The sequence below is a fragment of the Cervus elaphus genome, chromosome 19, assembly GCF_910594005.1.
Source record: "Cervus elaphus chromosome 19, mCerEla1.1, whole genome shotgun sequence".
Lineage (NCBI taxonomy): Eukaryota > Metazoa > Chordata > Mammalia > Artiodactyla > Cervidae > Cervus > Cervus elaphus.
In genome coordinates, this window is record NC_057833.1 from 73,004,948 (window position 1) to 73,068,444 (window position 63,497).

The window sequence follows — 63,497 nt, forward strand, 5'->3', positions numbered from 1 at the left end:
CTTTGGGTTAGGCAAAAATTTCTTAGGTTCAATACCAATAGGATGATCTATAAAAGAACAAATTGATAAACTAGATTTCATCAAAATTTTAAATTTCTGCTCTTCAGAAGACATTATTAAGAGAAAAAAAGACCAGCCATAAAATGAGACAAAATATTTGCAAACTGTATTTCTACTTTAATCCTGAATATGTAAAGAATGCTCAACACTCAATAATAAGAAAGCTAATAACCCTTTTTTAGATTTGAACAGATGATTCACCACTGAAGATACATAGTTTGCAAATTAACACTGATATAGTTTGTAAATTTTCCCTGATCCTGGGGAAGATTGAAGGGAAAAAGAGAAGGGGCCGGCAGAGGATGAGAAAGTTAGATAACATCACTGACTCAATGGACATGAATTTGAGCAAACTCTGGGAAACAGTGAAGGACAGAGGAGCCTGGCATGCTGCCAAGAGTCAGACACACTTAGAAACTGAACAACACAACAAATTAACACCAGAGATGCTCAATGTCATTAGCCATCAGGGAAAATAAAACTGCAAAAAGATGCCACTATCAACCTATTAGTGGCTACAAATAAAAGGATTAACCAAATCAAGCACGGATGAGGATGTGGGTCAATTCACACTCTGCTGGTGGGAATGTAAAATGGTATGACTGCTTTTGAAAAAGACCGGACAGTTTCTTAAAAACTTAAACACATTCCTCGCATATGATCTAGCCATTTCACTCCCCAAGAGAAATGAAAACATGTCCACACAAAGACCTGTATATAAATGTCCACAGCAGTTTTATTTGTAATAGCCCAAAACAAGAAGCAATCCACACATGTCCATCAACAGGGGATGAGACATACAAACTATCGTTTCCAAACAATGGGGTTCTGTTCAGCTTTAAGTGGGAATGAAACTGGTTCACACAGCAACATGGATGAATCTCAAAATATTGATGCCGAGTGACAGAATGATTCCACTTACATAAGGCTGTAGAAAATGCAAACTAATCTACAGTGACAGAAAGCAGATCAGTGGTTTCCTGGAGACGAAGGGCAGCGCAGAGGGTAGGAGGGGGGACCCCAGAGGCGCATGAGGAGTCCGGGGGGCTGGACGGTTCATCGCTCCACTGTGGTGATGGCTTCACGGGTGCACATGTATGTTCAACACTTGTCAAATGGGGCTTTCCATCCATATAGTTGAATGTCAGCTTTACCTCTGTAAGGCTGTTTTTAACATTCTGAGTAATGACATCAGTAAAATGGCAGAATGGGGACATCCAAAAAGCCTCTTATCCATAAAAGCAATGAGAACATTGGCAAAAATGATCGGAATCAACTGTTTCAGACCTCTGGAAATCAACCAAAGACTTGCAATGAGGAATGTTTATTCAAGAAAAACAGCTGAATCTCAGTAAGAACAGTGAGCTCTGTGGCATTTTAACTTGCCCTCTTCCCGTCTGCCTCCCCCACCTCCACAGTAGCCTTGAAAATCAATAGGCTGGCAGCTGGTAGAGGGGGTAGAAAGGAGGTGCTGCCCCCAACCATCAATTCCCGGAAGATCATCACAGTCTGACCTGCCTGGTGGTTCCCGAAGACCACACTTGCAAGGCCGTCTTCATCTGACTTGAACTGGAGCTCACCCGATGGGAACAGCCATTTCCCCAAGGGCATTTTTTTCTTAATCAAAAGCAAGTGGTTAGGATTCTGGGCTTTTACTGCTATGACCTGGGTTCAATCCCTGATTGGGGAATTGAGATCCCACAAGACATGAGGCACTGCCAAAAAAGAAAAAAAAAACGAAAACAAACCAGAGGCAGTCATTCAGTGTTGTAGCCGCCTAAGGCAGCCCATGATAGCTGGGGCAAGAAAAAGACAAACAAACAAGCTTAACAGGAGACACTGGGCAGTGAGATGTCCACAGGGAGATTTGGAAAGCTCCCAGGTATTCCTAGGAGCCTGGAAGGCCATGAACATGCCCAGCGCTGTGCATCTACTCGGTAAGGAGCTGATGAAGCCCTGTATTCTCACTTCCGGCCAACCTTCAGGCAGGAAGTGAAGGCTAAGGCAGAGTTGGCAACAGCTGGCTGAGTGTTGAAGGTGCCCCAGCACACACCCACAGAGCCCCTCAGCAATGACTGAGACATATTGGTCAGCAGTTTAAGGAGCTCTCTGTCCAGCCACTAGCTGACCTCTAAGGTAGCTGAGGAGATATTTTAGTAGGTACACAGGACAAAGAACACAGACTTTACAGCTTAACTCAGAAAATCAGAAACAACCACCAAACTACAAATCTGACAACAACAAACCTTGGGGAGGGAGGAGAAACTGACTTCCAGGGTTGCCCCACTGTATTATTTAAAATGTCCAGTTAAAAAACAAACGAACAGAGACATGTAAAGAAACAAGAAAGCATGTCCTATACACAGGGCACGAAGCAATCAATAGACACTGTCCTGGTGCTGTCCAGGCACTAAACTTACCAAAGATTTCAAGTTAGCTGCTTTAAACATATTCAAAGAACTGAAGGAAACCAAGTAAAAACACTGGGAGAGGGACTTCCCTGGTGGTCCAGTGGCTAAGACTCTGAGCTCCCAATGCAAGGGGAACTGGGTTCAATCCCTGGTCGGGGAACTGGATACCACATGCCACAACGGAAGACCCCACACACCACAGCTGAAGACCCCACCTGTCACAGCTGAAGACCCCACACATCACAGCTGAAGACCCCACCTGTCACAGCTGAAGACCCCACACATCACAGCTGAAGACCCCACACATCACAGCTGAAAACCCCACCTGTCACAGCTGAAGACCCCACACATCACAGCTGAAGACCCCACATGCTGCAATGAAGACTGAGATCCCATGTGCCTCAACTAGGACCTGGTGCAGCCAAATAAACAAATAAATATCTGGGGCAGGGGGGGACTACAATATCATCAAATAAGGGCTATCAGCAAAGAGACATGAAAAGAGCCAGACAGGATTTCTGGAGTCGAAAAGCACAATAACTGAGATAGAAAATTCACTGGGGGTCTCACTAGCAGATTTGAGCAGCAGAAGAAAGAATCAGCAAACTTGAAGATAGGTGAGGAACAGAACAACAGAGGAAGAAAAGAAAGCAAAAGGAACAGAGCCTCAGAGGCCTGTGGGACAACACTGGCACCCAAAATACACATCAAAGGGTCAAGAAAAAGAGAAGGAAGGAGCAGAGAGAATATTTGAAAAGCTAATGACCTAACACATCTCAAATTTGATGAAAAACATTAATTTACACACTGTAGAAGCTCAACAAACTCTAAGTAGGGTAAACTCAAAGGGATCTACATATCTGGATATGTCACACTTAACTGTAGAAAATTCAAGACAAGGAACGATCTTAAAAGGAGCAGTAGAGAAGTAGGGAGCGAGAAAGACTGAAAGCTAATTTCTCATCAGAAACCATGGAGTTCACATTCACAGTGCTGGAAGATAGACTGTCCACCAAGAATTTTATGTACAGTAAAACCACCCTGCAAAGTGAAAGGGAAATTAAGACACATAAATGGGGGCTTCCTTGGCAGTCCAGTGGTTAGGACTTGGCATGTCATTGTCATGGCCCTGTGTTCAGGCCTTGGTCAAGGAATTAAGACCCTGCAAGCCTAGTGGTGGAGCAACAGTGACAACACAAAAGACACATCAACAAAATAACAATTCAGTGATAAAAAGAAATAATACATACATTTATAAATATAGTATATACATAGTTTTAAATTTTAGCAAAACGAATAAAAGTAAATAAAATCTGACAGAACCCATCACTAGCAAGGCTACCCTACAAGAAACACTAAAGAGAGGCCTTTGGGTTGAAATGAAAGGACACTAGATGGTCACTGGAATTGACATTAAAAAGGAAAGAACATTGGGGACTTGCCTGGTGGCCCAGTGGTTAAGATTCTTCACTCCCAACGCAGAGGGCACGAGTTCAATCCCTGGTCAGCTGGCATGCAGCCTGGCACAGCCAAAAAGAAAGAAAAAAATTAAAGAACACTGGGAAAGGTAAAGATACAAGATGGAACAAATATATATTTCCATTTACAGTCTTAAGTAGTTAGAAACACAATTTCCATACGACCCAGAAATTCTACTTCTAGGTGGAGATATACATAAGAGACCAGAAACACATAAAACCTTGTGCAAAAATGTTCACTTCAATATTATTCATAATAGTCAGAAGGTGAAAACAACCCAAATGTCCATCAGTGATAAAGGAGTAAACACAATGTGGTCCATCCAATGAAATATTACTTAGCCATGAAAAGGACGTGCTACAGGTTACAGGAGCCTTGAAAGTTTATGCTCAGGAAAGGAAGCCAGACTCAGAAAATCCCACCCTGTATGAGTCCATTCATAGGAAACATCCAAATAGGGAAACCCATAGACGAAAATAGCAGAGCAATGAAGGCAAGGCTGGGTGTGGGGGGAGAATGGAGGGGATGGCTGCTGAGCATAGTTTGTGTTTGCGTGTGTGCATGCGTGCTCACTTCAGTCATGTCTGACTCTCGGCAATCCCATGGACTGTAGCCCACAGGGCTCCTCTGTCCATGGGATTCTTCAGGCAAGAATACTGGGGTGGGTTGCCATTTCCTTCTTTCAGGAATCTTTCCTGACCCAGGGATGGAACCCAGGTCTCCTGTGGCTCCTGCACTGCAGAAGAATCCTTTACTGCTGAGCTCCCAGGGAAGCCCGGGTTTGTGTTTGTGGTCATGGAAAAGTTCTGGAACTAGAGAGGGGACGCTGTCCTTCATACAACAGTGTGCACGTGTGAAACGATGCTGAACGACGCTTTTAAAGGATGAATTGCAAGGTATGTGAATTACACCTCAATTTTTTTTTTAATTCTGAAAGAGAGGATTGTTTTAAAAGATGACAACTCTGGCTAAAAGGAGCACAAATGCCAATGCATGTCCGCTGTGCTTCAGAGCCAAGGGAAGGGCCTGTGCCCACCTTTGGGGAGTACACGCCCAGGGCCGCCAGGACTAAGGAGCTGCTGTCCTCTGCAGCTCTCAAGGAGCAGTCTGGGCTGTCCTGACCCAGACGCCCTCATGCCGTGGGTGCCCTGGCATCTTGCCGCAGCAGCTGCAGCTTCTTCTGGCCTTGGCTGGCCGCCAGCCCTCCCCCCTGCCTGTCCCTCGGAGGCCTAATCTGCTCACATCTGCCATTGATTTCTAACTCGAAGGATGCTGTGTTTACAGTGTGGTAAGCTGAGCAGACCGGAGGAGTCAACCTCGGGGTGGGGGAGGCAGTGTGCCGGGTGTGCCTGGCCCTTGGCTACTAGGCCTGTGTCCGCAGAGTCTGACCTGGGGCCCAGGGCCTGGCGTCAGGGTACGAGGAGGCATAGAGGCGGGAGGAGGGAGCCCGGCCAGGCTGCACCGCCGGGCAAAGGCAGCCTTCAGTCTCCTTGAATCTCTCCAGCAGCTGCTCGCCATAGACTCCCACATTTAACGCAGCCTCTGACTCTGAAATATTAGGGCCACCTGGCTCCCTTGTGCACCCATCACCCCAGAAGGTATGAAGCTGGGGAGACCTAGAGGGTTTTGGTTCTGTGATCCCTGCCCTCCTCTTCAAGGAGGTGCTAAGACAGGTGGGGGTGTGTGCATCTGTTCACAGCCCTGCCTGGCACACAGACTTCAGGACAGATGGACATGACTCCTGCATTCATTCCTGCGGAGGTGGGAGGGTCATCTCCCATGTACCCAAGCATGCCAGCTCCCCTGCTGGGCTCGCTGAGACCCCACCAGGACACGCCAGTCAGCCTGTCAGGCTCAGGGCCAGAGATCGAGGCCTGAGAGCAGAGCAGCAGCCCAAGGTCCTGACCACCCAGCTCAGCACCTGCCAGGACCACCTGCCCCTGCATGGGCCGCTGCTGGTTTCTGAGATGCCTGCAGGAAGCCATCCTTGGGCCCCTACCTTTAGGAGCCTCCCCTCATGCCCTCGGGTGGATCTGGAGCTCTTCCTTCTGCAGACACTGTGGGACAGGGGAGGAATCTCAGGAGCCAAGGTTTCTGGACCCGGCTGAGCCATGAGCCAGCTGCATCCCCACAAGTCTTATCCCCTCCAGCCAGGCCACTTGGGCAGGATGACCTTAGAGGCACGTCTGGCTCCTGAGTGCCCCCCGCCCCAACCCACTCACTCTGGGCTTCCTGCCACCATATCACCGTGCCTGCACCTGGCAGAGCCATTGGACCAGACGTCACAGGTCCCCCAAGTCCCAGAGCCGGTACCAGCTCACCCTCCTTAAGAGGCCAACTCAGAAACATGGCCTCTTCTAGGAAGACGAGCCGGGAGCTGGGATGGCGACTCTAGATGTGGAACCCACGGAGCTGGCTCCTTATGCACAAGCCAAGGACAGTGGACGGCATGCCCTGGCTCCAAGCTATGGCCACTGGGCCTTTGGTCACATGGCTCCGGGTTCCGGCTCCCATGGGATCAGACTGTCCAGCGCCAACTGGCAGAGGGGAGTCGCACCTGTTCTCCGTGGCGGCAGTCTTACCTTCCCCAGGATGTCACGGAATGGGCTCCGACAGGAAGTGCACTCTGGGCTCTGGCTTCTTTCACTTGGAAAAATGCACTGAAGCTTGGTCCGTGCCGTGTGAAGGGCAGCGTGGTCCTTCGTGTCCTATGAACGACCCCACCGTGGTGATGTGGTGCCTGCTGGAGGCACCTGAGTTCTTCCCGCATTCTCATCCTTACAGAGGACGAGCTTCCAGTTCACCTGGGCAAGTGCATTAGCTTGACTGTGGACATGTACACCAGTGGGGACTAAATACCATCTTAAATCTGGAGAACTGTTGGAAGCCGGTCATCTCAGGGGAGCAGTGCCTGCTGAGGCATGTGGCGGGGGTGGGGGTCCTGGGGCGGAGGCATCAGCCAGAAGAGGAGCATGTACCAGGGAGCCCACCTGGGGACACCTGGCGAGGACAAGGAGGCAGGGACCAGGCCACAAGCCACCTTGGCCTGAGTGTACAGGTGGGCCGTGCCCAGGCTGTATCTGAGCTTCTGGCTCTGCCTTTCCACAAAGAATTTAGAGAAAGACAGGCACACGTTCCCAGACCAGGGCCTGAGACGCCTGCTGAGACCCTGCTCACACCACTGCCCACAAGACTGGGGCCGAGTGAGCGGGCAGCGGGCCCCGTTCTCTCTGCGGCATTGGAGGAAGCAGTTAGGGCCGCTTGGAGAGACTTTATTTCTTGGAAAACATCACAGCGCAGATCTGCTTGCTCTTGCAGTGTTTGCAAATATCATAGAATAATTGGAAATTACCCTTGCCTGGAAAAAATTTCACACAATCAACTCTCTCGCCAAGAACTTCTGGAGAAAGAAAGAAACAGGGGAAGTCCAGGCCATGCTCATCTGAAGATCCAGGGCCCGTGGCGGAGCTCCGGTTTCATATCGGTGCAGTTTGAAAAACCCCGGTGCCTCTGGGCCATGGTCCCCTGAGATTGGAGCTGTGTCTGGCCACCTTCTTGATTTCCGTGTGTGTCCTGGGAGTCAAAGTGGGCTGGATCACCCTGCGTCCCCAGCAGGCCCCAGATCTCACGACAGCCCCTCCACCACGCTCCCTGCCTGGGAGGGTCGCCCAGGGAGTTACTCTAGGGCCAGAGCAGGAGAGAGCAGGACCCTGGTGACCACAAAAGGGCCCTGAACACCTCTGCTTGGAAGTGAGACACTCTCTTCTGGGCCAAAGCAGGCTGATAGCCATGGCAGAGCAGACAGGAAATGCAGCCTGCAAGGAGGGGGGTGCTTGGTGTCTGTGACAGCCCTAATCGCTCCAAGCTGAGACCTCTGGGACCCCCTGCTGCCCAAGAGAGGTTAGCACAGCAGGGGGTCTGGACTCTGCCCACCAGGACCAGACAGAGAGAATGGGGGCGGGGCAGTGGCGGGAGAGACAGGGTGAGGGGGGCCTGGGTTCAGAGCAGCTCAACTTGAAAAGGCCAGATTGCCACCTGGAGAACAGTCAGGGAGCCACAGTGGACCCAGGAGAGAGGTGGGGTTTGAGGCTGATTGGTACCTGGAGGTCAGGGGTGGAGTCTCAGAGAGCCTGTGGTCACTCCCCAAAGCCGTGGTCACTTCCCACGTGAAGGACGCTTCTGACCCTGAGCCTTAATGCAGCCGGGACATGGATGACCCAGGAGGAGCCCACAGGGCCACGGCCAACCCAGACCTGGACCCCAGCCCCCAGGGTCGCCCCCAGCACGTCCTCCCTCCTTTAGGAAAGTCCTCTTACGATGACCTCACTGGGTGTCACACGTGGTGAGGACACACAGCCAAGATGCAGCTGTGCATGTACCTGCCACTCAGGGGCCCACCATGAGCCGGGAAACGTAACCATGATGAGAAAAAGAGAAAGTATTGCCAAAATTCCAACAAGTCGACGGGAAATTACCTTATCAAAATGCCATTTAGGCACAGCTTTGCAGAAACACAGCTCAGAACTCGCTGGATGGATGCTTCCTCTTGGTTTCCTTTGTTCAGACTCCTCGTGGTCCTTCCCAACGGCTCGGCGCCAAACCCAGACCCGCCACCTCCAGGCCCCCCACGGGCATGAAGCCTGCGGGCAGGAGACAGGGTGGCACCATGCGTCCAGGGGTCCTCCGGCCACTGTCTTGGGTCTCACCCTGCTTCCCGCACTGTGAGGGCGTCTGGAAAGTGAGGTCAACGTGGACGGGAGCGACAGGGCTGCTCTTTCTGCCTGTCCTTGACCTCTCATTGTCTCCAGCTTCAGTGCCAAAAGGAGACTGGCCCAGTGCCCCCCACCCCCCTGGTCAAGGACAGTGGTGCCTGTGGGAGGGCTTCTAATCAACTGTGTCGGCGAGGCCAAGCCTTGAAGCTGGCACTGGCCGGAGTCCCAGAGACCCTCCTGGTTCACTGGCCTGCGAGATTCCCATGGTAATTCCCTCAGTCCTTAGGGGAAACCCCAGGATGCAAAGACGGGAATCAGAAAGCCACACACAATTAGGGCTGAAGAGATGAGTGGGGGTCGGCCTCTGCAGGGCAGCTGGAGGGGCGGGGCAGGGAGGGTGGTGCAAAGTGGCAGGTTGTCTTTTTGTTGTTGTTCAGTTGCTAAGTTGTGTCCGACTCTTTGCAACCCCGTGGCAGGCCTTCTATACCCACACAAACTCCCATCTCCTTCCATTATCGTGCCGGAGAAAGTGGCCAGATGCTCTGACCTGAATGCCAGGCAGCTGGTCTCTTCCTGGGCAGGAGGGAACCTTGCCCAGCCCCGCCCCCCACCACCACATCTGCAGGAGAGGGGCGGGGAGGGCCGGAGGCTGGACTGAGAAGTCCCTTCTCAGATTTTAAACAATAAGAAGAAAGTGAGGAAGTTAAGGTTTAGTTTTTTAAAGATCTCTGCCCTATATTTTCCGTTGTTGGCTGTTCTAAAGCAGCATTATCAGAATATGTTCATAAGACACTGGCCTCGTGAAATTTCCCCCCCAAATTAGAACACCAATTAGTTTGAGAATCCTGCTGCCACCCCCCACCACGAGGTTCAGAGTTCACATTGGCCCATTAAAGGCACTGTTAAGTCTGCTGCAGGGCCTGTTTTCAACCTTGCCTAACTCTGCATCCCCCAAACTAATTTGGCCAAAGAATCCACTTTTCACAGAACAGCTGATACTGACCCAGAGCTCCTGACACTGACCTTTGATGAAGTTGCATCAGAATAACAGCACAGAAGGTGAGTCAGACAGGTCGTGGCCTCCTGATGGTGGCTTCCTTCAGAACAGGACTTTGAAACCTCCCTCATATGTGGGCCATACAGGATGGCCATGTTTCTCCGCTTCTCTAGGCTCTGGGCTGGATGGTGCCCCTCCTCCCAGCAGAGAAAAGTGAACACCAAGCCTGGAAACACAGAAGAGAGACAGTCAGAGGAGGAAAGTGAAAGTGCTAATCGCTCAGTAATGTCCAACTCTATGCAACACCATGGACTGTAGCCCACCAGGCTCCTCTGTCCATGGAATTCTCCAGGCAAGAATACTGGAGTGGGTAGCCATTCCCTTCTCCAGAGGATTTTCTCGACCCAGGAATCGACCCCTTGTCTCCTGCATTGCAGGCGGATTCTTTTCAATCTGAGTCACCAGACTGTAGCCCCCCAAACAGCGTCAAGTGTGGTTACAGGAAGGCAGGGCCGGCAGTGGGCAGATGGACCAGGACACAGGGCCTTGCCCCATGCTGGGGGGGCCTGTGACACCCGTTCTGAGTGTCCCCGTCCTGAGTGGGTGGGCGCAGCCCTTGTGTGTGTGGTGGGCAGGGCTCGCAGAGCTGCTCAACAGGGGACGTGGCTCTTCTTACAGATGGGAGGGCTGGGGGGACCGACAAGGGCGGGGGGTAAACCCAGCCCAGGACCGGCCCACAGGCAAGATGCCCCCCACCCGGCCCCTCTTCACATCAGACATTCAGCCTCTGTGACCCTAAACATTCTGGCAGCCCAGACATGCCAGCGGCCAGATGGGCAGGTGGGCAGCCAGTGTACCCCAAACCTGAGGTTGCTAACGCCCCTATCATGGGCTGAGCTGTGCCCCCAAAAACTGATGGTGAAGCCTTCAACCCTAGGGACTCAGAACAGGGCTGTATTAGGAAATAGGGCCTTTAAAGGGTTAAAGGTTAAAACAATATCATTTCACTAGGGGGGCACCCAGGCCTATAGGGACGGTGTCCTCATAAGAAGAGGTGAGGATACAGACACCCACAAAGGGATGACCTGAGTTGCTTGTCTTGCATCATTAAGCCATTTAGGGTTTCTGCAGGCAGGGTTGGGGGCCCAGACACTGGGCCCCGGCTATTCGGTCCCAGCTCTGGGCTGTGTGGCCCCCACACCCTCAGCTGCGCCTCCAGCCTCATTCTAGTTGCTCCCTCACTCTCCCTCGGGTGATAAAGCAAAGGCCTTCTCTGAGATGCACCTGACTGGGTACAAAATAACTCGGAGAGTCACTCGCCCGGTTCCAGCGGCGGCCCGCTACCAGCCCCGAAACCAGCAGGAGAGGAGGCGGCTGTCACCTCGCCAGCGCCATGGTGTCAGTGAGTATGGAGACCACAGGTCCTCAGGAACATGGCAGCCCATGGGCGGCGGGCACTGGGGAGGCTGCAGGGCCATGTGGTCCAGCCCCTGCAGATCAGGGAAACGGGGGCTGAGGGGGGACATCCCCAAACACTCCTTTGGGGTGAACTGCCCCCTCTGGAACCCTCACCTGCCCCTACAGCTTCCCCCAAGGAAGCCAAGCAGCACTTGGTGGGGCCCCCCTTCGGCCGGGACAGCTGGGGGTCTAATGGCCCCCACATCCAGGACCCTTGGGAAGCGGGGCCAGGTCAGCCCAGCCTTGGGTCAGCAAGTCCCCACGCTGTCACCAGCCAGGTGGCCTGCACAGGGCAGGTCCATGGAGAGGGGGCAGGGGAAGGTAGGTGGAGGGAAGCCGAGTGTCCCCACTGCTGCCAACACCCCCGCTCAGGGACACCTCTCATGGCCCTGGTCACACCCGTGGGAGGCTGGGACTGGGAGAGCCAGGAGCCGGCCCAGCCAGGTTTCCAGGGCTCATGGTCTTGGCATCGGATCACCTCTCCCATCTGCGGGGCTGCAGAGGAAGGGCCCAACCAGCACCCAGAGCCGGCAGCACCCAGAGTGCCCGGGTGCTGGGGCCTTTTCAGCAGCCAGGAGAGGCCAGGCCCAATGCCCACCCAGAACCGGGGCGTCTGAGCCTTGGGCACCCCCAGCCCTCTGCAGTGGCCGCTTCTCTGCTGGCCTCAGGGTGGCCGTGGGTCCAGGGCACCAGGAGGGAGGCACCTGAGGCTGGCAGAGACCAGCAGACTCAGGGCTGCAGTTCCCTGTGTCCCCGTCCCCAGGCCCCAGGCAGGGATTAGGGGCGCCTTCGAGTCCTGGGGAACCTCCCACAGCCTCCCACAGTTGCTGAGCCAGCGGCTGCAGCCTGCAGGGGCTTTGTCTGTTTGCGGCCAAACTGCCCCCAGTGGCTGCTCACCCAGGGCTGGCTTCTGAACCCCACTGCCCTCTTCCTCCCCCACACCAGTGTGTCCTCAGGAACCCACGGTTCCAGGCGGGAGGCAAGCGCACAGGGCTGACACCCCAGCTCCTAGCTCAGAGGCGAGATCCAGGTTACAGCATCGCCAAGTTCTCAGCTGCCGGCAAAGCTGAAAACTCAGACTAAAAATAAAAGGTGTTTCTCCCAGAGGCCGGGCCTGTGATGATGCCCCCACCACAGAGAGATCCCGAGCTCCTCCAGGTCACACAGGGACGGTGAGGAGAACTCACCCCCAACGCATCCCGGTTAGAGGCTGGGAGGCTTGGCCTCCAACCGCCCAGCGGCTTCTGGCCTCTCCCACATCCCCAGGGACCACAGCCCGGCCTCCCCAGGAGCATCACTGGAGGGTGCTCTTCCTGACACTTGCATGCTGGAAAAGGGGTCTCGCACCCACCGCACGTGAGACTCACCCGGAAGAGGGCTCAGATCTGGATTTCTGTTTCCACCCAGCCCCAGGGAACCCATGCCTCAGGCCCAAGGTGGCCTGCACGCAGCTGGGAGCCACGGCCTTGGACAGACTCCAGGGCCCCAAATCTCCTCCTTCACCATGAGAAGGCCACCAGGCAGTCCCTGCCCCACCCCTCCCCCACCAGGAGCCCCCCTTACCCCCAACTGAGCCGCCTGGCCCTGGGAGCTCAGTGTGTGCAGAGCACTTCGCTGTTTGCAGACCCTTGCTCACCCCTCCCATCTCTGTCTGGTGGGCAGAGCAGATAGTGCCCCCTGAGCCCACCCATGGGAGCCCTCCACCCCCTGGCTGCTTCAACCTGCCGAGGGCTGTGGCCTCAGCAGATGGCTTGGAGCTGAGTGGGGTGGCTCAGGTGCGCCATGGGAACAGGTCAAATTCCAAGAAGCAGAGAGGGCTCTGCGTGGGCACAGGCTCCTCTTGCCTCCCAGCAGGACTGAGGTTTAGAAGGAAATCTGTGGTTTTCTAAAGAGTGTTTTACACGAATCCTGCAGGACATGGGTCAGGAGCCCCTGCTGCCTGAGGACATTGTCCTCATCCCTGTGAGGGGCTCAGGGGTGGGTGGGGGAGAGGCCACAGACCCACCTCTGAGGGCAAGGTCCCCTCCCCCATCAGGGCTGGGCTTGGAGGGGTGATGGAGGCAAGGCATCTCCAAGGAGCTTGCCTGGGGAGAGGGTGCCTGAGGCCAGCCCTGCAGGGGCAGCTCTGCCCCCGACCAGAGCCCCCAGACCCCCACAGTGCATATTCGCCAGCCCCGCCCAGAAGGCCCCAGGTCACAGAGGCAGCACCTGAAGTCTTGGGTCCCTGCTCTCCCTTCCTCCAGCCCAGAGCCGGCCCGGCCCCACTCCACCCCACCATCCCACCCCCACCCCGCCTGCTCTGGCCAGGGCTGGGCCCCCAGACTCGGGCTGCAGGCTGCCATGCTCAGGGCCTTTGCACATGCAGAGGAGCCTCCCGCAAGCTGGCTGGTGAGCTCAGGCCCTGGCGGCTCCAGCTGTCCCGGCTGTGGCCCCCAGCAGCTTCTTGTTTTCCTTCCTCTCCAGGGAGACAGGCTGTTCCTGCTGCTTCCAGAAAGTGTGTTTGTTATTTGTTCCTGGAAACACCATCTGATTAAACAGGCTCTGTCTGGACCTGCCAGTCAAAGGCAGTGGCTCACGTGGGCCCCTCGAAGCAGATGGTGGGGCCACTCCATCCTCCAGGTTGGGAGCGGCTCTAAATGGGGAAATGGCAGAGCTGGGGGACCCTCCCTCAGAGCATGGCTCCCCAGGCATCAACTGGCTGCAGAATCTCCCTCTGCAGGTCATCACCCCTTAAGCAAAGAGACACTGGGACCCAGGAGTTCAAGAACAAGCACACGCAAACATGTGTACACACACATGTGCAAGGGGCATATGTGTGAGCCCGCACGCACGTGAATACACTGTGCACACATTTGGACGCACACATACAAGTATACATGCGCACTCGTGCACACACTCAGAGGCCCCAGTCTCAGCAGCAGGGCACAGTTGTAGAAATATCAACTTAACACCTAATAAACAATTGAGCAGAAATGTAAATCATTAATAAAGTCTTATAAACAAAAGTCAAGTGGGAATTCTGTTTATAGCATGCAGGAATGCAGAATCACTGACTAAACACCCAGCCTCTTGTGCGTGACAGCCGCCCCCAGTCACCCCTCTTCCCCTCCCCAGATGTCCTGAGCCATCCCACCTATAGCCCATAGCCCTGGGGACACAGGCAGAGACCTGGCCCCTGTGCTCGAACAGATGGGGACCCTCAGGGAGGGTCCAGGTTTCCCCTGGGTCAGTCACTGGCTGGCCAAGACTCCCTCCAGAGTCTCAGAATCTCCAGGACTCTTCATCTAAGGGCAGAAAAAACTCATCCCAGCCCTGGGGTCCTCTGGAGGCATCACCATGGGCAGAGTCCAGTGCTTATGACCACACGCACCTCACACCTCTTCATAGTACACGACCAGCAGGGGCTGATTGGTTCCCTCCACTGCACCTGGGGTTCTGTCATCCCCACGGTGTCCCATGGCGCCTGACGTGCGTTTTGTAACCTGAGTGGTAGCTTGACATGCCAGTGGGGATGGGGCAGGTATGGGGATGGGACAGGTACAGGGGAGGAGGCAGGTGTGGGGATGGGACAGGTATGGGGAGGGGGCAGGTGTGGGGAGGAGGCAGGTGTGGGGATGGGACAGGTGTGGGGAAGGGACAGGTGTGGGGATGGGACAGGTATGGGGAGGGGGCAGGTGTGGGGAGGAGGCAGGTGTGGGGATGGGACAGGTGTGGGGAAGGGACAGGTGTGGGGATGGGACAGGTGTGGGGAGGGGGCAGGTGTGGGGAGGAGGCAGATGTGGGGATGGGACAGGTGTGGGGAGGGGACAGGTGTGGGTGCTAGGACAGGCGTGGGGCCTGGGCAGGTGTGGGAGTCAGAAGAGGAGGAGGGGAGGGATGCACAGAGCCTGCCTGGGTTCTGGAGCCTCTGGGCAGGGCTGGGATCCAGGGAAACCCCTTGGTCCCAGGAGAGGCACCGGGAAGGGCAGTTGGGGGTGGGGGAGGGTGATGAGTGAGGCCAGGATGAAATCCCAGGAGACGTCGGCAAGCAAGGGGCCTAGGGCCATTTGTGAGGACACCCTGAACAGGCCAGGCCCCAGGGTGGGCTTGGGGAGAGGAAGGAGGAGATGGGGGTGGGGCTTGCCAGGGGTCAAGGGGCTTGTGCTGGACAGGAGCAGGGTCCTGCATGGACACACTGGCTGGGGCCTGGCTGGGCTGGGGAGCTCGGGGCTGCAAGGCAGCTGGCTCCACGGAAGGTCAAGGTCAGCCTCTGCCTCGTGGGGCCGAGGGTTGGCTGTGGTGGGACAGGGCTGGGCTCTGGCTGCCCAAGCCGCCCCTCACTCAGGTGTCCAGGACTCTGGGTAAAAGCTGTCTGTCCCCACCTCACAAATTGTCCCAAAAGCAGCAGCTTCATGTGGCCACTCGCCTGGTCTCCATGGTTTCTGGCTGCTCCGCCTGAAGGTTGGAGGCCAGGGGGTCCGTTTCCGGAACACATGTTGACCGAAGCCTCGCAGTGCACCTGCCCACAGCTTTCTGTCTCCTCCCGTTGTGCTCCTCCCAGAGCCCGAGTGTGGACAGGGCTGCATGACTGTCAGTCCCGAAGCCACAGTGCCGTGGGGGCCATGCCAGCAGGTGACCTGAGCTGGTGAGCTGGTGACCCGGGTCTCAGGCTCCCCTCGGTGGAAGAGGGGCCCAGCCTCCCTGAGCCTCGGCGTCCTCTTATGTAACCCAGAACAACAGTGGGATTTACGTCGTGGGGCCAGAAGGAATCCAGGAAGATGGCACATGATGACCCTCAGTCCAGAGCTGGGGACAGAGAACACCCTGAGGCCACCCGTGTTATCTCCCATGGGCCGTGGTTCCAGAGGTGAGCCATGGATGATGCCTGGCCGCATTTCAACCCTTTGATGCCACTATCAGTGAGGGCACTGTAGCGGCCCCTGGAACTGGGGGCCCCGGAGTCTTGACCAGCAGCAGAAACACTCCAGGGCTCGAAGCGTGACCACCCCTGGGCTGAGGTCACACACACATTTTTCAGGATGCGCATAGTGCAAATAAAACCAAAATATTATTACAAGGCTAAGTCCTGTTTTACAGCTGCCTTTAATATATGACGGTCTTGTTCAGCTTCGTACAAACAACTTTCCCTTTGCTCCAAGCAGCTGTGTGTCTCTGCTCGCGGCCCCGGAGCCAGGCTGACGCCAAGGGGCAGAGGGAGAGAAGCCACAGCAGGGACAAGGGTCCCCAGCCAAGGCCAGAGAGACCCCTGCTTCCTCCTGGGGGGCTCAGCCAGCCGAGTTTTGTTCTGGGGCGCAGGTGGGAGAACAGTGCCTGGTTTCCTTCAGGGCGGGGGCCCCATGTTGGGGGCCTGCTATGTGGCCGTGGACTCCCAAGGCCCCTGGACACCTGACATCTGGCTGTCCCGGCCAGGATGGGCAGGGCGGCCAGGACTCACCCTGGTGTGGTGCCTGTGGGCACTAGCCATGGGCGCAGGCCCCCAGTTTGGCTGGCCCACAAGGTGCCGTGGTCCTTCCCGGCCCCCGTGGCTCCTCAGGCCTCCAGACGCCTGGCCATCGGAGCCCTGGCTCTCTTCCCAAACCACTGGGTGATCACTCGGCCGTGGGAAACAACCAATCCCTGGGCGGCCAGTGACCCCTGCTCCATGCTGGGGGCCCAGCTCCCCGCGCTGTGGTCAAATCTTTCTCCTTGGTGGAAATGGCAGGATGAGCCAAGAACCGAAGCCCCGACCAGCGCCTGGAGGGCACAGCAAGGAGCTCCTGGCAGCGCGGAGGTCCCAGGGGAGCGAGTGGGGGGGCGCCCCTCCCCTGACGGCCGCCCAGGGGAGACACCCAACTCACCAGACGCCTCCAGAGCAGCTCCCCAGGGACGTCCAAGGTCTCAGGCGTATCAAGTCTATGGTTTCTCTACTTGCCAAACCAGCCACTTTCCCCTTTTTTCACATATTTCTGCTGCTTCCTTGGGCTTCGGGCTGTCTTATTTTTCTTCCCTTCAGTCTGGAATTGAAAGCTTAGTTCATGTATTTTTAATTCTCTCTTGTGTATAATGAAAACACTTACAGTGATAAGTTCTCCTCCGAGTGCATTTCTGGCTGCCTTCTAGAAGCTTCCCTGGGGAGTGTCCTCTGCGTTTGTCTTTTCCAGGCCTCCATCATGCCCCATGGCTCCCTCTGGGGCTCAAGGCTCTCTGAACAACATCTGTTCTTTCTGTATGTCGTTTGAGTGTGACTCTCGGGCTTCCCAGGTGTCTCAGAATCTGCCTGCAATGCAGGAGACACGTGTTCCATCTCTGGCTCCGGAAGATCCCCTTGAGAAGAAACTGGTTACCCACTCTTCTTGCCTAGAGAATTCCATGGACAGAGGAGCCTGGCAGGCTACAGTCCAGGGAGTCACAAAGAGTCAGACACGACTTAGCACACACACACGAGTTGAGTGCGACTCAGGTTAATTTTGGTTCCATCAAGCTTGTTGGAGAACTCAGAGCTTACCGAGTCTCCTCTACGGGCCTGGGGCACTTCCCACGCCCCAGGTGCTGCCTCCAGCAGGGACAGACAGGAGCAGCCAGACCACATCAGCATCAAAGCCGCCAAGGGAGCCTCTGTTTCCTGGAAGCATTTCTGATCTGCTGTTTCTTTCTTGCAGAAAATTCTTATTTCCCAATATTCCTGGCCACCCTGCTTGTGGTGCTCTGCCCTGCCCTCAGTGACGACCTGTCTTCTCCTAGGTCTCCCCGGTGGGAACCAGGAGGAGGCGTATCTGTCACACGACGCTAGCTTCTGCTGCTGTGACAAACACTCCCAAGGTCAGCAGCCTCACAGTCAGGCTGGACCCCGGCTGGCACAGCAAGGCCACTGTGAGCCAGCTGCCCTCACACAGGACTGGGCTGGGGGATAGGCCACCGTCTGCAGTGCTGGGGGTGACCACACAGCTCTGTGCACGGCATGCAGGGCCGCCCCGACTCTGGACGCTGCCCCCACAGTGCTGTGTTACGAGCTGTCATGTCCAGATCAAGTCTGGGGCTGTCCCAACCCCAGGGAGCAGAGGACACAGGCCCACCTTGAGCCGGGGAAAAGGGGGCTCAGTGCACAGCCTCGGGACGGACCACAGGGGCTCTCCACCACAGAGACAAGGACAGAAGGGGCAGGCGCCCTACCTGTACCCCAGTCATGTGGAGCTGCTTCTAGACCACCCACAGGGGCGAGTTTTGAGGCTCCATCATGCTGGGAGTGTTGGTGATTGACTAGTCATGTCTGTCCTGATGTGGCCGGGGCACTGGTGCCCACCGTTCCCTGGACTTGGAAACATTCCTGGCGAAACAGGTTTTGTCACATGATGACAAGGGACACCAGCAGGCTCCAGAGGCCAAGTAGGAGGGGAGGGCCCTGGTTAGGGACCTTGTGGGACCCCAGAGCAGGTGGTGGTCCCGGCACAGCCATCTGCCCCTTCTGAGATGCTGGGACCAGGACGTCAGCTGGACAACAGGACATCCGAGGGGCGGGCCAGGGTGGCTGTGCGGGATCCCACCCCAAGGGGAGTTCAGGGTGGGGGCCAGACCAGGACAAAGCCCTGCCTGGGGTTCCAGGGGTGCCTGCAGCAGAAGGGGCTGAGGCCCAGCTCCTCCCTCTGGGGAGCAGGGTGAGGTCCAGCCTCCGGGTCAGGGTGGGACAGGAACTAGAGGAAATGCCCCCTCCCTGTCCAGCAGGAGGAAGCTTGTGGTCACTGTGGAAAGCTTCCTGGGGACCCACAAGAAAGTCTCGTGGTTCAAAGGCAGTGCCCCACCTCTCGGCTTCGGGAAGGAGCCAGCAAAGGATTCAGGTCACGTGTGAACAGAGTGGACACAAGCTGTGACCCCAGGAATGCAAAGCCGTGTGGCACGTGGAAAACTAATCGCACCATCCACCCCCCAGCAGGAAAAGTAATAACAAAAACACATGACTCTGAGCAGGAGCCAAGAAGGAATTCAATAAAACTCAGCATCTCCGGGAACAACGCTCGAGAGTTAGGAACAGGGGGCTTCCTTCCTATTCTGAGTGGAGCCAGGGCAAGAGCAAACACCTGCCTTGTGCCTGCAGCGTCTGCTCCTGAACTCAAGCGTCAGCCATAGTTACAACACAGGTGCGGCTTTTAAATACATCCTCCACCAGAACAGGAGCAAGCCCACCCACCCTGATTGCAGTCCAGACCCTTACAACATAACTGAATGTTTACATATCATAATGTTACACATTACATATTACACATTAAATAAACATTACATGTTACACATTAAATATTTAAGAAGCAACTCCTAAGCATCGGATGAGGCACGTGAAGCTGTGTCCGGTCGATGCAGTCAGAGGGAGGAGGTGTCCTGATGACTTCAGAACTCATTGAAGCGACTCCAACAGGACACACACGAGACCCTGGGGTGGGACCCCAGGGAAGCTTGATGACACTGAGACGTGTGGCCTCAGGCAGGAAGAGCTAAGGATGGACCGGGAATTCACTGGGTCAAGTCTGTAAGCTTCTCCTGGAAGAGCCTGGGACCCAGGACAGTGGGCCCCCAAAGAGGACAGCAGGTCAGCCTGACCTGACTCTGGGAAAGGAGCCCCGGGGTCCACGCAGGGGACAGGAGGAGGGCAGCCGGGGAGGGAAGGAGGATGGGTCTGCCCAAGGGGCTACAGGCAGGCTCCACGAAGGAGCTGGCCTGGCAGGGGCTCAGAAGACCAGCCCAGCAGGCAGACTCTCCTGTGGCCTGGCAGGAAACCCAGCAGCACTGTCGCAGTGACCAGGCCCCAGAGGGCCCGTGGGTGAGCAGAGCCCTGGGCCACAAGTCGAGTGTGGACAGGGCCTTCAGGAAGACAGCTGGGCCACCTGAGTGGGGCGGGGGCAAGGACAGGGCCATGCCCAGCTCCTCCCCAGGATATGGCCTAGCCATAGCTGAGGCCCAGAGCAGAGTGTCCCAGACCTGCCTGGTGTCCAAATCTGAACTCACCTCCCCCACAGAGGTGCAGGGTTCAGTGCCGAGGACAAAGACAGGGTCACATGATCAGGGACTGACTGGAGGCTTCCTCAAGGCTCAAAGGGCAGGAGCCTTGCTCTGCACAGCAGAGGAAGTCCCTGCCTGCGCACCCCCCGGAGTCTGGCCAGTGAGCTGAGAGGGGACATCCCTGCGTGGGCCTCTGAGGAGACCTTAAAATGGGAGTAGAGCAGGTTTCCCCATTCCTCTTGCTGTTTGCCCTCTGCCTCTCCCCCTTTCCTGCCTGGAGTGTGACGTGATGGCTAGGGCACTGGCAGCTTCATTAGCACCAGGATGAGTAGAGGACAGTGGCACCTGGGCTGCTGATGACACCCTGAAGACTTGGACTGCCTGCTTCCAGACCCTCATTGTACGAGGGGCAACCCTTCCCATTTTATTTTTTTTTTAACCCTTCCCATTTTAAACATCATCAGCCACAGTGATTTGTGTTCTCTGTTACTAGCAGCCTGTGGTAGGGACTAGCAGATGACCAAGGCACCTCTCACCCTGGGCCTCAGCAGGACAGTGTCCCCAGCCTGCTCTGTGGTAATCCCAGGTCCAGGACAAACCACCCTTGCATACTGCCACCCAGCCCAATGCCTCCAGAACCCCATCCGTGCAGACACACAGCCAGGAGGGGCCTGCCCGGGGCCTCTGCTGCTGTCTGCTCTGGGGTGTGGGTTCAGCAAGCACAGAGCTGGTGCCCCCCCCACTCACACTTGCTGCTGTCCCCCTGCCTCCTCCTCCAGCCCCAGACTGGGCTGGCAGGACAGCTGTGCCCGCCCCACTGGATAGAGGTCCCCGTGGGGAGGGGTCTCTTCACCTGGTGGGGTGGCTCGGCTGGCTACAGTTTAGGGCGGCAAGGGTTGGCCACGTGAGACAGAGCTAGAGGTGGGCCCTGCTGATGACGCAACGAGCATGAGAGCTCTGGGAGGTGGGGCTACTGCGTCAGCCAGGCCAGGTCCTCAGGCCCGGGCACCCGCAGGCCGGCCCGCTCGTTCCCTGTAGGAGCCCTGCAGCCGGAGGGCTTACTTGGGCCTGGCACTCTAATTAAACACCATTATGTAATTATTCTGCTCCCAGCCGAGGAGACGCTGAGGTGGGAGTAATTACCGCTGAGCTAGAAACCAGACCCAAGGCAGAAGGGCGCTGGGGGGCAGGGGGGCTCCTCCCCCGGGGTACTCCAAGGCTTGTGCTGCGGCACACCTGGTGTTAGCCTCAACTGAGGGTGAGGTCAAGGGGTAAGTGGGGTCATGAGGTGGCCAGCACCAGCTGCAAGGAGGCCCCCGTCTCCAGACTCAGTTTCCCTCTGGAGGGAAGGGCCCAGCTGGGCCCCAGGGACCAGGGGAACAGGAGGGATGAGGCTCAGGCCCGGCAGGAGGCCCACGGTCTGGGAGCCTCTGTGGCACCAGAGAGAACACTTGGATTCAGAGATACAAATAATCACAGACTTTCTCCCCAGAATCTAAAAATAAAGATTTCTTAACCTTAAGGAAGACTTAAGAAACATGATCCAACGTCAGGAATATGCCTGTAACCGGCATTTTAACCTGTCATTTGAGCAACTTTAGAAGAGATAAGACAGGACAGGGTGGTAGCCGTTGCTGTGAAAGCCCTCCAACCCCTCACCACCCCCACCACCCCTGCCCCGAGAGCTCCAGACCCTGGGAACCCTGAAAGCCTCTCAGCACCATGACCTCAGCCAGGCTGGGTCACCGGCATTATCACTGAGCAAGGAGCGTTCAAGAAGCAGCACAGCTGGAGTTGTGCAAACCTGGCTGCAGGCGGCTCGGGACCTGAGTCATCCCCTCCAACTGGCCCCACCTGGTGGATGCCCTCCCAAGACACCAAATCTGAGACACCCAATGCCAGGCACAAACAGGGCCAGCTTGCTGTAGGCTGGGTGACACCGGAACTGACGCGGGACCATCTGGACAAAGCCAGAAGCTTCCCTGGTGGCTCAGCTGGTAAAGAATGCCTGCAATGCGGGAGACCTGGGTTCGATCCCTGGTTGGGGAAGATCCCCTAGAAGAGGGCATGGCTACCCACTCCAGTACTCTTGCCTGGAGAATCCCATGACAGAGGAGACTGGTCCATGGGGTCACAAAGAGACTGAGCAACTAAGCACCCACATCAGAGGGTGTGGCCCCTGCATGAGCCAGCCCTCCACCCCCCAGCCCCCAGGCCGCCCCCACCCACTTGTCCTGAGCCCTGCCCCACACAGCAGCAGAGGGATTCACTGGGGGCCCTGGGGCGACCCTGACCCCCTACTCAGGACACCAGCAGCCTGTCCAGGCGCCCCCCAGGGCTCTGCTGTCCCCACCCTCAAGTCCCTTCTCCTCGCTGCTCACATCCTGCCCCCTACACCTCCAGGTAAGCAGCAGGCGCCCACTGCTTGTCGTGCTGACCGAGGTCTGTCTTCCTAGGGGACCCACCAGCCCCGCCATCATGGACTCTGCCCTGGCGTCTCGTCCATCTTGCTCGGAGCCCTCGCTTCCTCAGCCTAGCAGCTGCTGCTCCTTCCACTGGGTGACACCCCTGCCCAGGCCACTCTGCCGCCTGTCCACACCCCTCAGGGGGTTCCACCACTGCCCCACTCTCCCCTCCCCCAGCCCCCACTCCCTCTCCAAGGCCTGGGGGCTTGCGGGACTCTGCCCCTGCCTCCGTCCACTGCTGGGGGCTGCGGAACGCCCAGCTGGGGAGCCCCATCCATGACCAGAACCCCTCAAAGGCCCTGTAGGGCAGACACCTCAGCTCAGGCCCGCCAGCCCTTCAGAGCCCGAAAGCAACTGAATTTAAAATGCACATGAAAACCACCTAATTGTTTGTCACTTAATTTGATTACCAAATTAATCCAAGCGCAGTCTATGAAGATTAAAAACACAGGTAACCGAGCACCTAAGTCCCTCCGGGTCAGAGATGGCAGCCAGCAGGCTCCCAAGAGTGGGGCGGGAGAGGGGGTCTCTCCCACCTGCCCTCCTCCCCCACCCCACCCCCAACTGTCTGGGCGGCAGGGCACTCGGCTCAGGGGAGGGGGGACATCCCCAGATGTTTGCGGCTTCTCAGCCACTTTCCCGGCAAGTCTGCCGCAGTGGATGGCCCGCCGCAGAGGACGGCAGGGTCGGGCTCGCCCCACACCTCCCCGTCCCCCACAGGTGAGCTCAAGGAGAAGGTCCTGGTGTCGGGCAGAGGTCAGAGGCCCTGATAGAGGGTACTGCGAGAAGGTGGCCGAGCCGCATCCAGCCACAGTCAGCCTGGAGCCCCTGGAGGACAAGCCAGTAGGCTGGTCTAACATGATACACGTGTGCGAGTCACTGCCCACGGACCCAGAACACAGAGAAAAGCAAGGAAGAGGCCGGCCGCGTAGCCACACCACCTCCTGTGGGGCGGGCAGAGTTCCATGGACACCTTGGCTTTTCCAGCACTGTTTTTATTGCAAAAATAAATGTGTCGTCATAATACTCCCGTGTCAACTGCCTGTCTCCCGTCTGTGACAAGCACAGTAGCCGTGTCGCGGAGGAAGCAGCTGGCATCCCCGGGGACAAGGGCCAAGTCAGCCCTGGGCACCTCCTCGTGGGTGTCCTCAGCTCTCACACGCCCCGCGGGCTCAGGGCTGCCCACCGCCCTCCAGCTGCATCTGTTCGGCCAACTGCCGCCCGATGGCCAGCAGAGGGCTGGCTCTATAGGCCGGACTGGCCAGCAGCTCCTGAAACCGCGTCCGTTCCTCCTCGCTGCAAGAAAGGAGAGTGGAGGTCAGTGGGCAGGGTGGGTGCGGAGCAGCCAGCGACCGCAGGGCCAACCTCGGCACAGCCACCCCGCAGGGAGGGACCAGCACAGTGCTGGTCCAGAGCTAGACGGGGTGGGGTGTGAGGCAGGCTGTGGGGCTGAGACTCTGCCTGGTGGGTCTGGGTGTGGGACCAACAGGGGTCTGAGGCCTTGGGCAGGGGGCACTTCAGGTAGGAAGGGAGGGGCTGCCCTGGGGCCTGTTTGTGGTCACACAGGCCCCTCCACCACCACGACTATGACAAGGAGCTGCTGTCTAAGGCGGCAGCAGGCGCCCTGCACACACAAAACCTCACATGGCAGCACCTCGCCAGCTTGGTCCTGCAGGAGCAGGGGCTCCAGGCCCCGTGGTGATGGGGGTCTGCAGTGGGCCCACCCTTTCCGCAGAAGGCCCTGGGCCCTCAAGTCCACGGGGGGGCTGCCTCTCTGTGCCCATCCCTAAGTTCAGATGGCCACGTCACCTCCCCAAGGTGCCAGGGCCAGCTCACACCTCGGCCGTGCAGCCCAGCACAGCCATGGGTGACCCGGGCAGGTGCCTCTGGGGACAACATCTCTGCCACTGAGTCTGAGGTGACTTGGTCTGGAACCTTAGGGCGGCAGGCCCGTCACGGCACTGTGGTGGGGACGGCCCTGGCCTTGGGCTGGCGAGGCAGGGTGGAGAGCCCAGCTTATACCCTCCACAGGTGCATGACCAAAGACAAGGCCAAACCACACCATGCCCCAGCTTTCTGTGCTGCTAACGGAGAGACTTTAGATCCCAATGGATGGCTGACTGACTGGCCAGGTGTCCACACTCCCAAGATGCCTGGGACCTGGGTCCCAAGGGCAGTCCCCCAAGACCCAGCAGCTGCCCTCAGCACTCCAGGGGAAGGGGCTTCCTGGTCCCTGGAGACAGGTCGTCCACGCCCCCCCAGGCTGAGCCCCAGCACACCAAGGCTCGGGTGGGGGAAGCCCTGGATGGATCATGTGGAGGCAGGTAAGACACCGGGCATCCTGTGTGTGTGTGTGGTGGGAGGGTGCGGTGAGGAGGGGTGCGGTACTCACAGGAGCTGGAGCCTCTGCACGGCGCTCATCCGGCTCAGCTCGGCGGGCCGGGGCCTGCTGGCTACCCTGCTGGGGACACAGAGAAAGGGGTCAGCATGGCCCACATTCGAGTCTCAACTGGAGGCCACAGTCCACATAGGGCTCTCCGCTGGCCTGGAAGGCTACAGGTGCCCCATGGCAGAAGGGACCTGGCAGAGCAGTAACCCAGAAAACCTGTGAGTCCTGAGACAACACCTAACTCTGGCCTCCAGACCAGGAGCCCTCATTTCTTATTCATGTTCCCTCTTTTCCCTGGTCTCAGCTGCTCTGGGGGTACTCCATCCCGACTCCCTCCTGCTCCAGACCCCTAGGACAGCCCCCTTCCGGCCCAGTGTCAGCCCCAAGATACTGTGGCCCTGTTCCTTTCACCACTGACCCCTCTCTGTGTCCACCCAGGAGCAGGTTCCCTGTCCACCACTGAGCTCCCTGGAGGCCCCACCCTTGCCAATCCAGTGGGCCTGGGTCTCCCTTCCCCCAGCCGCACCCCCCACCCAGGAGGTGGCGCCTCCGTGCTGGGAGGTCTGGAGGCCTGGGGACCTCACGCCCTGAATCTTCATCCCCGTCCAGTTCAGGTAAGAAGGCCTCCCACAGCCTCTTCCTGCTCTGACAGTCAAGGGCCCCAAGGTGCAAGCACACCCCTGGGAGTCCCCTCAGGGCCCAGGGACAGCCTAGCGTGACAAGGAGAGGCAGGACCCTCACCCGAGCCTCAGGACAAGTCCAGGGCCTAGAAGGCCGCTCACGGGAATGGCACGGCCCTCCCTGATGGGGTTTTCCACTGTGGACAAAGGCAGGCAGGGTGGATTCCCAGAGGCCGCGGGGGCACAGGGAACTGACCTACCCCGTGCTCACCCCAGCGGCCTAGGGTGGGGACATTCACACCAGACACCAGCCCAGGTCCTGCCCCTCCCTGCCCCCGGCTCACCCAGCACCCGGATCTAGTTCTGGCTGCAAGACCGAGCGCACTGAGAATGGACAGAGTGGATAGAGACCTTCCTGCCAAAATTGATGCAGCTGCCCACTCCCAAGAACCACGGAGCTGGAGGAAGACCCTGGCCCTGCCAGCACTGGGGGCTGCGGCTCTGGGTGCCAAATGCCCTGGGTGACCCCTGGGGAAGTTGCTCCAGCAAAAGTCTGTTTTCCCGACTGCAAGACAGGCCAGTGCTGTCCTGACAGGCTCCCTTCGGCTGGTACCCAGTCCCTGGGGATGCGAGTGAGCCCAGGTGGCTCCCAGCTTCAGGGCTCTTATGCTACCCCGTCCCTCCCCCTCTGATGTGAACAAGCCTTTGTAGCACCCACCCCAAGGGGACTGGGGCCCAAAACCAAACGGGACTCTCATCTCAATCCACAGCACCGGTGGGTGATCCCCTGAGGCCCCAGGGTCCAGAAAGCCCAGCTGGTGACAGGCACCGGCTCCCAGGGTCAGGTGCCCCCTTGTCAGGCCCCCCGCTCTCATCCTCTACAACCTTTGGACCGTGCGGGAACCACTTTCTCCAGACTCGACCCTTTTCCCTGGTGAGCGCAGCCCACTGGCAGAGCACCACCTGCTCTGGTCTTGGGCCCCTCAGGCTCTCCAGGGGCCTGGGGGCCAAGCCAGTGCTGGGCAGCGCCACCTGTCGGGGGAACACCCAACAGCCCACTGGGCCTGCTCAGAACCTCGGGCTCTCCCCACACCACCCAGATTTGGGACGAACCTGGGGCAGCCCAGGGCCTCCGCTGGGGTATCCCAGCAGGTGACCGGGCCCAGGCAAGGTACTTGGAGTCTGGGTTCCCAGGTGCAAAGCTGCCCCACAACACATCCTGCCCAACTCTGATGCCGGGGGGAGGGTGGGCATACCCGAAGTCACTGCCAGCTGCACCATTCCTGTACCAGGCTCCGGAAGCCCTGCCCCCAGGAAGCAGGAAGAGGCCAAACAGCTGGCTCAGCAGACCCCCGGGGCAGACCCCCACCCTGCCAGCGGGAGGAGGGCAGACTGGAGTGCAGGGACCAAAGCCTGCTGCCTGGTGGCCCATCCCCCAGGGCCGAGTGCGGCGGGGTCCCTGCCGTCCTGGGCAAGACTGCGGTGGCGGCGACTCTCCTGGGCCCTCCCCACATGCCTCCTCCCTCGGCTCACTCTAACCTCCATCCTTCAGCCATAATAAACTGTGGCTGTGAGTGTAACGGTCTCCTGTGGGAATCGCAAAGCCTAAGAGTGGTCCTGGGGACCCCAGCCTGCTGAGAGGGGCCAGGACTCCCCAGTCGTGGTCAGACATCAGCACCCAGGTCATGGTCTCTTACACCATTTCCTGCGGAAGGGACTGGACTCCCTGGAGGAACACTGACTCTCAGACAGGAGCAGGAAATGCCTGCATAAGCCTGGAGCATCTTGTGCCCGAGGAAGGGAAGTACTCAGAAACAAAACACAACAGCCCCCGCAGATGGGAGTGTCGGGGGGAACAGCGGAGCCAGCTGAGGAGCTCCCGAGGGCCAGCACCAGAGCCAGTTCAGCAACAGAACAGAGTTGTACTGGATCACGGCCCGAAGCATAAAATAAATAAATACCCACGGGGCCATCCTGACATGAACAAGTGACAGAGATGGAAACCAGGAGGCTCCACGTGGCTCTGCAGCGGCCCCGTCCTCAGGGCAGGGGAGCACCCCCTCCTCGGGTGGTGGGTGGGCTCAGCGACCTCCTTCAAGAGGACGGGGGGAGGTGGGGGCAGCACAGTGGAGAGATCTGATGGACACACCTGCACCGGGGACCACGGTCAGCGTCCACCATGTAGGTCACATGATGGCACTCACCCTGGACGGGGACGTGCTGAGGGCCCTCCGCTCTGCAGTCTTCACTGAGGGGCGTCCTGAACAACGCCTGGCTCCTCCTCCAAACCGCCACGGTCGTTAAAGACAAGGTCTGAGAGACTGTCCCAGCCCAGAGGCGCTGAGGGGACATGATGGCTGCATGTCACGTGGGGGCCTGGCCGGAGCCCTGGGGCAGCAGGTCACCAGGGGAAACTGAGGAGTCTGAACAGACTGAGCTTTTAGCTGACTTATTTATGAATGAAGCTGGTTCCTGACTGTGACAAATGCACGGGCTGATGTCAGACGTGAGGAGAGCCGTGTGACTCTCGGCATCACCACCAACTTCTCTATCATCAAACTCTGCTCTAGAATAACATTTACCTCGGCAGACAGCTCCTGGTGCCAAGAGGCAGCTGGGGGCGGGGGTGACAGTGGCCGGGAGAGCACCCCCCCACCTCCACCCCCGGCAGCCTCCAGGTCCTCCTCAGGCTGCAGGCGGTGTTTGTGTGGCTCTCGCCCCTCCGGGAGCAAGCACATTTTTTGGATGAGAAAACTGCAAGCAGTGTGAGGACGCTTGACCGGGTCACATTTTTGTTCAAGAACCAGGAATGGAATGTGCATCTCAGGCTCCAGCTCCATCGCCAAACCTCAGCTCCGATGGCCACTCCTCGTCTGGACCCCACACTCTGGGCACACCCATCCTGGACTGGCTAGAACTGACCACCTAACTCTGCCGCCAAGGGGCCCTGAGCCTGTCGCCCGCCACCCCAATCCTCCCTCCTCAGAGGGGTATTCGGCAGGAAAAAGAATTATTTCAAAAAGACAAAATCAAAGACAATGCAGGAAATGGTGAAGGTCCAGGACCCACGACAGGACAGGAAGGACTCCATCTCCCCACCCGTCCTGAAGCCAGGCATGCTCACACCTGGCTGGTGCAGAGCAGGACACTCTTCCGCAGCACTGGGCCCCAGGGGAGCAGGACGAACCCCAGGAGCACGGCCCAGCCTGGGGCAGGGGCGTGGCTGCGGGAGACCAACAGTGCCGTCCACGTGCCAGCAGGCACCCACTCCTGAGAAGGCCCAGGGCCCCTGCCTCATGGCTGGGCCTGAGACAAGCATGTCCCAAGTCAAGACAGGCCCCTGCAGGGTCGGTGCCCGGCCCGGCCACCCTGCTGCTCAGCCTCTCCTGCGGACACAACACTCACCGTCGGGTGGGGGGCCGCCGGCTGCCGGCCTCCAGCTCCAGCAGCTCAGGGAGGGCGTCCCTCAGGGGCTGCAGGTCTCCCACCACCACCGTAGCCCTCCGCCTCCGCTCTGCCTTGCGTTTCTGCTCCGCCAGCTTTATGGCTTCAATCTCTGAGGAAGGTGGACACAGGGTCAGTGAGAGAGGGCCCAGAAGTGCTTGGCCATGGACTTCAGCAGCAGGGGGTCCCAGCTCCCAGCCTGCAGAGCCAGAGCTTGGCCGGGAACCCAGGGTGGGAGGGGGTAGAGGGGTGCAGCCCAAGGGATTTGCTCCCCTTAATCCTGGAGACAGCCGTGGAATCACAAGCCTGGGGAGACGGGCTGCAGGCAGATGAGCTGCCCTTGAGGAGCCCAGGGCCCTGAGGCCTGGAGGAGGGGGTGAGCGGAGGGGTGGGCAGACAGAGGGGCCTGCAGAGTCAGAGCAGCTGGTCCCCTCCCCTCTGCCCCCCAGTCGGCTTCTTGGGGATGCACCCAGAAAAGAGAAGTGGTCCCCATGGGAGGCAGTGACAGAGTGAAGGGTCCCCAACACTGGCCAGGTGGAAAGCAGGAGGGGGGGTTCAAGGGGGCTCCTGCACGATGTGGGGGCTGTCAGGAGGGGCAGGGGCACTGGCCAGAGAGACAGGGTGACAGGGCCCAGGTCCGGGCTGCCAGGTGGAGGGCAGGGCCATGGGTGAGCCGCTGGGGTAAGGCCACCGCTGGCCGGCAAGGCTGTGGCCACCACACAGAGAAGGGCCTCGAGATCTGAATTCCATTTTAAAAGTGGTGTGTATTCTGAAACTGTTAATAAAACACGCTCTCAAGTGCGCTGTCTCCACAGTGTGGTGTGTGGACCTGCCAGCTCACTAGTCTGTGTGCAGACCTTGCTCCAGGAGACTGCCTGAATCTGTGATAAGTGATTTGTTAATTGTTCTGTATTAGATTCCTTAAAAAAAAAAAAAAAAAAGCTCTGCTTCTAAAAAGCTGGGAAATGAGGCTGTGATGGATCTGGGACGGCTGGACCAGAGCAGAGACGCTCCCCGCCTCCCTACTGTGCGAGTTTTACTGGGCTATAAATAACCAGCTGCAGACTCTGAATCTCCTCTAAAAAAAGTGGAAGCACCTTCCTGATGAGCAGTCGGTGGACTCAGTGCAGCCGAGGGGCCAGGAGAAGCCAGCAGAGAGGCGACAGCCAGCAGCCCAGGTGGGCCCAACAGGGGACCTCTCCCTTCCAAGGGGATGTGGGTCTGTGGCCACCCAGCTGCCCATCAGGGCAGGTGCGAGAGGTGATGGAGGTGGGCATGGTGCCCGGGGGAGCGGTGATGACACCAGACACAGGGCAGGCCAGGAGAATGGGAGCTGGACACACTCAGGACAGCCCACCCCGAGTGCAGGAGGTGTGTGTGAAATGTGAGGGGTGCATGCTGATGCTCACAGGCATCTCCAGAAGAGAATAATTTCCAGAAACTGACTACTTGGGAAGCCTGGCAGGAGCAGCTCCTCCCAGCTCACAGTCACCCCCAAAGGCCCAGAGAAGCCCAGCAAGGGCGAGCCAGACAAGCCCAGCAGGACACACCTGCCCCAGCCACAAGGAGGCTGCCAGAGTCCAGGGGCCTGCACCTCACTCCATAGAGCTGGGCTCTGGGACAAAGACCACCCTCCTCCGGGTCCTTGGGCCCTGACCCAGGCCACCCCTCGGTGTTGGGACACCAGGATTTAAAGGCAACGATCCAGGGCTCTCCATGCTGCCAGGGCAATTTACTCAGCTCATCAAACTGGGGCCTCTTTCCTGGGAGCCCAGCACCCAGGCGGAGTGGGGGGTCGGGGGGTCAGGCAGGGGAAGGGACAGGTAGGTAGCTCCCTTCCTGGCTGGCAGGCCCAGCACCAAAGCTGGAGGGGACCAAAGACAGCAGGACAGGCCTGGCTCCTAGCAGGACACAGGACACCGGACACCTGTCTGCCTACAGAGGAGCCGGCAAATCAGCATTTTAGGTTAGTAACATTGGGGTCCACCCAGGACACATCTGAGGTGCGCAAGGACGGCACAACACAAGCACACGTGCCGGCGGGCCACTGCAGTGGCTGCTTCAAAGGGAAAGGCCAGGGTTACCACAAGTGCCCACAGAAGCTGACAGAATTCACTGTCCGCTCAGGATAAAGATCACAGTGAAACCAAGAACAGGAAGAACTTCCCCAATCAGAGACCATCTACCAGAAACCGCATCTCACATACATGAGACAGTCTCTGGTAAGGCAGGCCACAGAAGGAACGGTGCAGACCCACGCTGACCCTGCCGAGCCCAGGTGAGGGAGACTCCAAGTCCGGGGAGGGCGACGTGAGCATGCAGCTCCTCCCCGCTGCCTCCAGCCTGCCGCCGTGCCAACGGGGCCTGCAGTCCACGCGGTGCCCAGAGGTCAGGCACAGCTCCCCGGAGGGCCCGTCCACCCTGGTGCCCCCTGCTTCCCTGCCCGCATCTGCTCACCCATAACAAACAGAGCTCGAGCGAGCACCACCGGCTTTATGCCCCAATGTGGTCTGTGGTTGCTGACCCTGAGCAAAGCAGGCTCACAGGACAGTGACCACGGGCCCCTGGCCCCCAGAGACTAGAAACAATCCTCACCCACTCCAGCCGCTGCAGTAGAAAGAGAAGACATAAAACAGAGACTGGAAAGCGAGGTAAAACTGTCTCTATCTTAAGTATTGTAGCATGATCGTTTATGAAAAACATTCTACCAAATCTATAGGATAATTACCAGAACACACAATTTTAACAAGATCAGAGGGTACAGAGTTAATAATAAATAATAAATGATAATATAATAATACATAGTAAAAACTGGAAAATGAAACTTTCGTGAATTCCATTTATAATAGCTTCAAAAACTATTAGCAATAAGCTAATAAAGAGCTGGCAATAAGCTTATCAAAAAAAAAAATCTAAGACTTCTACTCTGAAAATCACACAACGGGGATGACAGAAATTGAGAAAAATTTAAATGAAAGGAGATGTACAAACTAGGTTTCAAAGAAGCAGAGGAACCAGAGATCAAATTGCCAACATTCATTGGATTATGGAGAAACCAAGGGAGTTTCATAAAAAATCTACTTCTGCTTCACTGACTAAGCTAAAGCCTTTGACTGTGTGGATCACAGCAAACTATGGAAAATTCTTACGAGACTGGAATATCAGACCACCTCACCTGTCTCCTGGGAAACCTGTATATGGCTCAAGAATCAACAGTACAAGCAGACATGGAACAACTGACTGGTTCAAAATTGGGAAAGGAGTATGACAATGATGTATATTGTCACCTTGCTTATTTAACTTAAATGCAGAGTACACCACACGAAATGCTGGAAGAATCATAAGCTGGAGTCAAGATTTCCAGAAGAAATATCAACAACTCAGATTTGCATATGACACTAACCTAAGGGCAGAAGTGAAGAGGAGCTAAAAAGGCTCAAGAGGCCTTGATGAAGGTGAAAGAGGAGGGTGAAAAAGCTGGCTTAAAACTGAACATACAAAAAACTAAGATCATTGCATCCGGTCCCATCACTTCATGACAAACAGATGGGGGAAAAAAGAAAACAGTGGCAGATTTTACTTTGGGCTCCAAAATCACTGTGGATGGTGACTGCAGCCATGAAATTAAAAGACATTTACTCCTTGGAAGGAAAGCTATGACAAACCTAGACTGCATGTTAAAAAGCAAAGACATTACTTTGCCAACAAAGGTCCATCTAGTCAAAGCTATGGTTTTTCCAGTAGCCGTGTACGGATGGGAGAGTTGGTTGACAAAGAAAGCTAAATGTCGAAGAATTGATTCTTTTGAACTGTGGTGTTGGAGAAGACTCTTGAGAGTCCCTTGGACAGCAAGATCCAACCAGTCCATCCTAAAGGAGATCAGTCCTGAATATTCACTGGAAGGACTGACGCTGAAGCTGAAGCTCCAGTACTTTGGAAACCTGATGCGAAGAGCTGACTCACTGAAAAAGACCCTGATGCTGGAAAAGACTGAAGGCAAGCGAAGATGGGAATGACAGAGGATGAGATGTCTGAATGGCATCACCAACTTGATGGACATCAGTCAGAGCAAACTTTGGGAGACAGTGAAGGGCAGAGGAGCATGGCATGCTGCAGTCCATGGGGTCAAAAACAGTCAGACATAACTTAGTGACTGAACAACAACAAAAGATTAAAGGAGAAATGACAGTGTTCATGGATGAAGACCCAGCATTGTTAAAATGGCACTTCTCCTGAACTCAGGTATGGCTTCAAAGCCATACATGATCTATAGGTCACTGCTACACCAGGTGGTGGTGGTGGCTTTTAAAAAGTTGACAAGCCTGTGATCAGAGTCACATGGAAATGCTAAGAACCTGGACCACCCAAAGAGGTCTTGAAACAGAGGGACAGACATAGGACTTCCCTTGTCCAACCCCAGGACCTGCTTCACAGCTGCAGCTTCAACAGCCTGGAACCGAGGAGGGTCAGTGAGTAGAACCATCGTGAGAAAAGTCAGCTTTCCAGACATCAGCATGACTGCACAAGGAGACAGTCTTAACGACAAACACTGATGAAACTGAAGGAAAGAAAACCCTGAACCAGTGCTTCACATCACAGACAAACGCTAAATCACAATGGATCAGAAATCTAAATATCAAAACTAAAACCATGAAGTTTTCAGAAGGGTAGATTTATCCTCCTGTCTTGGGACTGGGCAGTTTCCTTAAACAAGGTGCATGTACGCGTGCACACACATATGCATGCACGTGCACACACACTAAACATGCAAAGAAAAAAGACTAAATCAGTGTCCTCAAAATTAAACTTCGGTTCAGCAAAAAAAAAAAACAAAACTGTTGAGAAAATAGGCAAGTTACAGTCTGGGAGAAAATTATTTGCAAAACACATCTGAGGAGACTGACCTCCAGGACAGAGGATTCCTTGATAATAAATATTATTGGAGCTTGATAATAAAGAGCCCTCAGGAGCCTCGGGAAACAAGCCCTGGGCGTCAGGACGCCCCAGTGGGCAGCAGCAGATGAAACGCCCATTCACCACAATGACAGGCACCTCGTGCTCAGCAGAACGGCCAGGACCGCAGGACAGGCGTGCCGGCACGGCTGCAGAGCAACCCCAACTCCCTCATGCTGTTGGGGGCGTAAATGCACAACCACGGGAGAGAAACGTCTGGGAGCTGCTTATAAAACTAAACATACACCTGCCCTATGACCCAGCATTCCATTCCAAGTGTTTACCCAAGAGAAATGAAAACATATGTCCACAAAAAGACTTGTGAAGAATGTTCATCACATCCTATTCACAGCAGCTAAAAAGAGAAAAGACACCAGGTGTCCATCCACAGGAAAGTGGATACCAAACAGCGTGTCCACATAAGGAAACACTTCTCAGCAACACACAGGCCCAGACTATAGCTCCACCGGGCACAGACGAGCCTGACGCCAAGCTGAGCAGGAGAACCCAGACACACACAGGCTGCCCTTACCCAACGTCCAGAGCAGTGAAGCCTGAACTCGACCTGAAAAAGATCAGACAGTGGCTGCCTCTGGGGGTGGGGCCTGGGAAGGGCGATGGGGTTGGTCCACGTCCTGAGAGGACTCTGGCTGTGTGCAGACGCACACACTGGCCCCAAGTCACCACACAGCACACTGAAGGTCCAGGTCACCACATGTAAACGTCACCTCAAAATAAAAACTAAAAAGAACCATGAAAAAATACTGAACTCTAGCAGAGTTACTAGGGAGAAAGTGTGCTCAATCTGTAATGCACTTTGGAACATGCAGCTAAAACAAGGGTTGGTGGCTGGGCCAGACAGATGAGATGGACAGACAGACAGCTGCGATAAAGAAGTGAAGCACCCATGGTAAAGTCTGGATGGTGGGCACACGGGTGTCCACTGTAAAATTCTTCCTACTTTTCTGTACACAACTCTTCATAATAAAGCACTCAGTGGAAGAAACTCGGGAGCTGTAGCTAAAGCTATAGTCAGAGGCTAACATTTAGCCTTTCATTCAAAAATAAATGACTCACTAAAACAAACCTAGAGAAACCAAGAACAGGGTATTAAAACAACAGAAACTAACAGTTTAGAAAATGAAAGAGTAGATGACAACTAAAGACAGGCATTCTTGGAACAGATAAGACAAAATCAATCAGAAGAGAGAGAAGGGATACAAATAATGAATGATGTAGAGGTTAAATAAAGAGAAACCAGCAACTCTGCCAATAAAGGCTGAAATCTGATTAGATGGCTTTATGGGAAAATGAGTGAGTGACCAAGATTAGCTCAAGAAGTTAAAAAAAGACCAACCATCACAGAAGAAAACTTAAACGTCATCAGAGAACTGCAGCCCAGAACGTTCAGGGGCCCAGTGGTCCTGGCCTATTAACTTTTCAAATCCATCTTACAAAGAATATTTTGCACAACCCCATGCTACAGACTGTGGAAAAGAAAATGCATGAATGGACATTTCCTTAAGACACATCCAGAAACTGAAGGGAAACTTAAAATTAACAATTATGGAAGAAACTGATACATTTCTCTAAAAATTTTTAATTTATTAGACATATAATTTCTTTAAAACCTTCAAGAAAAAAAATAATGCTGGTCATACTTTAACTGTGTGAGAACATAATAAAATATTTCAAAGTAGTTTTAAAAGTCAGCAAAATCAGACTAAAAAGATAACTGTAAGAAAAAAACCTACAGAACAATGTTCACAAGAAAACCTTCAGAAAAACACCAGCAAATATTCAGCATCATGACAAATAAGTACACTTTCCAAAATTACTGAGAAACCCACCCTGATAGGCAGGCGAAGGCGCCCCAACAGGAGGGCGAAGGCCAGGTCCCTGACCCCACCAGTGGGAGAGCAGCAGCTTCTGCCAGGGACCCCGAGGGCCGCACGCCCAGGGGAGGGCCTGGAGGGCCGCACGCAGGCCGGGAAAGGGGTGTGAGAAATTCCGTGTCATAAATCACCTGACCCTCAGGCACTCCCTCTGCGACGTTCTACCCACGAGAGGCGGTGACACTCCTGGTGGCGAGTGAGGGAAGGCCGTGCAGACACTCGCACGGGTGACAGGGCCACCCCACCGCCACGGGGCCATCTGCCTGTCATGGCGCAGGCCGTCTCCTCCAGGGCCCGACCACCCAGAGGCTGGGTTCTGAGCCAGCCCAGGACAAGGGGCCACGGGGGCGGGACGGGGAAGCTTACTCTGGAGCCACCGCTCGCGCCTCAGCTTCAGCTTCTCCTTCTTGGGCAGAACAGTCCTGGCCTCAGCACCTGCCAAGAGAGCACGCGTGAGAGGACAAGAGCAGGAGCCCAGGCTGCGCCTCTGTTCAGGGCACCCGCCCTGCGCCTGGCCGCGGCTGCGGGACACCCAGGGCCAGGGGCCGCAGGCCGCCCCGCGCACGGGGCCTCCACTGGTCTCCCGAGACAACGCGCACACCAGGCGGGGTGCACTCTCCAAGACCCAGTGGCCGCAGACTTCCGGCATCTAAGTAGAAGCTGAGAGGAGACGTGCTTGTCAGGGTGGCCTACTGCTCAGCCAGTTCAGGGAAGCCCGGACACCCACGGGGCTCCCACCCCTTTTCCAAGTCAGAGCCCACACCCACAGCCTCATGTCTAACCTCTGCCCGTGCCCCAAGCTGACCCACTTTCCTCCCCACTCGCCCTGGCCCCTCATCACCAGCAGGGAAGGCCGTCAGTCACCCGGGGCCGGTCAGCGGACTGCAGGTGCACGGGCAGGGAGACAGGAGAGGGGCTGCACGGTGGGGCCGAGGTGAGGACGGCCTGTCTGGGACAGGAGCTGAGTAAGAGGGGCAGTGGCAGGAGGCAGAGGGCAGCCTCACGTGGGGACCTCAGACAACAAGACTCATGCCGGACACCCGTCCCCAAAGGTCCAGGAAGCCACCTTTTCTGCCCCAGTCCTGTAAAGATTTTGAAATCGTCTCAAAGAGAAAGAGTCTACAACACGTGGAGACTGATGGAATGCTAAGTCTGCAGCCTGTGATCAAGGGGCAAGTTGGCGGTGGGTCAAGATCACCCAGTACCACCCAGGACCCCCGCCCAGTACCCAGGACCCCTCTTCGGCAGCCAGGACCCCCCACTCACACTCAGGAAACAGGTCCCAGCATGCCAACCCTGTGAGGTCCAGGCGTTGGGGAAGCCAGGGTGACCAATGCACACCTCCACATCAGCTGCTGTGAAACATGCGCTGCAGAACCGTGAGCATCTTAGTGATGCTTCAGGTGAGTGTCACTTGAGGTGAAAACACTGGGACAGAAGGAACGGCCGATAAAGCCCAGCCCCCTCCCCGGGGAAGCACTGCTCCTTAGAGAGCCCTGAGCCCAGTGTCTTGAACCCCACCTCAGGGCTGATCCGAAGGCACTGCCCGAAGGAGGCCCTCCCACCAGGAGGAGGAGGGCAGGGACCTGCTGCCAGGCTGGACACTTCCTGCCGACGTCTCCCCTCTGACCACCCTCGTCCTGCGCTGTGTGCAGCAGGCCAGCGACCACCCGCTTTCCTGCACCGTGATTCCGACCCGCCCTGGAGGCCCCTTGGCACCCCGGGCCTGTCCAGACGCATCCTCACACAACCACGCCACAGCCAAATGTTCCTGCCCTTGGCACCAGCCAAGAGCCCAGCCAGAGCCAGGAAGAGGCCCTGGGAAATATCCGTGCTCTTCCTCCTCCCACTGGCCTGAGGGCCCAGCCCCTCCCTTGATGCCATGCAGGCAGGGTCCTCTGGGCTGGACCCTGACTGCCCTTCCCAGCTTCCCTCTGTCAGGCAGAACGGGCCTGACCAGGCGACAGCAAGATGAGCCCAGCGGTGGCCTTCCCTGCCTCCAGCTGCCAGCAGGCCCAGCACAGTGGCCTGTGCCCTCCAACTCGCAGGTCGAGCACCCAGAACACAGGCCTTGCCAGTCAGGGTCAGGTGCCCCCGGAGGCGGGGGGCTCCTCCCCTCAGGGCCTCCCCATCGCAAGGAGGCAAGTGCCTGAGCAAGACTGGGAGGCGCGCAGAGCTTGCAGCCACAGACGCCACAGCACCTCCAACAGCAGGCGACCAGCGCCACAGCCAAGACCAGGATGGTGTGGTATCCTCCAGCCCACAGACCCACACACGCCGCTGCCCACCGAAGACCTCCAGGCCTCCCCTCCACGTCCTCTGGAGGCCAGGGGGACCGAAGGGAGAGCCAACCACCGCCCCCTCCCACCCAAAGAGGACCCCGCCCAGGGCCGGCTGCAATGGATGGCAGCTTCCTCCCATCCTGGACGCCTCCTGTTCCTGTTGCAGGGGGAAAGGAGTGAGGAGAACTGGATTCTGTCACAACCCTGGCCTCACAGCTGCAGGAAAGGCAGGAAGGTCTGACAGGGAGCTTCATCACAAGCCCCTTTGGGAGGTGCTCGGATCCTCCAAAGCCTGAGGTCAGCCTGCCCAAGCCGCTTCTCCTCCCCCAGGCAGGACAGGCCTGAGGACCAGATGCAGCGCTGCTGCCCTCTGCTGAGCACCAGCCTGGGAGTTTCAGAGGAGACCTTGGTGGCCGGTCAGCAGTGGGAGCTCACCTACAGAGAGGGAATGTCAGGGGCAGAGCTCTCTGCCTGGAGCCCCGGAGAGACAAGACAGGCGCCCCCAAAACCCGGTCCCTCCACCGCGACCTCCAGGCCAGCAGGTCCACTCACCACCGTCACATCCCCAACCTCCTCTGCCCAGAGCCCCTGCAGACACACTGCATAGCCACCTCCTCTCTGGCCCTTCTGCTCTTGCGTCCCTGACCAGGCCTGTCCTCCACCCGCTCACGCCTCTGCTTGAGTCCAGAGGTGGGGACTGCCCAGTCCAGGGTACAGAGGACTGGGGATGCCCAGGCACTTAGCGGAGCACAGAACTTGTCACTTGCATGGTCGCAGTGCAAGGGAATATAGAACTAGAACAGAACTGGCGGGCGGCACCCCATGCGGAGAGGACGCGGGAGCCAGAAGGGCCCCAGACCTCTACTGGCCCTCCAGTTCCCAGTCCCCACCCAGAGCTGAGTCCTGCTGGTGGTGGGCGGGGGCGGTCTGCAAGGTGGGGAGGCCCATCACCTGAGCCTAGTGCTTCCCCTAGGAGGCTGAGCCCCTGGCTAAATCAGAAGGAAAAGTGGGGGCAGTCCTAGGCTGGCAGGGCTCCCAAAAGCTCCCTGTGGAAGGTGAGGGAGATGCCACCAGCAAGGCCCACCAGCCCCCCTACCCTGGGGCCCACCAGTCCCACGGCGTCCAGGCTGCAGGGGAGGGTGCATGCACATGTGCGGGGGGGGGGGGGCACAGCACACCCAGGGAGGGGGGCACCACCAGGCTCTGGGACCACGTGACCACAGGGCGGCATCACACTTGACCACGGGGGCCAGGGAGGCGGGCAGTGGAGCGGCCTGCACCCCGGCCCAGGGCGAGGACACACTCATCCAGATAGACAGGTACCTGCCCGCGACCCTGCCCGGGGAGAGGACGCTCTCGTCCAGGCCGACAGGTACCCTGCCCACGCCCCGGTCCGGGGCAAGGACACGCTCATCCAGGCCGACAGGTACCCTGCCCGCATGGCCCAGCAGGTCATGAGCAGAGCTGAGTCACTGGACACCACATTCCCCACGACCTGTGTCTGCCCTGGCCACTGGCCCAGCTCAAACCTGGGGGGTCTGCCAGGCCCAGCACCCAAGGGAGCCAGGGCACGGGCCAATGTGGAGGCAAGTCTGCTGCTGCAGAGGGAGGCATGGTGACAGACACCTGCCACTGGGAACCGGGCGCCTCGGCCAGCAGAGAGGAGGCCCACTCAATGGGACATGTGGCCGGTCAGGCCCACAGCTTCACCATCCTAAGGCCAGGCCCAGGCACCATTCCCAATATTCCACAGTTACAGACTCATCTGAACCCCAACATAGCAATAAAGGCCTGCTATCACCCCAACCCCCCGCGGGAGGCTCCTGAGCACGCAGCCTCAGGCCGCCCGCCCACCTTCTCCACTCGCAGCACTGGGGCTCTCGGGGCTCTGCCAGCCGCAAGGCCACAGGCACACAGCCCGCTGCTCTAAGCTCCGAGCGCTGGGCCCTCTCCTCCTGTCATTCTCCTTTAGCTTTCTGTACATTATGTTATTTTTTTTTAATTTAAAAAAAGGCTTCTGACTGGGAGAGACTGCTTTCCAAGAGCCGGCCAGTCCCTGTCTTCTGCCTCCTGGCCCTGTGTGCCAGGCCCTGGGACCATAAGAGACATTCTCCTCAGGGGCTCCTCCTCCTCCCTGACCATCCCATAGAAGAAAACACCTGCCTTTTTTCTCTCCCTGCCCCTCACGCACCCCTGTGGTTTTCAGGCCATGCCACCCAGATTTCAGTGTCCCCTCCACTTCGAAGTGACACCGCACTCTTTCTGACCAACCATGCTCCCTGGGCAGCCCACGCTGTCTGTGCAGCCTTTTCAACGAGCCCTCAGACTCAGTGTGAAGGCTCAGGGTAACTGAGCTGGCTCTGAGCTCGGCCCCGTCTCCCCACCCCCGGGTACCGCAGCCTTGTCTGCGCAGAAGACGATGCGCGTGCATCAGTCCCTCACCAACGTGAGGCTGAAGGAGCCCGGACAAGTCCCGAGCAGGCCCACAGCTCACCTGATGGATGCAGTTAACAAACGCTCAAGATTCAGCAGCCAACAACGCACAGTCCCGTGTCCCCTCCACTCCCTGCACACGTCAGGGACGCCAGGGGCAGCACGGCTGCTCTGCTCTCTTCTGGGTCCCCTGAGCCCCACACGGAGGTTCCACGACAGGGGGTCAGAGGCAGGCGCTGGGTTGCGGGCTGTTCCCTGCGGGACCCACCCTCTCAGGTAAGTGGGGATCCGTGCGTGCTGTGCCTCTGTGGACATGGCTCACGGCGAGGGGACATCTGTCACCTGCCGCAGGAATGCAAGCCTCCCACTCAGCAGCCCCTCCCCCGAGCCCCGGACAGAGGTGAGATGTCCGAGTGCCACGCTGAGCACCAAGTGCCCAGCACTTGCCAACGGACAGTGAGAGAGAGAGAGTCAGAGGCACGCAGGAGGGCAGGGATGGCAGCACACATCAGCTCCCTGGAGGACTAGCTCCCTCGGCAATTCAGAAACCCTGGAAGAGTTTTTGCCCAAAATGATAAACAGCTGCCCTCCACAACACATAAAAATTCGTCAGGATTAAGAAAAGCGATCAAAACTGCCCAGTATACAAACCACAGGAGAACCAGTTAACACAAAAAACTGCTACATCGTGTGGGTCACCAAATGGGCCTGAGTGGCAGCGACTCCAGACCCTTCCTGCCCTCCCGATGGCAAGTCCCCATGGTACCCCCCGATCCCCACCCCTGAGCGTGGGAAAGTAGTCAGGCAGGAGGCAGCCAGAGCTCTGCAGGATCCAGCCCAAGCAGCAGCAGGGTCTGAGGGCGAGAAGATGTCACTGAAAACACACCGCTCTGGGCGTCTGGATTACTTCGGGCTGGAGCCAACAGAGCCGGCAGGTTGCGACTCCCCTCATCTGACCCAAGCTGGGAGCTTCTGAGACGAGGACTGCCTGGGCCCCCTCCTCTGGGGAAGTTTAACGCCAGAATCAGGACCACAGGGAGCTACACACACAAACCTTCCTCCACGTGTTCACTGCCCACAGCATTGCTGCTCCTCACTGAGACACTCCAGAGGCCCAGGTTCTCACCACGCCTCTGAGCTCCTGTCACGGAGGCTTCTCCCACGGGATGTGACCTGCACACGGCAGTGACCTGTTTTTCTCTTGTTAATCTGTTTTCTCTTAGTCTAACCTGCAGGGTCCTAGCCAGGAATCTAGGAGGACAGAGACTAGAAGGCTTCCCTCCCTACAGTCTCAATGTACAAAGAATAGCAAGAAGATTCGGATAAACTCTCTGGTGAAATTTAAAAAAAATCCAAACCAAGCCGCAAACAACACAATCTCATGGGAAACATTCGACATAGGCATACCTGTGAAATAACTACAACTTACAACTCCAGCAGCAGTTCAGACTGTACATGGAAATTCAGAAAAATTATGCTGAACACCGGAAGCCCTGCCCTGGAGGCCAGAGTGCTTCAACAGGACTGAAGACGCTTCCGCTCTCAATCGCTCAGCCGTAAACACACAGCTAGCATAGGCGGCATGAAGGCTTCACCTGCCAAGGGCGGATGAGGTGTGGCTGCCCAGGGCAGGAGAGCTGCCCCCTGCTCCAGCACCAGCCCAGACAGGACACCAGGATGACAGTGTCACAAAGCCCGAAATGGGGGGCGTGCAGTCGGAAAGATCTCTCCCCATGATACAAAAGTGAAGGAAAACGGGTTTGGGGGCCACAGTGCAACCTTGATTCTGACTCAGGCAGTCAGGAAGACAGGAGCTCCTTCTACTTTGTTCATCTGCAATAAGGTTATTACAACCGATGTGTTCAGGTGTGCTAACAGCCTTGTAGGCGTTTATGTCTTTAAGAGCCCCAAGAAATACAGACTAAAGGACTCCTGACGGAAATGCTGTTTGCCTCAAAACAGCCCAGTGCTATGTGTGCTAAAAGCAGGAGATGGGCACATGGAATGTTTTGTACCATCTGAAGGCAGGAGACGGGAACACAGAATATGTTATACCATCGGAAGGCCGGATAGGCACATGGAATGTTTAACCATTTCTATTCAGCACATCTTTAAAACTTTCCACTAATAAAAAAACACCTCTTGGGCCTCCCTGGTTGTCCAGTGGCTAAGACTCCATGCCCCCAATGCAGGGGGCATGGGTTCGATCCCTGGTCAGGGAACCAGATCCCACATGCCACAACTAACACTGGAGCAGCCAAATAAATAAATAAAAATACGTATAAAGTGCACAGGCCGACCTGAGCTGTGCTCTGGCCTGTGCCTATGAGCATGTGGAAGCTGGCTTGCACCGAAAGCTCCCCACCCCAAGGTCCACCCTGTTCACTCTCAGCTCTCACCTCTCCTGACAGAGGTGACGCTCCTTGTCTCCACATCCAGCTTCTGCACCAAGGCACTGGGTTCTATCGTGGTCCCAGCAAACACATTAGCGTTCACGCAAGCCAACTCCTGAAGAGGCAAGAGGGGAGACTTAAGGCTCGCTCTGCAGCTTCAGAGACCCCTCAGAGAGGGCCAGACCCTGGCTTCTCCAGAGCAGGAGTTGGAGAGGAACCTGAGGCCACCCCCCTCCCACCCCAGGCCTCTCAGGTCACATGCTCCTTGCAGCCTCAGCTCATCCCCCACCCCCCAACCCCCGCCTCTGGGCCTGGCTCCAGCCTCCGGACCACCTGAGACCAGACCCAGGCTCAGTAACAATTACAAATCACAACCTCAACATTCAGGAGCCCCCGTAAGGGGACCCAGGTTTCCTCCCAAACCTCCCACCATATTACTCTTCCTGTCATTCATGGCTGCTCCACCACCTCCACACTCCCCCAACAATCTCTGGGTCTCTGACCACATTCACCCCACACCGAGGTCTCACAACCCTCCAGGTCACTCTGCCCGGCACACCATGTTAACCCAGACCCCGCCTCCAAGGCCCGGCCTCCTCATTCAGGTCCAAGCTCAGGACAGGGGCCTTGGAAGGGGCGTCAGTAACACAGCAGCTTAGGCACAACCTCTGAGCAGACACTGGCCAGGCACTAAGCTGCCCTGGCCTGGAGGCAGCTTCCAAGAAGCAGCATCATGGCAGGCTGCAGGCAGTGTGAGCTCAAGGCTGCATTGGCTCAGGAGTGACCAGCTGGACTTGCAAAGCCTCCAGTCCCTGAGGAAGGTGAGACTGAACTGTGAAGGCAGCCTCCCAGCCACAGAGGTGCATCCAGTGGTAAAGGGCAAAGGCTTCTATGGCCGTGGGGGCTGAAGCACAATCTGACAGTAAGAGGCTTGTGCTGACTCAGGCTGCCAGGCTACAAGATAAAAACAAGAAAACATAATGGGCAGACAGCAGGGTGCACACTGGTGCAGAATGGACTCAGTTACACAGGAGCTGAGTCAGGCCAGGGAACAACCGAAATGACCTGCAAACAACATCAGCCCAGTCAGTGCTAACATGCACTACCGAAGACAGCCAGCTTTCAAGAACAACAGGGCATGACACATGCAAAGAGACTGGAAACAAGACCTAGGCAACAGAAGCTGTGTCTGAGGGGCCCACATGTTGGACTTCTCAATGACCTCATCTCTGCCACAGAACTGAAAGAGGGCATGTCTAAAGAACTAGGAAAGTATGATGACAATGTCTCATCAGAGAATACCAACAAAGAGACAGAGCCATGACCAAACTGCTCAGACTGCCCTGAGCTTTTCAACCAAACCCTGACATTTCACAACACCCAAAGGACAAGCAACAAGGGAAAACAAGAGAAACTGATATTACAAAAATTAAAAACTCTGTGCTTCCAAGGGCAGTTTCAAGAAAATAAAATGACAACCCACTGAAGTGGGAAAAATATTTGCAAACCATATATATCTGATAAAGTTTAGTATCCAGAATATATAACTCTGACAACTCAGCAGAACGAGAAACAACACGACTTTTAAGTGAGCAAAGAACTTGAAAGGACATGTCTTCAAAGATAAACAGCTAACAAGCCCAGGAAAAAAAAGATTCAACATTATTCATTATCCCTTAGGGAAATGCAAATCGAAAGAGTGAAATACCACCTGATATCCAGCAGGATGGGTATAATCAAAAAGACAGACAACAACAATTGCTGGTGAGGATGTGGAGAAATTGGAGCCCTCACGTATTGCTGGTGGGAATGTGGGAATGTAAAATGGTGCCGCCATCGTGGAAAGTAAACTGGCAATTCCTCAAAAAGCTCAGCTTAGAATTCCGTACATCCTAGCAATTCCATTCCACGAATCCACAGGAAAATTAGTAGAGAGCAGTAGCATGACAGCCAAAAATTAGAAACAATCTATCCACCAACTTATGAATGGATAAACAAAATGCAGTGTGGTCTGGTTTATTCAGATAATGGAATATTTTTCAGCCATAAAAGGAATGAGAAAAGAGAAATAAGTGCTACGAAAATAACGCTATAAGAACAAACCTCAAAAACATGCTCAGTGAAAAAACCCTGACACAAAAGGCCACATATCGTATTAATTCCATTTATATGAAATGCCCAGAAGAGGTAAATATATAGAGACAGAAAGCAGATTCGTGGTTGCCAGAATTACTGATAGTAAGTATGGGATTTCCTTGCGGTGACAAAAACGTTCAGAAATTGGTAGTGATGGTTGCACAAACCTGTGAATACTCTTTAAAAAATGCCCAATGAATTGTACACTTTAAATGGATGAATTTTATGACGTGAATTCTATCCCAATAAAGTTTTATGAAAGCCAGAGCACTGATGCCAGATCCTGGGATCACACATCAGGTCCTCCATCAGCAACTGAATGCCCTTGGTATTTCATTTTAAACTCTCAGTTTTTTCCCTGCAAAATGAGAGCTGGGACTGTTACAAAGATGCAAGGTGTCTGGCACATAGCAAATGCTTAACAAACATGGTTGTTCTCTTCAGCATTACTGACCCAAAGTCACGGTTCCCCCAAACCAAGAGGATTTGTCCACTGTCCAGGTGCTGGCCCCTTGACTACAAACACCAGTAAATGCTTCCAGGCAGCTCCAGGGTCAGCACCTGGATAAACAAAACACGGCCTAACCACACAGTGGAAGGTGATTCCACCATAAAAGGGAATGAAGCATTGTTAAACATCATACAACCTGCGTGAGCGCTGAAAACACTGTGCTAAGTCCAAAAAAACAAACGCAAAGGCGGAAACCTACACGACCCCATCCATGTGAAATGTACAGAACATAGGCAAAGATGAGCGGCTGCTCAGGGCCAGGAGGGATGAGGGGACCGCCGAGGCCGGGGATGGGGGGTGGGGAGGAGGGGACAGCTCCAGGGTACAGCATGATCTCTTCAGTTTGCTCTTCTCTTTTTCCCTTAACGCTGGGAATCCCCTTTCCTTTCCTTGGAGCGCAGCTACGACGTAAAGGAGTATTTACCTTTTCCGCGCAGATTTCTACCAAGTCGGGGTGGAAGGTTTCTGGTTCTCCCTCGCAGAGCTCCAGACGCGGAGCAAGTCAACCTCTTGCTCCGAGCCTGTAGGTCCACGGAGGCCACACTTTGTGGACCGGGAAGGCTCACAGACCGTGCGGCAAAGCCCGCCGAGGGCAGTCGTGGGGCCGCGGGGACGCTTCGGGGTGGCAGGGGACCCTGGGGCCGCACAGTGTGGCGCCCGACTCTCCCGCTGACCCCTTCCTCCACCCGCTCCCCCTCCCCACCCCTACCGCCAGCAGTATTCCTAGCTTACCTTCCCCGCGATTCCACCAATCGAGGTCTGCAGAGGGGCTACCTCCCGGGCGGGGGGCTGGGGGGCGGGCGCTGCCTCCCCCGTGGGCCTCACGGCAACCTGGTGCACCCGGGCCCTCAGGCTCCTCACTTTCCCCATCTTCCCGGGGAAGACTCACAGCCGGCCGGAAGCCGCGGGGCTCAAGCGGCACACGCTGCCGGAAGCTGGTCCGGCACTCTGACTGCCCGACGGAAACAGGAGTCGCGATTCAGCCCGCGCCGGCTGTTAGGCTTCGGAGAGGAGTAGGGCGGGGCCACAGAGGGGCGGGGCTGCGGTGCAGACGGCGGGGTCCCGGGGCGCCTGGCCCCGCCTTCGGCCCCGCCCCGCCGCCCGGGGCAGATGTGGTTAATCGCAGCCTCAGTGTGATCTGGGAAATGATGGGTTATAATGCTGGAGGGGATCAAGTGTGTGGAAGTACACGATTGTGTTTGCTTGTGCCTGTCAAAAATGCCCTCGGGGGAGGAAGAGAGCAGAGGACTGAGGACTGGAGGCACCTCAGAGACATCATGCCAGGACTTGTAGGGGCGACTTCACAACACGGATCTGGACTGGGGCTGGAGAGAAATGTCCCTGGAAGAAGCCCCAGAAGCCAGCTCTCAGGTCCGGCACTCCCACTCTGTCTGTGGTCCTGCTATCACCGCCTCCGCAGGGCCGGGGTGGGTGTCTGACCAGTGCCTGCTAGGCCAGCTTCCTTTGGCTAGAACCTGTTGCCAGGCTGTGACCAAGACTAATGGAACTGCTGGGGAGGCTTCCTGGAGCGTGGAAAAGGCCGAACCCGCCACCCAGTCATATCCCCACCCATCTGGTGGCACCTGCAACTTCTTTAAGGTGTGTCAGGAGACATTCTCTGGTTCTGCAGCTATGCCAGGCCTAAGGAGTGAAAGTGAAAAAGTGTTAGTCGCTCAGTCATGTCCAACTCTTTACAACTCCATGGACTGCAGCCCGCCAGGCTCCTCTGTCCATGGAATTCTCCAGGCAAGAATACTGGACTGGGTAGCCATTCCTTCCTCCAGGGAATCTTCCTGACCCAGGGTCTGAGCCAGGGATCGAACCCAAGTCTCCCACATTGCAGGCAGATTCTTTACCATCTGAGCCACCAGGGAAGCCCCGATCTAAGGAGGACACAGAGGAGTGACCGCTGGGTACACTTCTGGCCGGAGTGCATGCAGACATCACGCTCATCCAGCGGGCATCTAGGAACCACTTCCCTGGCAGCCAGTGCCGAGACACTGGGAGACGCATTCCAGGAGCAGCTCTGTTCTATGGGTCCCAGCATCACTGGACCTGATCATCAACCCTTGGACCCTCTGCATCCAGTCAGGCTTGTTTTCTGAGCCATCTAGGCAGGGAGGCCCCGGCTTGGCCCCTGGACTGGAGGCCTGCTCCCTTGCCTGACCCCCAGAGGCTGGGCCCCTGGCCAGCTCCAGAGGCCTGCAAGGCAGCCTGCATTTCAGGTTTGCTTTTTGCCCTTTCTGTGCAGTCCAGGCTTTCTCAATTAAAAGAGAAGACTGTCCAACGGATGCAAAATGAATCTATTAGGAGTTTTTAATCCTGCGGCCCCTTCCCTCTCTGCCTTCATCTTCCTGGGGGACCAAGTCATATCCCAATGCCCTGACACTTCCATTGCAGCCTCCACCTCTCTCTGGGTCTCCACCTGAAACTGAGGGAATCTTCAAGTGGACTTCTTGGTTCCCATCCCAACCTGCCCCACCACCCCGTAGTATATCCCCCTTCAGAAGAAATGGCACTGGTACTCACATAGCCACCCAAACCCCAAACCAGGGTGCCACCTTGGCTTACATGTCACCTTGCTTGCATGCAGTCCTCCTGCCACATCCAACCCAGGAGCCCCCTTATCAACTCCTCAGGCTCCACCCCCATTGGGCTTCTGCCCTGGCCATCTCACTGGAGCCTCTTGCCCTCTCCCTCCACCCCTGGCCAGGATGGAGCCCCTTCAGCTTTACAGCAGCCCCTGCCTCCCCAGAGGGGTCGCGGCCATGGTCACCCTGGAAAGCCTACCCCCGGCTTTGCCCTTCCCGGGATGCCCCCCTCCCTCAGCAGCTCTGCCCTTTCCAGCGCTGAGCCGCAGCTCCTCTGTTCCCTCTGCTGAGGGCCTCCCAGCGGGACCTCGCGGTCTTGATGGTCCCTGGACAGACCCTGAGCCTCGTGCTGGCGGCGCTAGTTAATTCTTCTGTCGCGCGAGGGCGCCCACGGCCCGCGTGGATTTCTCCGGGGAGTTGGGGCGCGGAGGGTGCAGACGCGGAGATGCTGGGGATGAGGGGATGGATGGATCCCAGCGCGGGCCCTTCCTCGGCCCCGAGCGCCTTCAGCCTCCGCAGAACGCGGTCCTCCGAGCGGGTCCGGGGGTCCCACGGAGTCGTGGAAGGATGGCTTCCGGGAAAGCCTCGGGGCAAACACCCCACAGTCCATCCTTGTCCCGGTCCCTCGGGGCCCGCCGCAAGGACTTCCTGATGATCTCCAGCCCCTAACTCTGCCCTCGGGTTTCCCAAACCCCACCAGGCTGCGCCTGAGAGCGGACGGCGACCTGCGAACAGCGGAGCTGCCGGTGCCAGGCTCTGACCCGCTGCCCCTCCCAGCGCCCAGCTCCCTGCGGCGTGGGCGCCGCCCTGGCCAGCGACCTTGCTGGGACGTGGAGCCGGAGGGCCCAATGCATCCGGACGCTGCCTGACCAGTGCCCTGTCCCCACGCGTCTCCACGTGTCCCATGTCAGGACGTCCGTCCTGGGTGGGCCTGCTGCACCAGCTCCCCGCGTGAATCCAGATAAGCCTGTCTTAGCCCTGTTCAGCCCCAGGATGCGTCCTCTCTGCCCCCTCCCCGGCCACACTCCTCTCCGCTCAGTCCCCGCCTGGCGCTCTCCTCCGAGAGGAGGCCGGGTTCACACTCCCCCGGGGAGGTGGCTAGTTTCGGAGGTGACCTGAGCCTGTCTCCCCATCACTACACTGGGTTGCTGTAGGGGTTCTTTGAGGCCGACAGGTAAAGCACCAGGAAGCACCTGCGGGCGGCCGGTGCTCAGATTGCAGGGGTCGCGAGCCGGTGCCGAGCGCACGCGGCGGAGCGTGCGGCTCAGGGTCTGATTGTCCGCACCCGGCAGGTCGCCCCGCAGCAGGCGGAGGCTCCGCGCGCGGGCCTGGGGACGCCTGAGCCAGACGAGGGCAAAGAAAAGTCGCGAGTGGACCGCAGACCTTCCTGCCTCGCCCCGAGGGCCCCTAAGAAAGGGGTTCCGGAAGGAGGCTCCAGGGTCCCGGGGCTTGCGGCTGAGACCCGCCCAGGCTGCGGAAGAGGAGCTCCGTCCACTGGCTACAGACTGCTAGACTGAGGCCGGCATTGGAGTTGAAAACGGTCGGTTTGGGTCTCTGTGGGGCCATTTGTCGTCTGAGCGTCCCTGAAAGAGGATGAATCCCTCTTGGCCGGGGCCCTACCGGTGCGCCTCCGCTGGCGGCCACCGCGGGGCTAGCAGGTCCCTCCCGACCACGCCCAGCAACGCGACAGGAAGGTCTGATGCAAACTATGGGGGTGGTGGAGTTGCTGCACTGGGAAACTCTTGGGGTAAAATAGTGCGCCCTAAATGTTGTCACCGGAGTGATCGGAAGGAAGTGGAGAGGGAGGGGCGAGAGGATGAGGCGGGCAGTAGGTTTCCCAGGTCCGGATTTCCCACTTGACTCCGCAAGGGCCCTAGCCCGTCACATTCCTGGCCCGTCGCCCCTCAGGCCCTGCTTCCAGCTAGGCTCATTTTCCTGCTTCCAGCCCTCCCCCAGCTAGGAAGAGAGCCCGCGAATGGGGGAGCGGGTGGATCCCTTGGTTTCTGTTGTTCCACTTCATTAACTTGATTTATAGTTGCATGCTTTTCTGATTATAAAATTAATACGTGGCTCTCATAGACAATTTGGAGAATACAGAAATCCATTTCTAAAGTGAAAACCCCTTTAATCCCATTTCCCAGGGGTGCCCCATAGTGTCCAGGTGCCTGCAGCCTCTTTCCTCTCCTGCCCCCACCCCCACGGGTAGTGCAGCCTTAGTCAATAGGAATTTTGATAATTGCTCAAGTGTGTAAGGGATTACATCTCCCTGGTACCCACCCAGCATGTAGCCCAGGGTCGGCTGGCTGGCCCGTCAGCCAGGCCGGCCTCTCACCACGTGATTCTTAGGGTCACTCCCTGCAGGCCGGTGCCACACCCAGATCTAGGCAAATGTTCCTTCCCTGCTTGCCCTCTGCCTCACCCCAGTGGTGGCTGGCTTCTGGGTGTCACGCTCTGCCCTCCTCCCTTCTGCCCTGCCTCCCTCAGCAGCCTGGCTGGGCTGGGACCTGGTCTTGGCCCTAACCTCGCCCAGCCTCCATGTTCCTAAGTTCTGCTGAGAGCTTCCTACACTTCATCCCAGCTTCCTGAGAGGGGGACCCCCACCCTCATTTTACAGATAGAAAAAGGCACCTTTGAGAAACTGGCCTAAGACCCTGCAGCTACTTGCCCCTGGGGGGGAGACTGTACCTGGTCCTTCACCCCAGCCCCCCCACCCCGAGTGCCCCATTGCTCACTCACCCTGCGCCTCTGGGTGCCAGCAGCAAGGCTGACCCATGGAGCCCATGTGGCTAGTTCCTTGAGCAAGAAAGTAGAAGCGGGAGAAGTCAGAAAGCAGACTCCTCCCCCCACCTCCCCACTGCCACCCTGAGCTACAGGGGCTTCCCAGTGATGGAGGGTGGGAGATCTTTCTGGAGAGGTCCTTCTGGGCTAAGAGGCTGCCACTGGGCTGGCACCCAGAACCAGAGGGGAGGGAGGAAGAGGGGGAGGGAAGGAGGAGGGAGCAGGTGTGCAGAGGGGGCACATGGCCGCTTCATGGAAGATGCCTGCAAGGGTATCTCCCCTCTAGAGGAGCCCAATGGGCCAGGCATAGCAACACCCACCTTCAGGGTTCAGTGGGAAATGGGGAGCCAGTGAGGTGCTGCAGTGGAGGAAGAGCTGTGTGTGTGCTCAGTCGTGTCCGACTCTTTGTGACCCCATGGACGGTAGCCCGCCAGGCTCTTCTGTCCATGGAATTCTCCAGGCAAGAAGAATACTGGAGAGGGTTGCTGTTTCCCCCTCCAGGGTACCTTCCCAACCCAGGGATCAAACCCTTCTTTCCTGTGTCTCCTGCATTGACGGGTGGATTCTTTACCACTAGTGCACCCTGGGAGGTTCTGGGAGGAAGAGGAAGAGTCTTGAAATGACAAGGAAAGCCAAGAGAGATTTCCGAGACAGAAATGACCCTTAGGGTCTGCTTCAGCGTCAGGTGGTCTCAGGCTCTGTTCCCACCTCTCTTTGCTCGCCAGTGCCGAGCACCTTCCCATGCAGACCAGCATGGCATGGGGCTCAGGGGCCCATTTGGGCTTGTCCCCCCGCTGATGACCTGCCACTGGGTTGTATTACACAGTCACCCGGCCCCACACCGAGTCTGATCCAGTGGGTTGGACATGCATCCACTGCATTCCCAACAGGCACCCAGGTGCTCCTTCCCCCGCCCCCCACCCCAGTGTCCTCACTCCCAGAGACCTGCTGGTCTCTAGTGAGTTCTGGGACCCCCAACCCACAGACTGGCCCTCTGCCCATTTTTAAACCCAGTTGCTTCTTCACAGCATCATGGGCTGCGGCTGTCACACCACAGGTCACATGGCCAGCCAAGCCAAAAACAGGTGCTGTATGCTCTTCCCAGGAAAGTTTGCCCCTCGCCACCCCCAGCAGACCCACGGCACTTCCTCTGTGACCATGTGGCTTGCAACCCCACGCTGGGTGACAACACTGTGATCAGTGTTCTCATTGGTGGGCGAGGGTCTGGCTTCAAGTCCGAGTCCCAGGCCACACACCCAAGCCATTGCTCTTCACATCTGCACAACCAATGCGACACCTGCCTCTAAAGTGCCACCTGGGGCCAGAGGAAGGGACAGCTCCTGACCAGTTAGGGACACAGCAGGGACGAGAGGCCCACAGGCCAGCAGGGTTTAGGTGGGACCCTTCAGGATGGAATGTGTGGGTGAGTTGGGGGTGGTCTCATAGCCAACTATGCAGGTGCGACAATATAGATGACTACAAGGATGTGGCAGGTAATCAGACGTGGCTGAAGCCTGGGATCCCCGTGGCAGAGAATGGGTTGAAAGTGGGCTTTCAAGGACCTTCCTAGGGATCCTGGCAGGGAGCGGGGAGAGAATTCTTCAGATGTTCCCCGGAAATCTCACAACCCCAAACCCACCATCTCCTGGGGGTGGGCATAAACCAGTGGTGCCACATCCCCCCCACCCCCAGGAAGGCCTCAGTTGCCACACATTTCTCTGCCGCCTCCTTAATACATTCTCTCAGCTCATGGAGCCACGTTCACCTTTCTGGGAGGGAAGGAGTAGAGAGTCTGATTCCTATTATTACATGAAAAGAAACCAATGCAAAGAAGTTAGATTGTTCCCCCAAGCTCAATATTAGGAGGTAGAAGCAGGAAATTTAATGAGAAATTGCTCTGTGAATCCAGATATAGACCCTCCCCTCAAAAAAATAAAATCTGTAATGTTTTCAAAAGCTCCATGAGTGGGACTTCCTTGGTGGTCCAGTGGTTAAGAATCTGCCTGCCATATCGTAAAGCAATTATCCTTCAATTAAAAATAAATAAATTAGGACTTCCCTGGCGGTCCAGTGGTTAAGAATCCACTTGCCATTGCAGCATCGAGCCTTGGTCGAGCCTTGGTCCTCGAAGATTCCACATGCTGCGGGGCAACTAAGTCTGCACGCCACAACTTCTGAGCCTGTGTACTGCAACTCCTGAAGCTCCTGCAACCAAGAGCCCATGCTCTGCAACAAGAAAAACCACCTCAATGAGAAGCCCAGTTACCTCAGCAACAAAGAGGATCCCCCACTTGTGGCAACTAGAGAAAGCCCACGCATAGCAACAAAGATCCAGCACAGTCAAAAATAAGTTAACTTTAAAACATAAATCAATTAATTAATTAATTTAAAAAAAGAATCTGCCTGCAAGTGCAGGGGACATGGGTTTGGTCCCTGGTCTGGGAAGATCCCCCATACCAAGGGGCAGCTAAGCCTGTGCACCACAGCTACTGAAGTCCGTGTGCCTAGAGCTTGGGAGCCACAATTAAAGAAGCTCACATGCCCTAGAGCCCGTGCTCCGCAGCAAGAGAAGGCATTGCCCTGAGAAGCCCAAGTACAGCAACTAGAGAGTAACCCCTGCTCACGGCCACTAGAGAAAAGCCCACACAGCAACAAAGATGCAGCACAGCCAAAAATTATTTAATTAATTAGGTTTAAAAAAAAAAAAAGCTACATGAGGGCTGGAACCTCGTCTCATTCTTCTCTTTATGATTTAATCTTTAAATTTACTGGGCATCTACTGTGTGCCAGGCCCACTGCAGGACCCTTTCCCATGTCCTCACTTATCCTCACAACCTGGGGGAGGGGGAGATTGTAGGAAACCAAGGCCCAGAGAAAAAACATGGCGAGGGGCCTGAGCTTCCACCACTAGTGGCCCAGCTGTTAGACCCCAAGAGCAAGGGCTGCCCTAGACTCAGCCTGCAGGCCCACAGCCAGGCCTCCAGGACAGGAGGAGCCCAAACAACGAATGTGGGAACTGAGCTGCTCTATCCAGGAGGGAAGATGCAAAACCTGCTTAGATGGAGGCAACCCAGACTTTCCATGGGCATGCATCCACAAAGATGTTTCTCAAGTGAAAACACAAACAACAGGAAACGGCGATGTGACAAGTCCCAGGAAGGAGAGGAATGATCCAGGGGACTAGGTTAGGATTTGATGCCCTCCTCCCACCCATGGGTGCCCCACAGGTCAGCCCGGCCTTTGTGCTGAGGGGAAGCTGTGTGGGAAGGCATGATGCCCTTCCTGTTCTGGTAGAGGAGGTGATAGCTCCTCACACCCCCACCCACCCCCCGCCTCTGGCTCGAGCTGTTATCACAGTTTTATTTTTAACCTGGCTCAGTGTTTTCCTCCTTCTGACTGTGTAAATATGCACTGCTGAGCCAAGTGCATCACGATAACTACATTTTCCTCTCGGCACAGCTTTCTGGTTTTCCCTCAGGTTGATAGTTGCTTAACGTTTCTGCTGGCTCAAGTCTCCTTTGAACTTGGAGCCACGTCTTCCTCTATCCACCAGGGACTCTTCTCAGTATGACCTTCCACACCGTTGAACCTGTCAGTTCATCTCTGTGCTTTGATGAGGGTCCAGCAACCCCCGCCCAGGCCAGCCCCCACCCCAGCCTCCCTGGGGTGCTCAGACACCCTCCTTTCAGGCTTGCCAGGGAAAGAGAGAGTCACGTCTTCAACTTCCTCCCACAAACACAGAAAGCTACAAGGAGGAAGGCAAGGAGAAAGGGCCCTCTGTTTTGATGTGGGAAGTGGGGCTGGCGGTGCCGTGGCCAGTGTTCAGGACAGGAGAGTTAGAAACAGCCCCCGCCTCTCAGATCTCTTCTCCTTTCTCGGCTCACTCGGCTACCCCACTGCACACACGTGGCCTGGATTAGACCGGGCACCTCCGTCACCCTGGCTGGGTGACTTCTGCCTGTTGGTGTGGATTTGTGGGGATTCAAAGGAGCAGGAACTGTTTAGAGCACCTGCATGGCCAGCTCTATTTCCTGCTCTGCTCCCCCCACCCCCAGTGGCGTGTGCCTGCCCCCCCTCTCTCCACAGCTGCCTCTGCCAGCGCCTCCCACCCCCGCCTCCCCACAAAAGAGCAGCAGCTGAATCAACACTCAGAAGGAAGTTACTGGTGGGAAGAAATTTAAAAAGACCAAAAGCAAAGATGGGGGAAGGGTTGGAGAAGACGATTTGGAGTGGAGGAGGAGGTGGGGGAACTTGCAGGCCAGCTGGGAGGACTTTGGCAGAGGGAGGCAAGATGGTGGCACTGCCTACCAGGAGCTGGGGGCTAGGGAGGGGCTGGGGAAGAGCTGCTGGCAGCCTCGCTGTTCGCTTAAATGCCCACTCGTCACGTGGGGCGAGTTCTCAAGGGACTGCATTCTGCCTTCTGGGTGCTGAGTGCAGGCTCTTTTTTTCTCGAGGTCTCACGCCTCCTCGTCCACCCCACGGGCACAGCCTCGTGAGCTGTAGTGTCTGACTCCAGCTGCGCCCCCCACGGGAACCTGTGCACAGTGAGCTTGGAACCCTTCTCATGGTGCTCCATCATTGAATATTTCTCAACCTGCACACTGTCGCAAAGGAGCCCGCTTCTCACGCTCTCAGTGTGTGTGTTGTGGGGACGTGACTGGGTGGGAAGGGGGCTGGGGCACCCAGGCTGATGTTCAGGACCACAAGGGGAAGGCATCTCTCCCTTCTTTCTATACTCACCTGGCTGCCTCCTGCCCGTCCACCTCCAGGCCTGGAACACCGGGGGCCCCCTCATCCTGCTTTATCTCACCATGACATGCTTGCCTTCTCACAGGCCCTGATGTTCTGAGCATACAGCCATGTACCCTCTGTGCTTACAGTTGGGCCCCAGCTCTGGAGTCCTCAATGAGCACCTGATAAAATAAAGCCAACTACCTGGAAGGTGAAGGCGAAAGTGCCTGCAGACGGACTTTCTTAGCTGACCTAGGGGAGAAGATTATTCCCAGAATCCTGCTGCAGAAGCTCACTTGTCCCTGGCTTCAGTTTTCCTTGCAATGCAAAACCCTATCCCTCTTGGTCACTCCCCACCAAAGCCAGTGATGTCCTCTGCTCCATGTTGTCAGAGCTCCCTGTCTGCCTTCTTGCTGCCAGCTGTTCAACCACTTCAGTCCCCTAGCATGGATGTGCCCGGGTTTGCCGAGGCCACATCCCTGGTACCAGATGGGATTTCATGACACTTCATACAAATGCTGCCCCGTGAAGGCAGAGACCCTCCAGTCACCCTGTGGGTGTCAGGCTGGGGTGCTGCACACCAAGTGGGGTGCGTGTTGTATAGCTAAATACAGGATGCTGTGCCCCATTTCCTCACAGTCTTTGTCTTTTAGATTCATCCCTGTGATGGTTGGAAAGGGATTCTCACTGCAGTTTTGATGTTAACCTCCCCTGTGCACACTCAGTCTCTGGCCAGCCTTATGTGTTTCCTCCTAGCACAATGCTTGTGAACCATTCATGTTGTTGGGTCTCTAATCGATGCGTTTACTGCTATGAATTTCCCTCTGCACATTGCTTTAGCTGCATCCTACAAACACAATATGTTGTGTTTTGTTTCATTCCATCCAAAATGTTTTCTAAATTCCCTTGAGGCTTCTGTTGATCCTTGGATTATTTAGAAGTACATCATTTCTTCCGAGAGTGCCCTGTGTCTTTCTGTTGCTTGCTGTCTGGTTCAATTCCAGTTAGCAATGCCATACAGCTGGAGAACATACCCTACATGATTCCAGTTGTCTTAAATGTGTTCTGCTTTGCTCCAAGGCCCTGGACACAGCCTTCCTTGGTGACCGTGTTGTGGGCATCTTCTACTGCTCTGGGTGGAATGTCCTTTGGGTCCTGATGGTCAGTGGTGTTTTTTAGGTCTTCTGTGTACTTGCTGATCTTGTGTCTAATTTTTTAAAAAATTGATTACTGGGAGAGGAGTAAGTAATGAAGCCTCCTCTTGTAATCATCTGTTTCTCCCTTTAGTTCTTTCAGATTTTGCTTCATGTATTAATATTTTGACATTCTGTCATTAGACGTATACACATTTTACAACTGTTGTATTATCTTGTTAAATAGACCCTTTTGTCAAGTCAGGACCCACCATGCACCTGGTAATGTGCACTGATGTGAAGTGTACTTTGCTTGATATTCACACAGTCATTCTAATTTTCTTTTTATTAGCGTATGGTATATCTTTCCCATCCGTCTTCTGTTAACTACCTATACTATCATATTTAAAATGTGTTTCTCTATTAAATTTAGAATGAATAAAAAATAAGGTCCTAATGTATAGCACAGGGAACTATATTCAATATCCTATGATAAATCATAATGGTAAAGAATATATGTGTGTATGCCTGAGTTACTTTGCTATACAGCAGAGATTGGCAAACACTGTAAATCAACTATATACTTCAGTAAAAAAATTAAGTAAAGTGTGTTTCTTACAGGCAGCATATAGTTGGGCCACATTTTTAGAAACTCCATGTGCCAGTATCTATCTTGCAATTGGTGTATTTAGATCATGTACACGATGTAATTATTGAAATCATTGGATTTAGGTGTTGTTCAAATCTTCGTTTTCTGTTTGCTCTTTGGTTTTTTCACTTTTCTGTTCAACTTTCCTGCTTTCCTATGGATTGTACAGGAGGCAGTGATCAAAACTATTCCCAAGATAAAGAAATGCAAAAAGGCAAAATGGTTGTCTGAGGAGGCCTTACAAATAGCTGAGAAAAGAAGAGAAGTGAAAGGCAAAAGAGAATAGGAAAGATACCTATCTGAATGCAGGGTTCCAAAGACTAACAAGGAGAGATAAGAAAGCCATCCTCAGTTATCAATGCAAAGAAACAGAGGAAAACAATAGAATGGGAAAGACTAGAGATCTCTTGAAGAAAATTCAAGATACTAAGGGAATATTTCATGCAAAGATGGTCACAATAAAGGACAGAAACAGTATGGACCTAACCGAAGCAGAAGATATTAAGAAGAGGTGGCAAGAGTACACAGAAGAACTATACAAAAAAGATCTTCATGACCCAGATAACCACAGTGGTGTTATCACTCACCTGGAGCCAGACATCCTGAAGTGTGAAGTCAAGTGGGCTTTAGGAAGCATCACTACAAACAAAGCTAGTGGAGGTGATGGGATGCCAGTTGAGATATTTCAAATCCTAAAAGATGATGCTGTGAAAGTGCTGCACTCAATATGCCAGCAAATTTGGAAAACTCAGCAGTGGCCACAGTTTTCATTCCAATCCCAAAGAAAGGCAATGCCAAAGAATGTTCAAACTATAGCACAACTGCATTCATCTCACACAGTAGCAAAGTAATGCTCAAAATTCTCCAAGCTAGCCTTCAACAGTATGTGAACAGAGAACGTCCAGATGTTCAAGCTGATTTTAGAAAAGGCAGAGGAACCAGAGATCAAATTGCCAACATCCATTGGACCATAGAAAAAGCAAGAGACCTCCAGAAAAACATCTACTTCTGCTTCATTGACTGTGCTAAAGCTTTTGACTGTGTGGATCACAACAAACTGGAAAATTCTTAAAGAGATGGGAATACCAGACCACCTTGCCTGCCTCCTGTATGCAGGTCAGAAAGCAACAGTTAAAAGTGGACATGGAAAACTGGACTGGTTCCAAATTGGGAAAGGGGTACATCAAGGCTCCTTTATTGTCACCCTACTTATTTAACTTATATGCAGAATACATCATGTGAAATGCTGGACTGGATGAAGCACAAGCTGGAATCTTTGAGGGAGAAATATCAATAACCTTGGATATACAGATGAAACCACCCTTATGGCAGAAAGTGAACTAAAGAGCCTCTTGATGAAAGTGAAAGAGGAGAATGAAAAAGCTGCTTAAAACTCAACATTCAAAAAACTAAGATCATGGCATCTGGTCCTATCACTTCATGGCAAATAGATGGAGAAACAGTGGAAACAGTGACAGACTTTATTTTCTTGGGCTCCAAAATCACTGTGGATGGTGACTGCAGCCATGAAATTAAAAGACACTTGCTCCTTGGAAGAAAAGCTATGACAAACCTAGACAGCATATTAAAAAGCAGAGACATTATGTTACTGATAAAGGTCTGTCTAGTCAAAGTTATGGTTTTCCCAGTAGTTCTATATGGATGTGAGAGTTGGACCATAAAGAAAGCTGAGCACCAAAGAATTGATGCTTTTGAACCATGTAGTTGGAGAAGACTCTTGAGAGTCCCTTGGACAGCAAGGAAATCAAACCAGTCAATCCTAAAGGAAATCAATCCTGAATATTCATTGGAAGGATTGATGCTGAAACTGAAGTTCCGATACTTTGGCCATTTGATGTGAAGAACTGACACACTGGAAAAGACCCTGATGCTGGAAATGATTGAGGGCAGGGGGGAAGGGGACGACAGAGGATGAGATGGTTGAATGGCATCACCGACTCAATGGACATGAGTGTGAGCAAGCTCCGGGAGTTGTTGATGGACAGGGAAGCCTGGAGTGCTGCTTTCCATGGGGTCGCAGAATCAGACATGACTGAGTGACTGAACTGAACTGAAGAGGGGAAATACCGTACATGTTTACCAACTATTTACTGTGTCTGTTGTTTTTTCTTCATTTCTAGGTTTCCCAGTTTTCCTGTGATATAATTTCCTCCTGAAATCCTAAGGTTTCTCTTAGAGTTTATCTGCTGAGCAGTAGTTTTCCTGCTTTTAGTAGAGAATGTGTCTGTTTCCCTTTCACTGGTGGGAATAGAATTCACAGCTGAGGGAAAAGAATTCTTTCCTTTCAGAGTTTTTGTACATATTGTTCCATTGTCTTCTGGCATCCGTGGACTCTGGCGGAAAATCTGCTGTTATTCCAGTGGTTGCTTCTCTACACGTGATGCATCATTTTACTCTGGATGCTTTCGGGACATTTTTCTTTGTCTTTGGTTTTTCAGCAGTCTGAGTAGGGTGTGTATAGGCTTGATTTTCTTCAACTTTATCCTGTTAGGGGTTCATTAAGTTTTTTTAATCTGTAAATGTATATTTTTTCATCAAATTTGGGGCATTTTTCAGCCATTATTTTTTCAAATACTTTTCCTGGGCCAGCCCTTTACTCCTCTCACCCTGGGGCTCCAGTGACACAAGTGTTAGGTCTCTTGATATTATTCCACAGGTCCCCAGGCTCTCTTCATTTGTTGCCAATCTTTTCTTCTCTGTGTCATTAATATTGGATAATTTCTACTGGTCCCCAAGTTCACTCACTTTGGTGTCTTCACTACCCTCCTAGTAAGCCCACTCAATGAATTTTGTAATCTCTATAATATTTTTAATTTTTAACACCATTTGTTTCTTTTTATAGCTTTTATATTGCTGCTGAAATTTTCATATTGCTGCATTTGTTTCAAGATATGTTTTTTACATAATAGAGCATATTTTAAGTAATTGATTTAAATGCTTTACATGATAATTTCAACATTTGGATCATCTCAGAGTTGGCACCTAGTATTTTTTTTTCTCTTACAATTTGGTCAGATTTTCTTTGTTGTTATTGTTGTTGGGGAACTTTTGGAATGTGTTTTAAACATTTTGGACATTGTTTAATGATCCTCTCAAAATTTTCTCCAGTGTTCTCTGATGTTGCTCTTCCCCTAACCCTGCCCCCACCCCACCCATCAGCCTAGTTGGGTTAGACCACAAGTTCAGATCTGCCCCCTGTGGGATGTGGTTCCAATGTGAGTTTACTTTTCAGAGTCTCTGCAGTGCTATTTGAATCCACTTCACATCTGCACCCCCTGGTCCAGTTTTCAACCTTGACAGTGGTCTATCTACACCATGATTCAACTCTCAAAGGCTTTGACTTGCCCTTTGGGGTCATTTCCATACATTTCCAGCCCAGAGTTGAGTCTGGAACTTCATGTGAAGTTTTATGTGTTCTCCTTCTTGATCTTCTTATTAATTTCCCCCAAGCTCTCCGGCTTCCTGAGGCCTCCTTTCCTGGCCTCTGGCTGTAAGGCGGGAGCTTCAGCCTCCTGCACTGGTGTGCCTCCTGCTTTCTGTGGCTGGGTCACCTTTGGGTCCAAGTGATCAGCTACACTTGCTGCTGTAGCTGCTGCTACCACTACCACCATCCTGGGCGTGCAGCGTTGGGACAGGAATTTGCCTCTAGGGCAAGACTAGGAAAAAGAAGCAGGGCATCTCTTTCACTCTGTCTTTCAGGGCATTGCTCCTCCTAGCCTGCTGACCAAAGGAAGGGTTCTCCTGGCCGTGCCTCCTGTCTCTCCTGGGGTTCAAGTTACCTTGAATCTAATCCGTGGGTATGGGAGACATCTGCAAGGAAATCAGCCTTTCACCAGGTTTTGATTTCTCCCCCAAGTCTGTCTGGAAAGTTGCTCCATCTTATCCCGTGTGATATTTTCAGCTGTGGTCACTGTAGAGATGGAGTGGGGTGGGTTTACTCTGCTTCAGCTGGGACTGGAAGCTACTGGCCCTTTTTTCTTATTCTTAATCTAAATTCATTTTTTACAGCTGCATTAAGACAGAATTTGCAAGCCAATACCACTCATATTAAGTGTATGATTTAATGATAATGAATTTTAGCTGGATTTGCAAATTTATTCGCTCACCACCACAGTCCATTTTTAAAGTATTTCCCTTACCCTCAAAAGATCTCCATGCTCATTTACAGTCACTCCCTGTTAGTTCCTTTAGAAAGAAAAAAAAAGAAAAATTATTTGGAGACTTCCCTGGTGGTCCAATGGTTAAGATTCCATCTTTCAATGCAGCGGGGAGAGGATTCAATCCTGGTTGGGGAAGTCCAGTATGGACTTCCCAGTATGGCCAGTCCCAGTATGGCCAACTGTAAAAAATAATAAATACTGTAAAAATAATAAATAAATAAAATTTGTGTTTTAAAAATGCTCATTAAAAAAGAAAATAAATTATTTCGAGACTATAGACAAGTGTGGAGATCAGCATAATCAACACCCATATACCCACCATCCAGCTTAATCAGATCTTAATATTTTGCTTTACTGTGCCCAGAAGTTTTCTTCTTTCTTCTTCATAAAACTTTAAAACACAAAACTGAAGCCCTCTGCATCCATCTCCCAGGACCACTGCCTTCTCACCTGCAGAGGCAGCCACTGCCCTGCATGTGGGTTCCTGAGTGTGTGGGTACTTTTCCCGGGATCGTAGCAAATGTGTGTGGTGTAGTAGGAAGACTTCTCCTGCAGTTTGTTTTTAAATATAACCTCAGTGTTATGGTTTTGGGCATCTCATGTGGATACAGACAGCTCCAGAGCCATACTTTAATACTTTTTCATTTTGCAAAACTGAACCTCTACCCCCATTAGGCAACTTTATGCTTCTTTTTAGACTTAAAAAATTTTACTACAGAAAATTTCACACATATAAAAATAGACCAGACAGTTTAATGAACCCATGTGTCCTCAGCATCTGCTTCAACAATGATCAATTCTCGGCTAATCTTGTCTTATTTACATCCCTGCCCACTCTCTCCCACCTACCCCACCCCTGATTGTTCGGAAGCAAACCCGAAACATCCTGTGCAAATATCTTAACTTGGGACTCTAAAAGGTGATGATTCTTTAGGATAATCACGAAACCTTTAACACACTTAAAGCTGTTGACAGTAGTTTGTGAATGTCCTGTGGTCCAGGCGTGGTAAGCGGCTCCTGTCTCTCCAGTCTCTTGTCTTGGGGTTCCCACACCTACTCTTCTCTCAAGCAACCTGCTCTTGGTCCTGGGGGATTCTCTCCAGCCTCAAAGGTGCTCACTCATCCCTGCCACGCCCACTAGTCCGGTCCTCTCCTCCTTGTTCCCACCCAAGAGATAAAGTGTTGATGTGACTTGGGTTCAAGAGTAAACACTGTTATTTTTATTTTATTTCAGTTCAGTTCAGTTCTGTCACTTAGTCATGTCCAACTCTTTGTGACCCCATGGACTGCAGCATGCCAGGCCTCCCTGTCCATCACCAATTCCCGGAGTTTACCCAAACTCACGTCCATTGAGTCAGTGATGCCATCCAACCATCTCATCCTCTGTCGTCCCCTTCTCCTCCCGCCCTCAATCTTTCCCAGCATCAGGGTCTTTTCCAGTGAGTCAGTTCTTTGCATCAGATGGCCAAAGTATTGAAGTTTCAGCTTCAACATCAATTATTTTATTTACTTTATGATTATCTTAATGTATGTTGCTACGTTTTCCAAGGCCTAGGGCAGCAGGTGACACGTCTGTGAGTGGCAGGGGTGTCTTTGTGACTGGCGTGTCTCTGTGGGGTCACCGCCAGGGACAGTCACTGCTGCATCTGGTGAGAAGCCAGTAGGCATGACACAGGGACATTCTCAATCTCTCCTTCCTTTTTTGTCGTATGTTCTGGAATAGTTCCATAAAGAGGAAGTTCCATTTACAGAAGACATCTAATTGGAACTTGTTATTTTTTAAAGAAAAAAAGTCACCAAGACTTTATTTGAAGAGGGAGAGAGTGGCCTGT

General features: G+C 54.9%; 1 protein-coding gene across 2 annotated transcripts; it reads right to left on the reverse strand.

The window, feature by feature from the left end:
- Positions 1 to 23,525: 23,525 nt before the first annotated feature.
- On the reverse strand, positions 23,526 to 46,573 carry SLX9 (SLX9 ribosome biogenesis factor). Of its 2 annotated transcripts, none has more exons than XM_043874394.1 (6): positions 46,335 to 46,573; positions 42,962 to 43,070; positions 36,214 to 36,282; positions 28,961 to 29,111; positions 24,939 to 25,004; positions 23,526 to 23,842 (listed from the first exon to the last, which is right to left on the reverse strand). In XM_043874394.1, exons 1-6 carry the CDS (start codon positions 46,470 to 46,472, stop codon positions 23,719 to 23,721), a joined length of 657 nt encoding a protein of 218 aa, XP_043730329.1. In that variant the 5' UTR covers positions 46,473 to 46,573; the 3' UTR covers positions 23,526 to 23,718. The 2 variants fall into 2 exon arrangements, with proteins under 2 accessions (XP_043730329.1, XP_043730328.1); XM_043874393.1 differs by having other exon boundaries at positions 24,939 to 25,007.
- Positions 46,574 to 63,497: the final 16,924 nt, after the last annotated feature.

What these genes read in the sequence shown, in the direction of transcription:
- SLX9 (XM_043874393.1), bottom strand. Translation starts at nt 46,472, where the DNA reads ATGGGGAAAGTGAGGAGCCTGAGGGCCCGGGTGCACCAGGTTGCCGTG. An exon ending in CGTCACCTCTGTCAGGAGAG is followed by an intron (nt 36,283 to 42,961) that starts GTGAGAGCTGAG and finishes CTCTCTTGGCAG; the next exon opens with GTGCTGAGGCCAGGACTGTT. An exon ending in GCGCGAGCGGTGGCTCCAGA is followed by an intron (nt 29,112 to 36,213) that starts GTAAGCTTCCCC and finishes CACCTTCCTCAG; the next exon opens with AGATTGAAGCCATAAAGCTG.